Source organism: Mytilus galloprovincialis, chromosome 8, assembly GCF_965363235.1.
Source record: "Mytilus galloprovincialis chromosome 8, xbMytGall1.hap1.1, whole genome shotgun sequence".
Taxonomy (NCBI): Eukaryota; Metazoa; Mollusca; class Bivalvia; order Mytilida; family Mytilidae; genus Mytilus; species Mytilus galloprovincialis.
Genome location: NC_134845.1, coordinates 94,852,160 through 94,924,248, shown reverse-complemented (window position 1 = coordinate 94,924,248; position 72,089 = coordinate 94,852,160). Strand labels below are relative to the sequence as shown.

General features: G+C 33.0%; 1 protein-coding gene across 1 annotated transcript; it reads right to left on the bottom strand.

Moving 5' to 3' along the window:
- Positions 1–23,540: 23,540 nt before the first annotated feature.
- On the bottom strand, positions 23,541–56,641 carry LOC143043842 (tripartite motif-containing protein 46-like). Its single transcript, XM_076216023.1, has 4 exons — positions 55,761–56,641; positions 52,610–52,657; positions 51,915–51,962; positions 23,541–23,556 (listed from the first exon to the last, which is right to left on the bottom strand). The coding sequence occupies exons 1-4, from the start codon at positions 56,525–56,527 to the stop codon at positions 23,541–23,543; spliced, it is 879 nt and encodes a 292-aa protein (XP_076072138.1). The 5' UTR covers positions 56,528–56,641.
- Positions 56,642–72,089: the final 15,448 nt, after the last annotated feature.

Sequence of the window (72,089 nt, the reverse complement as noted above, 5' to 3'; positions counted from 1 at the left end):
AAAAAAATATTTTGTGTTTCCTGAATCTAGTATTATATGTTTGTTATTCACTGATTAAGTTCTATATTTTGTTTGCTATCTTCAATGATCTAAGAAATTCTAAGATTGATGAACAAATTTGTTACTATTCAAAAGGCCAACATGCTTGATATTGTACAAAAAAATAAATAAAACAGTTTCATTATAACAAATAATAATCATTGTTTGTTTCAATTTTTCAAATTAGTTCTAACAGTTTGTCAGCCTTAAATATATCATTGATCAATATATACAATAGTTGTTGGTATGCCCTTTAGTGTAAAGGCCGTTTTGTGATTTTACTTTTTACCGACGGAACACGAACACGAACGCCATAACATAACAATACTTACAGGTATCGAGCTTTGTAAAAGATTATAAGAGATAATAAATGATTTTATAGTTTAACGAATTAACTCAATATTAGAAAGGTGACGGACTAGTCTATGATTTTAATATAAAAAATATTAGCAGAAATTAAAACTTGGTTCCAAATAACTTTTGCTTTTCTATTGAATTCTTTGTATTTGAATAACACTTTAAAATGAGTACATACTTATAGTATATATCCTTGGAAATTCATTGACCTTTAACTTTTGTTTTATAAACACTTTCTGGGTTTTAACTGCCAATTGATAGTTATTTTTCTAATACATTACATAATGTCATTATAATCTAACATTCCTCTGTATATAAACCATAAAATTTAATCCGAAACAGTCTGAGTTTCTGTTGCAAATTCTTATTTGTATTACCATCATTAATGGTACAAAATTTACTGTACCAGATCTACATTTCGACATTTAATATCTGGAGTATTAAGTATTTTAAATGTTTTTTCGAAAAACGTTGAAGAGCTGATGAAACAAACAAGAACAAGATGTGAAAGTGAAACCCGGATTGAAATGATGTGTTGATGCTGTTGTCAGACAAACATATACTCTACGTCACTGTTTATTTGATAGAAATATGCCAGTATTTTAGAACCAAAAGTAAAACTTGAAAATGGTAAAACCGACAGAATTATTGAAATTGAGTATTCAAACTTTTACTCGGTAAATCATGATTAAACTTAAAAACAATATCAGGACTGCTACACTCATTAAATATACCAGACATGCTTCGTCAATTTGTTACGCATGCCCAGTTCTGCTCAACAAACAATTTACATGACTAATTTTAATACGAAGCTGAACAGAATAAAAAGAAAAACAAATCATTGAGTAATATGACTGCAAGGCTGTCTTGTGACTGTACGTATTGTAGAAATGTAATAAAGATACATTTATTGTTATATAGAGGTAAAAACAACGCGTGGTGATTGAAAAAAATACCAACCCCTATATGCAGAATTGATAAAGTCACAGAAGACCACACTAAAGATTAATGACAAGTAACCTTGATGCACACATGCATCGAATAATGGTGTTTTATTTTGTTCCTTTGTCTGTCGAACTTTGAACCTGATTGTGATAAAGATTAAGAAACCTATCTTTGAGAGTCGCACACCATCAACATATTTAAGTGAAAGCGAGTGACTAGTGTACTGCACCACTTTAGCAAAATGTTCTGTTTGTTTTTAAAACATCGGTTAAAATCATATCATGTAAACACCATATAGTCGTAAATTTTAATGTAAGGCTGAAACACCCAAACCAAAACCCTAAGAGAACCTTTGGTTTTGCTCTTTTGTTTGTATTATAATTTGTTATAACGGGCCTTATTACACAGTAAGGGTTTGCTCATTGACCTATAGTTGCGTACATTGACTGAATTTGGTATCTGGTGAACAGTTGTCCAATTGACAATCATACCACATTATGTAATCTTTATATTAAGCACTCTTGTCGTTTGTGCTCTTTTTTTTTTTGGTAATCGAAAATTTGATGCAGTGAAGAGTCAGGTGTTTTGCCTTTCTTAAATTTGGTGGTGTTTTGATATTGTAATTGTCAAGTTATTTATCTTGACCTAATTTGTTGTGTGTTAGTTAGTTAAAGAGTGGGTTTTTCATTATTTACATTTGTTTACAAAAATATTTACAAATCAGTTGATCAATCGTTGATATTGATGGACTAATCAGAACCTTGTATTTGACTTGCATAAAAATTCCAAAACGATCATAATCTACGGTCCGAAATTTAAACTTGTACGGTGTTCTAGAAGATTCAGTAGTAACCATATATGCAAACACATCAAATTATTCAGACATGGATGTATTCGTCTTCTTAGAAGTTCTCTGGAGTTGTTGGATTGGCACTTTCAATTTATAAACAAAATCATTCTAGTTTGTAAACTAATTTTAGATAATATTCCGTTTGGATGCCGAAAATGTCCAAGACATAACATGAATCATAATTCTGTGTTTCCTCAATCTAGTATTATATGTTTATTATTCACTGATTAAGTTATTGGGGAAAAAAAATGACATTCTTTTCTTACGTATACGATTTCTTCATTTTATGTTTGTTATCTTGATGTGGCGCTTCAATGTTCTAAGAAGAGTAAAGATTGATGAACCACTTTTGCTTTTATTTAACAAGCTCGTTGATGTTATCGTACGAAAGAAGTAAATCAAACAGTCTTTTTATAACAGATAATAATAATTACTTGTTTCAATATTTCAAAATAGTTCTAACAGTTTGTCAGCCTAAAATCTAGTATTGACGAATATATAACATTAGGACAGTTTAGAGGAAGGTCACGAGCGTTAGATAAGATCCAAGACATAACATGAAATGCAAATACTTATTATAAATATATGCCATAACAATACTTACAATTCTAGGTATCTGTAAAAGATTAAAAGAGACAATAGATGAGTTTATAATTTAACGAATTAACTGAATATTAAAAAAAGATTACGGATCAGTCTATTTTTGATATGAAAAAAAAATGCAAAAATTAAAACTTGGTTTCAAATAACTTTTGGTTTTCTATCTAATTCTAACACTTTAAAATGAGTACATACTTGTTGAACCATACAACCAGATTCATGGTATTTTTCCCTGGGAATTCATTGAACTTAAACTTTTGTTGTATCAATATTTGCTTGTGTTTAACTGCTAATTGGTAGTTATTTTTCTAATACATTACATAATGTCATTATAATCTAATATTCCTCTGTTTATAAACCATAAAATCTAATCTGAAACAGTCTGAGTTTCTGTTGCAATTTCTTATTCGTATTAACAGCATTAATGGTACAAATTTTACTGCACCAGATTAACATTTCGACATTGAATATCTCTTCAGTAATACTGGAGTATCTAATTAAAGATACCAGACATGCTTCGTCAATTTGTTACGCATGCCCAGTACAGCTCAAAAAAACAATTTACATTACAAATTTAAATACGAAGCTGAACAGAATAAAAACATGAAAAAGAAAAAGAAGAATAATAAATATACCTTTATTGTTACATAGAGGTAAAAACACCGCGTAGTGATTGAAAGAATACCAACCCCTATATGCAGAATTGATTAAGTTAAAGAAGACCACACAAAAGATTAATGACAATAAACCTTGATGTACACATGCATCGAATAATGGCGTTTAATCTTGTTCGTTTGTCGGTCTAACTTTGAACCAGATTGTGATAAAGATTTAGACATATAGAAACCTATCTTTGAGAGTCGTACATCATCAACATATTTAAGTGAACGCGAGTGATTAGTGTACTGCACCACCTAGCAACATTTTATGTTTGTGTTTAAAACAGGGGTTAAAATCATATCATGTAAACACCATATACACGTAAATTTTAATGTCAGGCTGAAACACTTATACGGCAAAGAAAACCCTTGGTTCTGCTCTTTTGGTTTGTGTTATAATTTGTTATGACGGGCCGAATTACACAGTAAGGGTTTGCTCATTGGCCTATAGTTGCGTATATTTACTTAATTTGGTATCTGATTGATAGTTGTCCAATTGTTAATCATACCACATTGTTTTATCTAAAGTTTATATTAAGCACTCTCATTATATGTGTTCAAATAAGTTGTTTAAATGATTAGATTGTTCACTATTTATATTTGTTTACAAAAATGTTTACAAATCAGTTGATCAATCGTTGAAATTGATGTAATTATCAGAACCTTGTATTTGCCTTTCATAGTCATTTAAGAACAATTACAATACAAGGTGCGAAATTTAAACTGCTACGGTGTTCTAGAAGTTTCAGTAGCAACCATATATGCAGGCATACACATTATTCAGACATGGATGTATTCGTATTCTTTAAGTTCTCTGGAGTTGTTGGATTGACACTTTTACTTTATAAACAAAATCATATTTTGTAAACTAATTTGAGATAATATTCTGTTTAGATTCCGTAAAAGGTATCGCGTATTAAATGATAATCCTGGTACCTTTGGTAACTATTTACACCACTGGCTCGATGCCACTGCTGGTTGACCTTTCGTCCCCGAGGGTATCATCAGCCAAGTAGTCAGCACGTCATTGTTGACATGAATATCAATTATATGGTCATTTTTTATAAATTTCCTGTTACAAAACTTTGAATTTTTTCGAAAAACTAAGGGTTTTCTTATCCCAGGAATAGATTACGTTAGCCGTATTTGGCACAACCTTTAGGAAGTTTTGGTTCTCAATGCTCTTCAACTTATTACTTGTTTGGCTTTATAACTATTTTGATCTGAGCGTCACTGATGAGTCTTATGTAGACGAAACGCGCGTCTGGCGTATTAAATTATAATCCTGGTACCTTTGATAACTATAAACACCACTGGGTCGATACCTCTGCTGGTGGATATTTTGTCCCCGAGGGTTTCACCAGCCCAGTAGTCAGCACTACGGAGTTGACATGAATATCAATTATATGGTCATTTTTATAAATTTTCTGTTACAAAACTTTGAATTTTTGACACAACCTTTAGGAAGAGAAAAGAGGGACGAAAGATACCAAAGGGACAGTCAAACTCATAAATCTAAAACAAACTGACAACGCCATGGCTAAAAATGAAAAAGACAAACAGAAAAACAATAGTACACATGACACAACATAGAAAACCAAAGAATAAACAACACGAACCCCACCAAAAACTAGGGGTGATCTCAGGTGCTCCGGAAGGGTAAGCAGATCCTGCTCCACATGCGGCACCCGTCGTGTTGCTTATGTGATTACAAATCCGGTAAATAGTATAATTCGGTAGGTCAAATTCATGAAAGGGAAGGGGATTGTAGTTACGACGTGAGGAACATATCCGATATCATTTGTGAAATGGTTATTCCATAACGGTCAACCAACTCGTGATGGCGTCCGTTAGGAATGTTTGGTACAACTAATAACATACATCATAATTCTGTGTTTCCTCAATCTAGAATTATATGTTAATTATTCACTGATTGAGTTATAGGGGAATAGAATGACATTTTTTGAAATTCTTTCATTTTTCTTTGTTATCTTGATTTGGTGCTTAAACGATCTAAGAAAGTAAATATTGATGATCCACATTTGATTTCCTTTAACAAGCACATTGATGATATCGTACGAAAGAAGTAAATCAAACGGTTTTTTTTATAACAAAAAATAATAAATGTTTGTTTCAATATTTCAAAATAGTTCTAACAGTTTGTCAGCCTAAAATCTATTATTGACGTATACATAACGCTCAGCTAATTGATAGTTAGATTTCTAATACATTACATCGAATATTCCTCTGTCTATAAACCATAAAATTTAATCTGAAACTGTCTGAGTTTCTATTCAATTTCTCATTTGATTGAACAGCATTAACGGTACACAATTTTCTGCACCAGATCAACATTTCGAAATCTTCTATCTCTTCAGTAATGCCAGAGTATTAAGTATTTAAAATGATTTCGAAAAACCTTGAATTGCTGAACAAGAACAAGATTTAAAGGTGAAACCCAGATTGACATGATGTGTTGTTGCTGTTGTCAGACAAACAAATACCATACGTCATTGTTTATTTGATAGAAATATACCAGTATTTCTGAACAAAAAAGTAAAACCGACAGAATTATTGAAAATGAAGATTTGTTGAGTAATATCAGGACTACAAAACATATTAAAGATACCACACATAATGCATGCTACGCCAATTTGTTACGCATGCCCAGTGGAGCTCAAGTAACAATTTGCATGACTTATTTTAACATGAAGTTGAAAAGAATAACAGAAAATAGATGAATCATTAAATATATATGGCCACAAGGCTATCATGTGACTGTACTTATTGTAGAATTGTACTAAAAATACATTTTCTTGTTACACCGAGGTAAAACAACGCGTGGCGATTCAAACAATACCAACCACTATACGTAGAATTGATCAAGTCAAATGAGACCATACAAAAGCATTAATTAGTGACACATAATATTGATGTACACATGCATCGAAAAATGGGGTTTTATTTTGTTTCTTTGTTGAACTTTGAACCTGATTGTGATAAAGACTTAGACATATAGAAACCTATCTTTGAGAGTCGCACATCATCAACATATTTGTTTTATATAACACCGGATTAATGTATAGCACAACCATAGCAACAATTCAAACAGGGGGTTTACATCACATCGTGTAATCATCATGTACTCGTTAATTTTAATGGTAGGCTGTAACACTTATAAGGCAAAGAGAACTCTTTGTTTTGCTCTTTTGAATTGTTTTATTTCATTATGATGAGCACATTAAGGGATTAGCTCATTTATCCAATTAGGTATCATTGTTTTATCTTTATATCAAGCACTCTCGTCGTTTGTACTTTTTTTTGTCAATCGAGAAATTTGATGCAGTTAAGCGTCATGTGTTTTGTCTTTCTTAAATTTTGTAGTGTTATGCTACTGTAATTGTTATTCATCATGACCTAATTTGTTGTGTATGGCCCAAATAGATGTTTACATGATGGGTTGTTTATCATTTATATTTGTTCACAAAAAGGTTTACAAATCACTGGAACAATCACTGATATTGATGGAATGATAAGAACTTTTTAATTGACTTGCATAATGATTTAAAAACGATCACAATCTACGTGCAAAATTTAAAATGTCTACTGCGTTCTAAAAGTTTCAGTAGTTACCATATATACAGACACAAAAGTTATTCATAAATTGATATTTTGGTGTTCATAGAAGTTCTTTGGAGTTGTTGGATTGACACTTTGAATTGATGAACAAAATAAGGTTACTTTGTGAACTAATCTTAAATAATATTCGATTTGGATTTCGAAACAGTTAGGAGAAAAATCCGAAAAAAAAAAGACAATAATAGGACAATCAGACATTTAACAGTCTAGGTGGCATTTCAATTTGTATAACATTTCTGGTAAAATTGTACAATAAATCTGGTTAAATTTAGCATTGGTTCTTGTGTTATGTTGGCTATATTCTAAAAATGATTTCTGGCAATACACTAATTTGTTGAAACAACTATTGTTATGATGGAAACCTGATGCAAAGGTCATTGTTGTTATCCAAAATAAATTGTGACTGCATTGGTAATCGTAGGATAAATATAAAGATTATTATAAGGCAATGAGATGGAATCAAACATTGTCAAATAAGGCCAATAGCGTGGACGACATAACTATCAACATGATAAAATAAATTAGTCTTTACATGCAAACACTGCGTAGATTGATAATAATTTCTTAAATAGGTTTTCAGCTCTATTTTGTATTCCTGCAGTGTAACTCATTAAAATACAGATGACAAAAAGTAACGAAACCAGTACATATAACCCCGTTTTCAAAAGCAGTTGCAAGCTCCATATGGGTAGGACTTTAGAAAATAGTCTTAATAACTGTTATTATAACGAATTTGTTTCAGCTCAAATCATAGCTATGATTTCGGCCAAAAATCAGAGGAATGGAACCTAATGTAAACATGATCTGTAACTCATTATTATAGACTCACAAACTAAAATCTACTCAAAATATTAAATGCATGTATGCACCAAACGTATATACATGTTATTTTCACGATATTTTCCAAGTTTAGCGCTTAATTTCTGCCAAAATCAGCTTTGAAACTGCGAACTGCGCGCAACTAGTTTCTTTGGTTTCCACGAAAAAATATTAGGGATATTCGAATATCACATTTTGAAAATTATTTAGAAATGAAATTATAAAGTGACCTTTTTTTATATCTTGTTCTTCTTCATGGATTGACAAGCATCATACATATTCATGTATGGTTGCACACAAAAAAAAGCTAGCCAGAGAAAATAAGCATAATCAAGCAAATGAGAAAGAAAATACAATACCATACGATATTACAGATTAAACGATATAAGTATAACATTTTCACTGAGTAAAGATATTTGTAATTACAGTACAAGCATATCGATACATCAATAATTACTTTCATTCAGTGACTTTAATCTAGGAATTCCAGTATATGCTGTGTTCATTTAAACACATTATTGTTTTTGGCGAATATGCTTTGTTAAGTCAAATCGTCTTTTATAAAATATTAAGTCCCTCTATATGAGGCTGCATCTTTGATATGTACTTTGCTAGTGAAATGACTATTATAGACAAAAGTTTTCATATAGGCCAAAATAACAATATCCATATTATTGGAATATCAATATGTGTTGCCTCATAAATTCAAACATTGATTTCTACTACAATATGTACACCCACAGTAGGTGTTTTATAGTTCCTGCAAAATGTTCAGGACCTACACTGTACAAGGTTCATTCTTAAAATTCAATATGAGAACATAACACCCGGTCAATCATTCGGTATTGAAACGAACAAAGCTTTATTTGTTTTTGAAAACAATAATAATCTGGTTAAATCCATCATTGGTTCTTGTCATTGTTGGTGGTAATCTAAAGGGGAATTCTGGCAATATTGTAATCTGTTTTAACACCTATGGTTATGAGGATGGAAACATTGTGCAAAGGTCAATGTTTTTATCTAACACAATTTGTGACGGCATGGCAATCGTAGGTTAAATAAAAGGACAATTATAAGACCAAACAATGAAATCAAACATTGTCAAAAAGCAGCAAATATCGCGGTAGAAATAACCATCAACATGATAAAATAAACTATTCTTCACACGTTAACACTGATTGGATCGATTACAGTTTTTAAGTTAGGTACTCTAGCTCCACTTGGTACTCCTGTCTTGTAACTGATCAACATGTAGATGACAAAGAGTAAAATGAAACAAAAAACAATACCAAGATATGGAGTTAGACAGACACTTAATTATGATTCTGTTTTCAAAATAATTGCAAGCTCATTATGAGAAGGATTTCACGAAAGGGTCTTTATAAATGATATAACTAGGATTTGTCGAGGTTTGAATCCCGTGATTTCAAAAAAAAAAAGAAGAGGAATATAATACATGATCTATAGCTCATCACAATAGCCTCACAAACTAAAAATCAACTAAAAAAAATTGAATGCTTTTAGGAACAAAGTGTATATACATGTTATTTTCACGAAAAGTCCTTCGTTCCTAATTTCTGGGCAAAATTAGCGGAGCAGAACCGAACGTGAACTGAATTTGTATCTCATCATATAAGGTTCACATTCTAAAGACCAACAGTCTGTAAATGCGTTTAAGAAAACAAATCCGTACAGAGTTCGTTGTGAAATGATGGAATGATGGAGAGACGAACAAGGATAAGTTACATGGTCCTGATGTTTCTCAGTAGTACATGTATTGATTCATTGATGGTTATTCCATGAACAGTATTATAGAGGAACACTGTAATCATTTCGGAGTCTAAAAATGATGATGCAAAACATTTTGTGAAAATCATGTTTTTTCAGACCTTATTTACAAGCAGATAACAGACTAACTCAGATATAATTATATAACGAATATCTTACGAAAGGCAAATAAAAATGTATACTTACATATAATCTCTACAATAACATGAATAAATAGAAAAACATTGATCGTTATAAAATGTATAAGATAATGCAATTACAGTAAAATGAAATGATATGGACAATTGTAATGTTATTTGGAAAAAAAGATATAGAAATAAGAATGTCAAATCATCTTTGAAATACTAAATTAAACAAAATGTCCTCGAACGCTTCAGAAAAAACGTTTAACAACGATATTCATTAAACATTCTAAAAAAAATTGTCTGTAATAAATCAGTAAATGGATCATGTTATCTTGAAAACAGATAAATATAACTGGTTTAAATTTTACAATTGTTGTGATTAAATCAGTGTAGTACTTTGGACCTGTTATACAAATATAGTCACTCTCATCCACTTTGAGGTTTGAATAATTTTCTTATAAACATGTTAACCTTTAACAAGTTGAATTTCGATATTTTCTATACAACTCACAATTGGACGTTGTTAAACATACGATTCAACTCACAAATAAAGACATGTATTATTTAATAATGTCGTAAAATGTGACATTCTGATATTAAAGACTAAGACAACAGATGACGAAAACAAAATGAAGTGACAATACAAATAGATGAAAAAGATATACAACAGCTAAAACAGTAGTCAATCGAATCATGATTTGCACCACGTGACTTTTGCCCTGATGATTTAATTACTTCTCGTAGTCTAAGATTGTAATTATAAATTATATCAAATTTTCGGATAATCCACTCCATTTTCGCCATGGATCCAAGACTAATGTGTTTTGGAAAACTTCCTTTGACGAATTTTTACAAAAAAAAAAAAGAAAGCAGGTAGTTTTAAAGTTAATAAGCTTTAAATTTCAACATACAAAGTGTTTCCCCTTAATACTGACAAATCATGAACAATATCTTCTTGTGTCTTGATTTCTGTTCTGAATCTTGCGTTTCGACGATTTTTACTATTATAATCTTAAATAAATCCTATTTCTATGTTATTTCCAGATATAATTTTTCAAATATGACGTCATTTCTGTGCTGTTTCAGCAATTTAAATGTCTGCACAACGTAATATTGTGCCTTTTCACCACTTCGTATGCGACGTCAGTGTTATGACTTTTTGCGTTCAAGCCTGGACAGAGTCGGGTAAGTCTATTTTCTGTGTTGGTCTTCAATGTATTATGTATTCGGGTTTTGTTTTCTGTAATTAGTTAAGACATCAGTTTTACCATGTAAATCTTTAATATTTATTTGATAAAAGTTACTGTTTGCAATAGCATAAATTGTTCTATATAATAAGCATGTTCTTATCACAAGCAGGAAACGCTAGCCGTTTTGGCACAACCTTTTTCAACTTTTGATTCTCAGAGCTGTACAACTTTGTACCCTTTTTTTGACTTTCGAACTTTTATATCTGGGCGTCACTGGTCAGTCTTGTTTGGACGAGGCGCGTTTTTGACGTAATAAATGTTAAACCTGATGCCTTTTGTTATCTATTATTCGTGTGTTTCTTTGCTTAATACGTTCTCCTATTTATTTGTATTGTAGTCCTATATTATTATTATGCTGTCATTTTAATGTTATGTTTAATAATGACATCAAAGTGCGAGGTTTGGCATGCCACAAAACCAGGTTCAAACCACCATTTTTTTCTTTGAAAATGTCCTGTACCAAGTCAGGAAAATGGCCATTGTTATATCATAGTTCGTTTCTGTGTGTGTAAAATTTTTACGTTGTGTTTCCGTTGTGTCGTTTGTCTTCTCCTATATTTGAGTGTGAATTCACATTACTATAAGATGTTTCACGGTACTTTTCTATCCCAAATTCATGTATTTGGTTTTTATGTTATATTGGTTATTCTCATCGGATTTCGTCTAATGCTTAGTCCGTTGCTGTGTGTGTTACATTTTAATGTTGTGTCGTTGTTCACCTCTAATATTTAATGCGTTTCCATCAATTTTAGTTTGTTACCCCGATTTTGTTTTTTTGTGTCCATAGATTTATGAATTTTTAACAGCGGTATACTACTGTTGCCTTTTTTTAGCTATTTTATATAGCAATTATCAGTCGGTTACGCTTCCGATTTAAAAACTAAAAAAGCTGAATGTTTTCAAAGTTACTGTAGTCAATGATCTTTTGAACACGAACAGAACCCTAAAAAGATGTACCCGGACAAATTGTTGATACAGCATATCAATTGGCATATTGAGCTTTTTGATTTAGAGGCATATATAATGCTAATGTAATGGCTGCCTTTATGATAAGAAAAAATGGCCCTTATGCAAATAAGCAAAATACCCCAAATTTTTTCATATGTTCCGCCTTCTAAAGTCAGTAGTTTACTCGGTTATGACAAAGGATGCAATGCCTCTATAGAAAGATTATTTACAAAAAATTACGTTAATGTCATCAAATCAATATATAGTTATCAAAGGTACCAGGATTATAATTTAGTACGCGAGACGCGCGTTTCGTCTACATAAGACTCATCAGTGACGTTCATATCAAAATATTATAAAGTCAAACAAGTACAAAGTTGAAGAGCATTGAGAATCCAAAATTCCAAATTATGTCAGTGCATCGTAGCAATAATACTATTCTCAGTGATTTAAAGAGCTTTTTCTCTCTTCATTTCCTGTCACATTATATACAAAATTTATGCCTCATTTATTGTGTTTATCATCCAATCAATGTGTGGTTGAAGATATGTAGAACAAACAGGGTTTAAGATATGTAGAACCAACCGGGGTTTAAGATATGTAGGACTAACGGGTTTTTGTTAAGATATGTAGGACCAACGGGGTTTAAGATATGTAGGACTAACGGGTTTTTATTAAGATATGTAGGACTAATGGGGTTTGTGTTAAGATATGTAGAACCAACCGGGTTTTGTTAAGATATGTAGGACCAACGGGGTTTTGTTAAGATATGTAGGACCAACGGCGTTTTGTTAAGATATGTAGGACTAACGGGTTTTTGTTAAGATATGTAGGACTAACGGGTTTTTGTTAAGATATGTAGGACTAATGGGGTTTGTATTAAGATATGTAGAACCAACCGGGTTTTGTTAAGATATGTAGGACCAACGGGTTTGTTAAGATATGTAGGACCAACGGGTTTTGTTAATATATGTAGGACCAACGGGGTTTAAGATATGTAGGACCAACGGGTTTGGGTTAATATATGTAGGACCAACGGGGTTTAACATATGTAGGACCAACAAGGCTTTGTTAAGATATGTAGGACCCACGGGGTTTTGTTAAGATATGTAGGACCAACTTGGTTTTGTTAAAATATGTTGGACTAACTGGGTTTGTTAAGATATGTAGGACCAACGGGGTTTAAGATATGTAGGACCAACAGGGTTTAAGATATGTAGGAACTACCGGGTTTTGTTAAGATATGTAGGACCAACGGTGTTTTGTTAAGACATGTAGAACAAACAGGGTTTAAGATATGTAGGACCAACCGGGGTTTAAGATATGTAGGACTAACGGCGTTTTGTAAAGATATGTAGGACTAACGGGTTTTTGTTAAGATATGTAGGACTAACGGGTTTTTGTTAAGATATGTAGGACTAATGGGGTTTGTATTAAGATATGTTGAACCAACCAGGTTTTGATAAGATATGTAGGACCAACGGGTTTGTTAAGATATGTAGAACCAACAGGTTTTGTTAAGATATGTAGGACCAACGGGTTTGGGTTAATATATGTAGGACCAACGGGGTTTAACATATGTAGGACCAACGAGGCTTTGTTAAGATATGTAGGACCAACGGGGTTTTGCTAAGATATGTAAGACCAACTTGGTTTTGTTAAAATATGTTGGACTAACGGGGTTTGTTAAGATATGTAGGACCAACGAGGTTTAAGATATGTAGGATCAACAGGGTTTAAGATATGTAGGACCAACCGGGTTTTGTTAAGATATGTAGGACCAACGGTGTTTTGTTAAGACATGTAGAACAAACGGGGTTTAAGATATGTAGGACCAACCGGGGTTAAAGATATGTACGACTAACGGGTTTTTGTTAAGACATGTAGGACTAACGGGGTTTGTGTTAAGATATGTAGGACTAACCGCGTTTTGTAAAGATATGTAGGACAAACGGGGTTTGTTAAGATATGTAGGAACCAAGGGGTTTTGTTAAGATATGTAGGACTAACGGGTTAAGTTAAGATATGTAGGACCAATGGGTTTTACGATATGTAGGACCAACGAGGTTTTGTTAAGATATGTAGGACCAACGGGATTTTGTTAAGATATGTAGGACCAACGGGGTTCGTGTTAAGATATGTAGGACCAACGGGGTTTAAGATATGTATGACCAACAGAGTTCAAAATATGTAGGACCAACTGGGTTTTGTTAAGATATGTAGGAGCAACGGGGTTTTGTTAAGACGTGTAGGACCAACGGGGTTTTGTTAAGCGAACGTTTTAAATTGTGTATCATCCGACGAAAACATAAGAAGCCACAAAACAAAACTCAATTTAGAAATACCAACCAATCAAACCGTTCAGAAAAATAAACGATAATGAAATTAATGAACTAAATGCAAATCAGCTTTGAAACTGCGAACTGCACGCAACTATTTTCCTCGGTCTACACGAAGAAATATTAGGGATATTCGAATATGAATGATCGGTGACGGATGTTTGACTGATTGATGAATGATCGGTGATCGGTAACCCATAGGATCCGTCAGATAAGTCAAATAACCTACGTGAGATTTACCGTGACAACGGTCATCGATCGATCAGTAAATCAAATTTATGCACGGATCGGACGGATACGTATATATTTCAAATTCCTATGTAAACCAAACTCAACAGTGTTTATAATCCATGAACGCCGACCTCTACGAAGAAACCATAATTTACACTTTAATTTGTAATAAAATTGGTTGCAATAAAAAAGTAAAAATAGTATTACAGTATAAGATGCTTAATTAGAGCGTTAAATTGTTTGTTTTGATTAATAGTTTTGTATTAAATATTGTTTTAACATCAGAGACATATACAACATGTATAATACATAATTGTATTATACATGTTATATGTCTCAGTCAACATAAACTTCCTCCTACGAAAAGGTTGTTTTTCATAAAATTAAAAGAATGTCGTAGAAATTATATTAAAATTTTGTTCGCATTGTTAAAAACTAACAAAAATTAATCTCCTTTTTATTAAAAATTACACTATTTTATTTGAGATCAGTAATTTCTAACAACTCGAGATAAGTCTTTTAATAAGAATCGAGATATAATCAGAATTAAAATACTTAAACTTTTATTTTTGTGGAAAAAGAATGCAGTTATTGCTTTATTTTGATATAAATTATTAACCGCCATATGATTTCAGTACTTTTTGTTCATCAGGATTGGTTGTTCTTCATGAATTATGTTTACTTTAAGGAAATGATGTTAAATTGTTGTACGCGTTGCGTAAAATGCAAATATTTCTTCTCATATTTGAAAATATTGTAACTTCAATTGCAATCAGTTGCTTTAAATTCCTTTGTATGACTTATTTTGATTAAATGTCAATATTTGAAGGATAAGTATCTGTTTACTTTTGATTTTGTTGAACCAGAATGCAATAATTTCTTCGTTTGAATGGAAATTATTGACCACAATTGGATTTTTTTACTGTATATAGTTTAAAATTGGTAGTTTTTTAATAAAATTAAAAGAATGTCATAGAAATCATATAAAAATTTGATTCGCATTATTTAAAATATCCAAAATTGTTCTTCTTTTTATTAAAAACGATACTATTTATTTGAAATCAGTTATTTTTAACATCTCGAGACAAGTCTTTTAATTAGAATTGAGATATAATGAGAATTGAAAGACTTAAACTCTTTTTTTTGTGGAATAAGAATGCAATCAACATGATTAATACTGTATTTTGATACAAATTATTGACCGCCATATGATTTCAGTACTTTTTGTTCGTCAGGATTGGTTGTTTTTCATCAATTAGGTTTTCTCTAAGAAAAATGATCTAAATTTGTGTACGTGTTGTCTAAAAGGCACAAAAATTCCTCTCATATTTGAAAATATTGTAGCTTCAATTGCAATGAGTTGTTATCAATTTATTTCATATGTAGGTACTTTGTTCAAAATGTGAATAATTTAAGAATAAATCTGGTTAAAGGTTTGTTTTTGTTGAACAAATATGAAATTATTCTTCATTTTCATGAAATATATTGACCGCCTTTGGATTTTTGTACTTTTAATTGTTTAAGAATGGTTATTTTTTTAATAAGGCAAAAAACACTATCAGTAAAATATAATGTAATGTTGTTTGCATTGCTCAAAATTACTCATAGTTTTTTGTTTAAATAAAACCAGCATTTTTTGTAATTTGTTGTTTTAAAGGCTTCGATTGTGACAAGAATATAGAAAGGCCGTGATTGTGATAAAATAAATTTACAGAATTTTATGATGATAAGGATACAAAAACTTAAAATATTGAAAAAGATAGACTAAACTTTTCAATAACTGATCCTTTCATTTCGTTTTCCCCGAGTATTTTTTGAAAATGATAAAATCAAAATCGCGATAATAAGACACTGTTTTAGAACTCGCCGGGTTTGAAATATTATAACCTAAATGAAAACGGAAAAGACCATTCTTTAATGATGATATTTTAATTTAGGTTTTATCTGTACATTTTTTTTCATTTGAATTCATAAAACTTGGTTAAATAATTAGTAAAGAATGTATCAGTTGTACTTGAACTTTCGTAGTTCACGGGTCGCCATTTTAATTAAATTAAACGAAACTAAGATTCCGTAATTTGTATTAGTTTGTAATGTGAAGTATTAAAGTTCAATCCGTCAGCAAGGTCGATCGGTACTATCCGTCCGATCAGTCCGATCAGTCAATTACTTTTACTATAAGTCTGACGGATTGCTGACGCGAGTTTGACGCGAACTTGACTGATCGGTGACTGATCGATTACCGCTGTTTGAACACTAAAACAGTAACGCCTAAGATTGCAAGTACTGTAACACATTGTGTATTGTTTTTGCAATTTCAAGCATTTTATCTTAAAATTTTGATCATTTAACCTTGGTTAAAAATTGTATTATACTTGACTTTTGAACCTTTGTCTGACTTCTAGAAAATGGCTATTGTTATCTAAAAGTTCGTTTGTTTGTTGCATTTAAGTGTTTCTGTTGTGTCGTTGTCCTCCTCTTATAACCACTGAATTACAGGCTCCTGTCTTTGCACAGGCACATACATACGTAATATGACGGGGTTTACTATAGTTAATGTGTTTCCCTCAGTTTTAGTTTGTAACCCGGATTGATTTTTTTTACTAAATCGATTTATTAATTCCGAAAAGCGGTGTACTACTGCTGTCTTTATTTGTTGAATAAAGGCAACAGTAGTATACCGCTGATAGAAATTCATAAATCGATAGAGAACAAATAAATCGGTGTTTCAAACTAAAACTGAGGGAAACACACCAAGTATAAGAGGAGAATTACAACATGTTAAAATGTATCACACACAGAAACGAATTATAATATAACAATGGCCATTTTCTTGACTTGATTCACGACATTTTATGAAAAACAATGGTAGGGTGGACCTGGTTTTTTTGGCATCTAAACCTTCCGCTGTTATAACAATGTTAATCATAACAGTAAAATGACAACATTACATGATAGGACTACAATACAAATAAATGGGAGAGCATATAGAACAGAGAAACACACGAATAATAGCTAACATTAGGTGCTAGGTTTAAAATTGAATACGCCAGACGCGCACCTCGGCTACAAAATTGAAAAACATTGAGGACGTAAAGTTCCAAAAAGTTGTGCCAAATATAGGGTTTTCTGCCTAAGATAAGAACATCCTTATCATTTAGAATAATTCATACTTTTGAAAACAGTTTTTTTTTATAAAATAACTATACATGTACATGTATAATAGATATAAATGATAAAACCGGTGACTAACTACAAAATGAAAACTGATAGATACATATCCTATCAAGCATATAAAAATTCGCAGTCGCGTTAGCCAAATCGATAAAAGCACAAATTAAAGTGACGTCACAGTGGAATTTCGAAAAATTTCTAAAAAAATAGGATAGAATTCCGATAGAATTCAAGATTGGGTTTGTAATGTTGATATTACATTTATTAATTACAATAAAAATTACAATACTGATTAATATCAAAGTGTGATAGTAATTAGATAAACAATTTAATATTTAGCTATGTCGGTATTTCTCTTAATCAAACTGTAAACCAAATATATCGTATAAATTTAGTTAAACCAAATGACCTGGATGATTAATTATCTCTACCATAACACACAAAAACAGAAAAAAATAAGATTTACAACTATAAACGATAAAACATTTGACAAAATCTGAAGAGAATAATAAATATTACATCAAAACTAAATGCATGGATTTCGGAGAGAAAAGTACCGTGACACGTCTTATAGCAATGCGAATTCACACTCAGCAAAACAGTCACAATCTGGTATAAGTCACGTTTGGTAATTAAAAGATGTAGAAAATATGAATATCAAAAAGAAAAACAGCAGTTTTTTTTCCTCTATCAGTCTTGATTCCTAAAGATTGTAAACTTTTTAGTGATATTTCAATCTCATAAAATTGTAAGAATGTCGGTTTAGAATATTTAACATTTACCAGATGTTACGATTCCCATCACCGTCTTTGCTTTAATTCATGTATTCAACAAAAATATGTGTCAGGTAATTAATTAACCACCAAGATAGCTACCTAAATTCTACATTACCGTATACAGATTATCTTGCATGGTCATTGGGTTGTTATTATGTGGAAACTTTTCTTAGAAACAACTTTCTAACGTGTTCTCTTACGACTGTGTTTACAAGACGTTAATACCAATATTTCTAGTGGAACCTTATACTAGTTGTATAACCATTGTTTCTCTTAACCTGGTGCACCACATTTTGTTTACACAAATGAAGAGTGTCCCATTATGCACAGAGGTTTCAGACTTTGACAAGTATCCTCTAACAGTAATAGATCTCAGTCATGAACTCAATGATTGATTGTTGACCATTTGTTATATTTCTGGTATAATTAAGTGTTTTAATATAATATGAAGCTTATACTTACACAATTTCTGCTCTGAAACAAAATCAATATAATGAAAAATTAAACTGTATAAATTTATAATGTATTAAAACATAATGAATAAAAATAAATAAATTTGTCATAGTTTTTGCCACTCACAACTATGAATAAAATGAATTGTAATACTATAGTATACGTTACAGTAAATGATGAACTATGTTTTGGATCTATGATCAGTCCCTGGGGTGTCCACTCTTTATATACAAGATGATAGGACATGCCGCTGGAATAGGTAACTTTTTCAAGCTTGTTAATATATGAACAGGTCGGAAAAACTATTAGAAATATATGATAACTTTCATCTTTATTGGTGTTCATGAAAAGGTTACATTTTTACCTACTAAGTATATGAAAAGGTAACATTTTTGCATACTCAGTATATGAAAAGGTAACATTTTTACCTACTCAGTATTTGGAAAGGTAACATTTTTACCTACTCAGTATATGAAAAGGCAACATGTTTACCTACTCAGTATATGAAAATGTAACATTTTTACCTACTCAGTATTTGGAAAGGTAACATTTTTACCTACTCAGTATATGGAAAGGCAACATGTTTACCTACTCAGTATATGAAAAGGTAACATTTTTACCTACTCAGTATATGAAAAGGTAACATTTTTACCTAATCACTATCGGAAAAGGTAACATGTTTTCCTACACAGTATATAAAAAGGTAACATTTTTACCTACTCATTACATGAAAAAGGTAACATTTTTGCCTACTCATAATATGAAAAGGTAACATTTTTACCTAGTCAGTATATGAACACATAACAGTTTTGCCTACTCATTATATGAAAAGGTAACATTTTTGCCTACTCAGTATATGAAAAGGTAACATTTTACCTACTCACTATATGAAAAGGTAACATCTTTATCTTCTCAATATATAACAAGATAACATTTTTACCTACACAGTACATGAAAAGGTAAAATTTTTACCTACTCAGTATATGAAAAGTTAACATTTTTACCTACTCAGTGTCTGAAAAAGTAACATTTTTACCTTCTCAGTATATGAAAAGGTAACATTTTTACCTACTCACTATGTAACAAGATAACATTTATACCTACTCATTACATGAAAAGGTAACATTTTTACCTACTCAGCATATGAAAAAGTAACATTTTTACCTACTCAGTATATGAAAAGGTAACATTTTTACCTACTCACTTTATAACAAGATAACATATATACCTACTCATTACATGAAAAGGTAACATTTTTACCTACTCAGTATATGAAAAGTTAACATTTGTACCTACTTAGTGTATGACAAAGTAACATTTTTACCTACTCAGTATATAAAAAGGTAACATTTTACTTACTCATTATATGAAAAGGTAACATTTTTACCTACTCAGTATATGAAAAGGTAACATGATTGCCTACTCAGTATATGAAAAGGTAACATTTTTACCTACTCACTATATAACAAGATAACATGTTTATCTACTCATTACATGAAAAGGGAACATTTTTGCCTACTCAGTATATGAAAAGGTAACATTTTTACCTACTCATTACATGAAAAGGTAACATTTGTGCCAACTCAGTATATGAAAAGGTTACATTTTTACCTACTCAGTATATGAAAAATTATAATGATTGTCTACTCAGTATATGAAAAGGTAACATTTTTACCTACTCACTATATAACAAGATAACATTTTTACCTACTCATTACATGAAAAGGTAACATTTTTGCCTACTCAGTATATGAAAAGGTAACACTTTTACATACTCAGTATATGAAAAGGTAACATGTTTGCCTACTCAGTATATGAAAAGGTAACATGTTTGCCTACCCAGTATATGAAAAGGTCACATTTTTACCTACTCAGTACATGAAAAGGACACATTTTTACCTACTCAGTATATGAAAAGGTAACATTTTTACCTACTCAGTATATGAACACATAACATTTTTGCCTACTCATTATATGAAAAGGTAACATTTTTGCCTACTCAGTATATGAAAAGGTAACATTTTACCTACTCACTATATGAAAAGGTAACATCTTTATCTTCTCAATATATAACAAGATAACATGTTTATCTACACAGTACATGAAAAGGTAAAATTTTTACCTACTCAGTATATGAAAAGTTAACATTTTTACCTACTCAGTGTCTGAAAAAGTAACATTTTTACCTTCTCAGTATATGAAAAGGTAACATTTTTACCTACTCACTATATAACAAGATAACATTTATACCTACTCATTACATGAAAAGGTAACATTTTTACCTACTCAGTATATGAAAAAGTAACATTTTTACCTACTCAGTATATGAAAAGGTAACATTTTTACCTACTCACTATATAACAAGATAACATATATACCTACTCATTACATGAAAAGGTAACATTTTTACCTACTCAGTATATGAAAAGTTAACATTTGTACCTACTTAGTGTATGACAAAGTAACATTTTTACCTACTCAGTATATGAAAAGGTAACATTTTACCTACTCAGTATATGAAAAGGTAACATTTTTACCTACTCAGTATATGAAAAGGTAACATGATTGCCTACTCAGTATGTGAAAAGGTAACATTTTTACCTACTCACTATATAACAAGATAACATGTTTACCTACTCATTACATGAAAAGGGAACATTTTTGCCTACTCAGTATATGAAAAGGTAACATTTTTACCTACTCATTACATGAAAAGGTAACATTTGTGCCAACTCAGTATATGAAAAGGTTACATTTTTACCTACTCAGTATATGAAAAATTATAATGATTGTCTACTCAGTATATGAAAGGGTAACATTTTTACCTACTCACTATATAACAAGATAACATTTTTACCTACTCATTACATGAAAAGGTAACATTTTTGCCTACTCAGTATATCAAAAGGTAACACTTTTACATACTCAGTATATGAAAAGGTAACATGTTTGCCTACTCAGTATATGAAAAGGTAACATGTTTGCCTACCCAGTATATGAAAAGGTCACATTTTTACCTACTCAGTATATGAAAAGGTAACATTTTTACCTACTCAGTATATAAAAAGGTCACATTTTTACCTACTCAGTATATGAAAAGGTAACATTTTTGAAATTTGAATTATATAAAAAGGTTCAGGCAACAGAAACCAAGCGTCACCCCTATGAACTACAGTACTTGCAACCTTAGGCGTTACTATTTCAGCGATCAATCAGCGGTCATCGATCAGTCACCGATCAGTCAAGTTCGCGTCAAACTCACGTCAGCAATCCGTCAGACTTATAGTAAAAGTAATTGACTGATCGGACTGATCGGACGGATAGTACCGATCGACCTTGATGACGGATTGAACTTTAATACGTCACATAATAAACTAATACAAATTACGGAATCTTAGTTTCGTTTCATTTAATTAAAATGACGACTCGTGAAAATCGAACGTTCAATGATACATTTTGTTTATTAATTATTTAGCAAAGTTTTATGAATTGAAATGAAAAGAATTGTACAGATAAAATCTAAATTAAAATATCATCATTAACGAATGGTCTTTTTCGTTTTATTTAAGTTATATATTTTCAAACCCGGCGAGTGTCTACATCGCAAAATTGATTTTATTATTTTCCAAACATACTCGGGAAAAACAAAATGAAAGGATCAGTTATTGAAAAACGTAATCTATTTTTTTCAATATTTTAATTTTTTTTATCCTTATCATCATAAAATTCTTTAAAAAAAACTTATCATAATCATCGACTCGTCATGCACAATCGAAGCCTTTAAAATAACAAATTACAAAAATAAATGCTGTTTTTTAACAAGAAATATGAATATAATTTTAAACAATGCAAACAACATTACATTATATTTTTCTGATAGTCTTTTTTTACCTTAATAAAAAAATAACTACTCCTAAACAATAAAAAGTACAAAAATCCAATGGTGGTAAACACATATATTCCTTAAAAAGAAATAAATAATTTTAAGCAGATTTATTCTTGAATAATTCACATTTTCTACAAAAAAACATATGAAAATCATTTATAACAACTGATTTCAATTGAAATTACAATATTTTCCAATATGAGAAGAAATATTTGCATTTTTGGCAACGCGTACAAAAAAATTATATCTTTTTCCTTAAAGTAAACATAATTTATAAAGAACAACTTATATTGAAGTGTACACCTGCCCCCGAGGATCGGTCGGTAATATTGCTCCTTTAACTCCAGATCTGTTGTGAATACATTTGTGTTTATGTCAGATACTCAAATATATTAGTATGTACTGGTGTTAGTAATGTTTTCATGTACAAGTGAAAATGTTAATGCAAGACATTGTTTGTGTTCATCAGATAATCATTGTCTTTTCATACCACGTTCGAGAACAAATTATATGAAAAAAAAACCATTTCAATATTCCAGTACAGTTCTTTGGAACAGTATTCCTGTAGAAATCAAAATGATAGAAACGACAGAACAGTTCAAACAAAGTTATTATAATTTTTTGTATCAAAACTAAAAATGTAATTATCAGATGAAGTTTGACTACGGTCTTGTATATCTGAAATTAACAAAATATGTTTATGAACCATTTCTGTATGTTTTTCGCCATTTGTTTTGGAATTAAAAGTTGTATGTATGTCAACGTATATATAATATTATTGTAAAATTTTGGGGGCATCGGTGGACATTAGCAATGTTCTTACTGATTTTACCCTCTTTAGATAAAGTATGTATTATTATTATGCTATATCACATTTCTGTATCAATTCAATATGACTTTTTCAGTATATTTTTCGTTAATAAATTTAAATAGAAGTACTTACTCTGAAGTTATTTCTGTCCTGAAATGTACACAATTTAGAGTAAAAATTATATTTGTAAATCAAAACACATATCAAAGAACCCAAGACAAAAATATAAATAATAAGCACACATTTGTTTGTTTTGTAAAAGTATGGTACACTGCTATTTATACACACCGATGTTATGGTAAAATAATTTAAAAACACAAAACATTCGGATAATACTTTGCTTTATTAATAAACATAATAAGATTAAATAAATAAAATAAAATTTTGGATGAACAACATGGGGATTTTTAACAGAAACATTGAACAACATGGGGATTTTGTCTTCATCATTATAACAGAAACATTGAACAACATGGGAATTTTGTCTCCATCAGTATAACAGAAACATTGAACAACATGGGAATTTTGTCTCCATCATTATAACAGAAACATTGAACAACATGGGAATTTTGTCTCCATCATTATAACAGAAACATTGAACAACATGGGGATTTTGTCTTCATCATCATAACAGAAACATTGAACAACATGGGGATTTTGTCTCCATCATTATAACGGAAACATTGAACAACATGGGGATTTTGTCTCCATCATTATAACAGAAACATTGAACAACATGGTGATTGTGTCTCCATCATTATAACAGAAACATTGAACAACATGAGGATTTTGTCTCCATCATTATAACAGAAACATTGAACAACATGGGGATTTTGTCTCCATCATTATAACAGAAACATTGAACAACATGGGGATTTTGTCTCCATCATTAAAACAGAAACATTGAACAACAAGGGGTTTTCTCTCCATCATTACAACGGAAACATTGAACAACATGGGGATTTTGTCTCCATCTATATAACAGAAACATTGAACAACATGGGGGTTTTGTCTCCATCATTATAACGGAAACATTGAATAACATGGGGATTTTGTCTCCATCTATATAACAGAAACATTGAACAACATGGGGGTTTTGTCTCCATCATTATAACAGAAATATTGAACAACATGGGGATTTTGTCTCCATCATTATAACAGAAACATTGCACAACATGGGGATTATGTCTCTATCATTATAACAGAAACATTGAACAACATGGGGGTTTTGTCTCCATCATTATAACAGAAACATTGAACAACATGGGGATTATGTCTCTATCATTATAACAGAAACATTGAACAACATGGGGGTTTTGTCTCCATCATTATAACAGAATCATTGAACATCATGGGGATTATGTCTCTATCATTATAACAGAAACATTGAACAACTTGAGGATTTTGTCTACATCATTATAGCAGAAACATTGAACAAAATGGGGATTTTGTCTCCATCATTATAACGGAAACATTGAACAACATGGAGATTTTGTCTTCATCATTATAACAGAAACATTGATAACATGGGGATTATGTCTCCATCATTATAACAGAAATATTGAAAAACATGGAGATTTTGTCTCCATCATTATAACAGAAACATTGAACAACATGGGTATTATGTCTCCATCATTATAACAAAAACATTGAACAACATGGGGATATTGTCTTCATTATTATAGCAGAAACATTGAACAACATGGGGGTTTTGTCTCCATCATTATAACGGAAACATTGAACAACATGGGGATTATGTCTCTATCATTATAACAGAAACATTGAACAACATGGGGACTTTGTCTCCATCATTTTAACAGAAACATTGAACAACATGAAGACTTTGTCTCCATCATTATAACAGAAACATTGAACAACGTGGGGATTATATCTCCATCATTATAACGGAAACATTGAACAACATGAAGATTTTGTCTCCATCATTATAACAGAAACATAGAACAACATGGGGATTTTGTCTCCATCTATATAACAGAAACATTGAACAACATGGGGGTTTTGTCTCCATCATTATAACGGAAACATCGAACAACATGGAGATTTTGTCTCCATGATTATAAGGGAAACATTGAACAAAATGGGGATTTTGTCTCCATCATTATAACAGAAACATTGAACAACATGGGGATTTTGTCTCCATCTATATAACAGAAACATTGAACAACATGTAGGTTTTGTCTCCATCATTATAATGGAAACATTGAACAACATGGGGATTTTGTCTCCATCATTATAACCGAAACATTGACCAACATGGGGGTTTTGTCTCCATCATTATAACGGAAACATTGAACAACATCGAGATTTTGTCTCCATCATTATAAGGGAAACATTGAACAACATGGGGATTTTGTCTCCATCTATATAACAGAAACATTGAACAACATGGGGGCTCTGTCTCCATCATTATAGCAGAAACATTGATTAACATGGGGGTTTTGTCTCCCTCATTATAACAGACACATTGAACAACATGAACATTTTGTCTCCATCATTATAACGGAAACATAGAACAACATGGAGATTTTGTCTCCATCATTATAACGGAAACATTGAACAACATGGAGATTATGTCTCCATCATTATGACAGAAACATTGAACAACATGGGGATTTTGTCTCCATCATTATAACGGAAACATTGAACAACATGGAGATTATGTCTCCATCATTATAACAGAAACATTGAACAACTTGAGGATTTTGTCTACATCATTATAGCAGAAACATTGAACAAAATGGGGATTTTGTCTCAATCATTGTAACAAAAACATTGATAACATGGGGATTATGTCTACATCATTATAACAGAAACATTTAACAACATGGAGATTTTGTCTCCATCATTACAACAGAAACATTGAACAACATTGGGATTATGTCTCCATCATTATAACAGAAACATTGAACAACATGGAGATTTTGTCTCCATCATTACAACAGAAACATTGAACAACATGGAGATTTTGTCTCCATCATTACAACAGAAACATTGAACAACATGGAGATTATGTCTCCATCATTGTAGCAGAAACATTGAACAACATGGGGATTTTGTCTCCATCATTATAACAGAAACATTGAACAACATTGGGATTATGTCTTTATCATTACAACAGAAACATTGAACAACTTGAGGATTTTGTCTACATCATTATAGCAGAAACATTGAACAAAATGGGGATTTTGTCTCAATCATTATAACAGAAACATTGATAACATGGGGATTACGTCTCCATCATTATAACAGAAACATTGAACAACATGGAGATTTTGTCTCCATCATTACAACAGAAACATTGAACAACATGTGGATTTTGTCTCCATCATTATAAGGGAAACATTGAACAACATTGGGATTTTGTCTCCATCATTATAACAGAAACATTGAACAACATGGGGAGTTTGTCTCCATCATTATAACAGTAACATTGAACAACATGGGGATTATGTCTCCATCATTATAACAAAAACATTGAACAACATGAAGATTTTGTCTCCATCATTATAACGGCAACATTGAACAGCATGGGGATTTCGTCTCCATCATTATAACGGCAACATTGAACAGCATAGGGATTTTGTCTCCATCATTATAACAGTAACATTGAACAACATGTGGATTTTGTCCCCATCATTATAACAGTAACATTGAACAACATGGGGATTTTGTCTCCATCATTATAACAGAAACATTGAACAACATGGAGATTTTGTCTCTATCATTATAACGGAAACATTGAACAACATTGGGATTATGTCTCTATCATTATAACAGAAACATTAAACAACATGGGGATTTTGTCTCCATCAGTTTAACGGAAACATTGAACAAAATGGGGATTTTGTCTCCATCATTATAACGGAAACATTGAACAACATGGAGATTTTGTCTCCATCATTATAACAGAAACATTGATAACATGGAGATTATGTCTCTATTATTATAACAAAAACATTGAACAACATGGAGATTTTGTCTCCATCATTATAACGGCAACATTGAACAGCATGGGGATTTCGTCTCATTTATTATAACAGAAACATTGAACAACATGGGGATTTTGTGTCCATCATTATAACAGAAACATTGAACAACATGGGGATTTTGTCTCCATCATTATAACGGAAACATTGAACAACATGGAGATTTTGTCTCCATCATTATAACAGAAACATTGATAACATGGAGATTATGTCTCTATTATTATAACAAAAACATTGAACAACATGGAGATTTTGTCTCCATCATTATAACGGCAACATTGAACAGCATAGGGATTTTGTGTCCATCATTATAACAGAAACATTGAACAACATGAGAATTTTGTGTCCATCATTATAACAGAAACATTGAACAACATGGGGATTTCGTCTCCATCATTATAACAGAAACATTGAACAACATGGGGGTTTTGTCTCCATCATTATAACGGAAACATTGAACAACATGGGGATTTTGTCTACATCATTATAGCAGAAACATTGAACAAAATGGGGATTTTGTCTCAATCATTGTAACAAAAACATTGATAACATGGGGATTATGTCTACATCATTATAACAGAAACATTTAACAACATGGAGATTTTGTCTCCATCATTACAACAGAAACATTGAACAACATTGGGATTATGTCTCCATCATTATAACAGAAACATTGAACAACATGGAGATTTTGTCTCCATCATTACAACAGAAACATTGAACAACATGGAGATTTTGTCTCCATCATTACAACAGAAACATTGAACAACATGGAGATTATGTCTCCATCATTGTAGCAGAAACATTGAACAACATGGGGATTTTGTCTCCATCATTATAACAGAAACATTGAACAACATTGGGATTATGTCTTTATCATTACAACAGAAACATTGAACAACTTGAGGATTTTGTCTACATCATTATAGCAGAAACATTGAACAAAATGGGGATTTTGTCTCAATCATTATAACAGAAACATTGATAACATGGGGATTACGTCTCCATCATTATAACAGAAACATTGAACAACATGGAGATTTTGTCTCCATCATTACAACAGAAACATTGAACAACATGTGGATTTTGTCTCCATCATTATAAGGGAAACATTGAACAACATTGGGATTTTGTCTCCATCATTGTAACAGAAACATTGAACAACATGGGGAGTTTGTCTCCATCATTATAACAGTAACATTGAACAACATGGGGATTATGTCTCCATCATTATAACAAAAACATTGAACAACATGAAGATTTTGTCTCCATCATTATAACGGCAACATTGAACAGCATGGGGATTTCGTCTCCATCATTATAACGGCAACATTGAACAGCATAGGGATTTTGTCTCCATCATTATAACAGTAACATTGAACAACATGTGGATTTTGTCCCCATCATTATAACAGTAACATTGAACAACATGGGGATTTTGTCTCCATCATTATAACAGAAACATTGAACAACATGGAGATTTTGTCTCTATCATTATAACGGAAACATTGAACAACATTGGGATTATGTCTCTATCATTATAACAGAAACATTAAACAACATGGGGATTTTGTCTCCATCAGTTTAACGGAAACATTGAACAAAATGGGGATTTTGTCTCCATCATTATAACGGAAACATTGAACAACATGGAGATTTTGTCTCCATCATTATAACAGAAACATTGATAACATGGAGATTATGTCTCTATTATTATAACAAAAACATTGAACAACATGGAGATTTTGTCTCCATCATTATAACGGCAACATTGAACAGCATGGGGATTTCGTCTCCATTATTATAACAGAAACATTGAACAACATGGGGATTTTGTGTCCATCATTATAACAGAAACATTGAACAACATGGGGATTTTGTCTCCATCATTATAACGGAAACATTGAACAACATGGAGATTTTGTCTCCATCATTATAACAGAAACATTGATAACATGGAGATTATGTCTCTATTATTATAACAAAAACATTGAACAACATGGAGATTTTGTCTCCATCATTATAACGGCAACATTGAACAGCATAGGGATTTTGTGTCCATCATTATAACAGAAACATTGAACAACATGAGAATTTTGTGTCCATCATTATAACAGAAACATTGAACAACATGGGGATTTCGTCTCCATCATTATAACAGAAACATTGAACAACATGGGGGTTTTGTCTCCATCATTATAACGGAAACATTGAACAACATGGGGATTTTGTCTCCATCATTATAACAGAAACATTGAACAACATGGGGGTTTTGTCTCCATCATTATAACGGAAACATTGAACAACATGGAGATTTTGTCTCCATCATTATAACGGAAACATTGAACAACATGGGGATTATGTCTCCATCATTATTATAAAAACATTGAACATCATTGGGATTTTGTCTCCATCATTCTAACAGAAATATTGAACAACATGGGAAGTTTGTCTCCATCATTATAACAGAAACATTGAACAACATGGGGATTTTGTCTCCATCTATATAACAGAAACATTGAACAACATGGGGATTTTGTCTCCATCATTATAGCAGAAACATTGAACAACATGGGGATTTTGTCTCCATCATTATAACGGAAACATTGAACAACATGAGGATTATGTCTCCATCATTATAACGGAAACATTGAACAACATGTGGATTTTGTCTCCATCTATATAACAGAAACATTGAACAACATGGGGGTTTTGTCTCCATCATTATAGCAAAAACATTGAACAACATGGGGGTTTTGTCTCCATCATTATAACGGAAAGATTGAACAACATGAGGATTATATCTCCATCATTATAACGGAAACATTGAACAACATGTGGATTTTGTCTCCATCTATATAACAGAAACATTGAACAACATGGGGATTATGTCTTCATCATTATAACAGAAACATTGATAACATGGGGATTATGTCTCCATCATTATAACAGAAACATTGAACAACTTGAGGATTTTGTCTACATCATTATAGCAGAAACATTGAACAAAATGGGGATTTTGTCTCAATCATTGTAACAAAAACATTGATAACATGGGGATTATGTCTACATCATTATAACAGAAACATTTAACAACATGGAGATTTTGTCTCCATCATTACAACAGAAACATTGAACAACATTGGGATTATGTCTCCATCATTATAACAGAAACATTGAACAACATGGAGATTTTGTCTCCATCATTACAACAGAAACATTGAACAACATGGAGATTTTGTCTCCATCATTACAACAGAAACATTGAACAACATGGAGATTATGTCTCCATCATTGTAACAGAAACATTGAACAACATGGGGATTTTGTCTCCATCATTATAACAGAAACATTGAACAACATTGGGATTATGTCTTTATCATTACAACAGAAACATTGAACAACTTGAGGATTTTGTCTACATCATTATAGCAGAAACATTGAACAAAATGGGGATTTTGTCTCAATCATTATAACAGAAACATTGATAACATGGGGATTACGTCTCCATCATTATAACAGAAACATTGAACAACATGGAGATTTTGTCTCCATCATTATAACAGAAACATTGAACAACATGAGAATTTTGTGTCCATCATTATAACAGAAACATTGAACAACATGGGGATTTCGTCTCCATCATTATAACAGAAACATTGAACAACATGGGGGTTTTGTCTCCATCATTATAACGGAAACATTGAACAACATGGGGATTTTGTCTACATCATTATAGCAGAAACATTGAACAACATGAAGATTTTGTCTCCATCATTGTAACAAAAACATTGATAACATGGGGATTATGTCTACATCATTATAACAGAAACATTTAACAACATGGAGATTTTGTCTCCATCATTACAACAGAAACATTGAACAACATTGGGATTACGTCTCCATCATTATAACAGAAACATTGAACAACATGGAGATTTTGTCTCCATCATTACAACAGAAACATTGAACAACATGGAGATTTTGTCTCCATCATTACAACAGAAACATTGAACAACATGGAGATTATGTCTCCATCATTGTAGCAGAAACATTGAACAACATGGGGATTTTGTCTCCATCATTATAACAGAAACATTGAACAACATTGGGATTATGTCTTTATCATTACAACAGAAACATTGAACAACTTGAGGATTTTGTCTACATCATTATAGCAGAAACATTGAACAAAATGGGGATTTTGTCTCAATCATTATAACAGAAACATTGATAACATGGGGATTACGTCTCCATCATTATAACAGAAACATTGAACAACATGGAGATTTTGTCTCCATCATTACAACAGAAACATTGAACAACATGTGGATTTTGTCTCCATCATTATAAGGGAAACATTGAACAACATTGGGATTTTGTCTCCATCATTATAACAGAAACATTGAACAACATGGGGAGTTTGTCTCCATCATTATAACAGTAACATTGAACAACATGGGGATTATGTCTCCATCATTATAACAAAAACATTGAACAACATGAAGATTTTGTCTCCATCATTATAACGGCAACATTGAACAGCATGGGGATTTCGTCTCCATCATTATAACGGCAACATTGAACAGCATAGGGATTTTGTCTCCATCATTATAACAGTAACATTGAACAACATGTGGATTTTGTCCCCATCATTATAACAGTAACATTGAACAACATGGGGATTTTGTCTCCATCATTATAACAGAAACATTGAACAACATGGAGATTTTGTCTCTATCATTATAACGGAAACATTGAACAACATTGGGATTATGTCTCTATCATTATAACAGAAACATTAAACAACATGGGGATTTTGTCTCCATCAGTTTAACGGAAACATTGAACAAAATGGGGATTTTGTCTCCATCATTATAACGGAAACATTGAACAACATGGAGATTTTGTCTCCATCATTATAACAGAAACATTGATAACATGGAGATTATGTCTCTATTATTATAACAAAAACATTGAACAACATGGAGATTTTGTCTCCATCATTATAACGGCAACATTGAACAGCATGGGGATTTCGTCTCCATTATTATAACAGAAACATTGAACAACATGGGGATTTTGTGTCCATCATTATAACAGAAACATTGAACAACATGGGGATTTTGTCTCCATCATTATAACGGAAACATTGAACAACATGGAGATTTTGTCTCCATCATTATAACAGAAACATTGATAACATGGAGATTATGTCTCTATTATTATAACAAAAACATTGAACAACATGGAGATTTTGTCTCCATCATTATAACGGCAACATTGAACAGCATAGGGATTTTGTGTCCATCATTATAACAGAAACATTGAACAACATGAGAATTTTGTGTCCATCATTATAACAGAAACATTGAACAACATGGGGATTTCGTCTCCATCATTATAACAGAAACATTGAACAACATGGGGGTTTTGTCTCCATCATTATAACGGAAACATTGAACAACATGGGGATTTTGTCTCCATCATTATAACAGAAACATTGAACAACATGGGGGTTTTGTCTCCATCATTATAACGGAAACATTGAACAACATGGAGATTTTGTCTCCATCATTATAACGGAAACATTGAACAACATGGGGATTATGTCTCCATCATTATTATAAAAACATTGAACATCATTGGGATTTTGTCTCCATCATTCTAACAGAAATATTGAACAACATGGGAAGTTTGTCTCCATCATTATAACAGAAACATTGAACAACATGGGGATTTTGTCTCCATCTATATAACAGAAACATTGAACAACATGGGGATTTTGTCTCCATCATTATAGCAGAAACATTGAACAACATGGGGATTTTGTCTCCATCATTATAACGGAAACATTGAACAACATGAGGATTATGTCTCCATCATTATAACGGAAACATTGAACAACATGTGGATTTTGTCTCCATCTATATAACAGAAACATTGAACAACATGGGGGTTTTGTCTCCATCATTATAGCAAAAACATTGAACAACATGGGGGTTTTGTCTCCATCATTATAACGGAAAGATTGAACAACATGAGGATTATATCTCCATCATTATAACGGAAACATTGAACAACATGTGGATTTTGTCTCCATCTATATAACAGAAACATTGAACAACATGGGGATTATGTCTTCATCATTATAACAGAAACATTGATAACATGGGGATTATGTCTCCATCATTATAACAGAAACATTGAACAACTTGAGGATTTTGTCTACATCATTATAGCAGAAACATTGAACAAAATGGGGATTTTGTCTCAATCATTGTAACAAAAACATTGATAACATGGGGATTATGTCTACATCATTATAACAGAAACATTTAACAACATGGAGATTTTGTCTCCATCATTACAACAGAAACATTGAACAACATTGGGATTATGTCTCCATCATTATAACAGAAACATTGAACAACATGGAGATTTTGTCTCCATCATTACAACAGAAACATTGAACAACATGGAGATTTTGTCTCCATCATTACAACAGAAACATTGAACAACATGGAGATTATGTCTCCATCATTGTAACAGAAACATTGAACAACATGGGGATTTTGTCTCCATCATTATAACAGAAACATTGAACAACATTGGGATTATGTCTTTATCATTACAACAGAAACATTGAACAACTTGAGGATTTTGTCTACATCATTATAGCAGAAACATTGAACAAAATGGGGATTTTGTCTCAATCATTATAACAGAAACATTGATAACATGGGGATTACGTCTCCATCATTATAACAGAAACATTGAACAACATGGAGATTTTGTCTCCATCATTACAACAGAAACATTGAACAACATGTGGATTTTGTCTCCATCATTATAAGGGAAACATTGAACAACATTTGGATTTTGTCTCCATCATTATAACAGAAACATTGAACAACATGGGGAGTTTGTCTCCATTATTATAACAGTAACATTGAACAACATGGGGATTATGTCTCCATCATTATAACAAAAACATTGAACAACATGAAGATTTTGTCTCCATCATTATAACGGCAACATTGAACAGCATGGGGATTTCGTCTCCATCATTATAACGGCAACATTGAACAGCATAGGGATTTTGTCTCCATCATTATAACAGTAACATTGAACAACATGTGGATTTTGTCCCCATCATTATTACAGTAACATTGAACAACATGGGGATTTTGTCTCCATCATTATAACAGAAACATTGAACAACATGGAGATTTTGTCTCTATCATTATAACGGAAACATTGAACAACATGGGGATTATGTCTCTATCATTATAACAGAAACATTAAACAACATGGGGATTTTGTCTCCATCAGTTTAACGGAAACATTGAACAAAATGGGGATTTTGTCTCCATCATTATAACGGAAACATTGAACAACATGGAGATTTTGTCTCCATCATTATAACAGAAACATTGATAACATGGAGATTATGTCTCTATTATTATAACAAAAACATTGAACAACATGGAGATTTTGTCTCCATCATTATAACGGCAACATTGAACAGCATGGGGATTTCGTCTCCATTATTATAACAGAAGCATTGAACAACATGGGGATTTTGTGTCCATCATTATAACAGAAACATTGAACAACATGGGGATTTTGTCTCCATCATTATAACGGAAACATTGAACAACATGGAGATTTTGTCTCCATCATTATAACAGAAACATTGATAACATGGAGATTATGTCTCTATTATTATAACAAAAACATTGAACAACATGGAGATTTTGTCTCCATCATTATAACGGCAACATTGAACAGCATAGGGATTTTGTGTCCATCATTATAACAGAAACATTGAACAACATGGGGATTTTGTGTCCATCATTATAACAGAAACATTGAACAACATGGGGATTTCGTCTCCATCATTATAACAGAAACATTGAACAACATGGGGGTTTTGTCTCCATCATTATAACGGAAACATTGAACAACATGGGGATTTTGTCTCCATCATTATAACAGAAACATTGAACAACATGGGGTTTTTGTCTCCATCATTATAACGGAAACATTGAACAACATGGAGATTTTGTCTCCATCATTATAACGGAAACATTGAACAACATGGGGATTATGTCTCCATCATTATTATAAAAACATTGAACATCATGGAGATTTTGTCTCCATCATTCTAACAGAAATATTGAACAACATGGGAAGTTTGTCTCCATCATTATAACAGAAACATTGAACAACATGGAGATTTTGTCTCCATCTATATAACAGAAACATTGAACAACATGGGGATTTTGTCTCCATCATTATAGCAGAAACATTGAACAACATGGGGATTTTGTCTCCATCATTATAACGGAAACATTGAACAACATGAGGATTATGTCTCCATCATTATAACGGAAACATTGAACAACATGTGGATTTTGTCTCCATCTATATAACAGAAACATTGAACAACATGGGGGTTTTGTCTCCATCATTATAGCAGAAACATTGAACAACATGGGGGTTTTGTCTCCATCATTATAACGGAAAGATTGAACAGCATGAGGATTATGTCTCCATCATTATAACGGAAACATTGAACAACATGTGGATTTTGTCTCCATCTATATAACAGAAACATTGAACAACATGGGGATTATGTCTTCATCATTATAACAGAAACATTGATAACATGGGGATTATGTCTCCATCATTATAACAGAAACATTGAACAACTTGAGGATTTTGTCTACATCATTATAGCAGAAACATTGATAACATGGGGATCTTGTCTCCATCATTACAACAAAAACATTGAACAACTTGAGGATTTTGTCTACATCATTACAGCAGAAACATTGATAACATGGGGATCTTGTCTCCATCATTATAACAGAAACATTGAACAACATGGAGATTTTGTCTCCATCATTACAACAGAAACATTGAACAACATGGGGATTTTGTCTCCATCATTATAAGGGAAACATTGAACAACATTGGGATTTTGTCTCCATCATTATAACAAAAACATTGAACAACATGGGGAGTTTGTCTCCATCATTATAACAGTAACATTGAACAACATGGGGTTTATGTCTCCATCATTATAACAAAAACACTGAACAACATTGGGATTTTGTCTCCATCATTATAACGGCAACATTGAACAGCATAGGGATTTTGTCTCCATCAATATAACAGTAACATTGAACAACATGTGGATTTTGTCCCCATCATTATAACAGTAACATTGAACAGCATGGGGATTTTGTCTCCATCATTATAACAGAAACATTGAACAACATGAAGATTTTGTCTCTATCATTATAAGGGAAACATTGAACAACATGGGGATTATGTCTCTATCATTATAACAGAAACATTAAACAACATGGGGATTTTGTCTCCATCAGTTTAACGGAAACATTGAACAAAATGGGGATTTTGTCTCCATCATTATAACGGAAACATTGAACAACATGGAGATTTTGTCTCCATCATTATAACAAAAACACTGAACAACATGGAGATTTTGTCTCCATCATTATAACGGCAACATTGAACAGCATGGGGATTTCGTCTCCATCATTATAACGGCAACATTGAACAGCATAGGGATTTTGTCTCCATCATTATAACGGAAATATTGAACAACATGTGGATTTTGTCTCCATCATTATAACAGTAACATTGAACAACATGGGGATTTTGTCTCCATCATTATAACAGAAACATTGAACAACATGGAGATTTTGTTTCTATCATTATAACGGAAACATTGAACAACATGGGGATTATGTCTCTATCATTATATCAGAAACATTAAACAACATGGGGATTTTGTCTCCGTCTATATAACAGAAACATTGAACAACATGGGGGTTTTGTCTCCATCATTATAACGGAAACATTGAACAACATGGAGATTTTGTGTCATTCATTATAACGGAAACATTGAACAAGATAGGGATTTTTTCTCCATCATTATAACGGAAACATTAAACAACATGGAGATTATGTCTCCATCATTATTATAAAAGCATTGAACAACATTGGGATTTTGTCTCCATCATTCTAACAGAAATATTGAACAACATGGGGAGTTTGTCTCCATCATTATAACAGAAACATTGAACAACATAAGGATTTTGTCTCCATCTATATAACAGAAACATTGAACAACATGGGGATTTTGTCTCCATCATTATAGCAGAAACATTGAACAACATGGGAATTTTGTCTCCATCATTATAACGGAACGGAAACATTGAACAACATGGGGATTATGTCTTCATCATTATAACAGAAACATTGATAACATGGGGATTATGTCTCCATCATTATAACAGAAACATTGAACAACTTGAGGATTTTGTCTACATCATTATAGCAGAAACATTGATAACATGGGGATCTTGTCTCCATCATTACAACAAAAACATTGAACAACTTGAGGATTTTGTCTACATCATTATAGCAGAAACATTGATAACATTTGTTTCTTGTCTCCATCAATATAACAGAAACATTGAACAACATGGAGATTTTGTCTCCATCATTACAACAGAAACATTGAACAACATGGGGATTTTGTCTCCATCAATATAAGGGAAACATTGAACAACATTGGGATTTTGTCTCCATCATTATAACAAAAACATTGAACAACATGGGGAGTTTGTCTCCATCATTATAACAGTAACATTGAACAACATGGGGATTATGTCTCCATCATTATAACAAAAACATTGAACAACATGGAGATTTTGTCTCCATCATTATAACGGCAACATTGAACAGCATGGGGATTTCGTCTCCATCATTATAACGGCAACATTGAACAGCATAGGGATTTTGTCTCCATCAATATAACGGAAACATTAAACAACATGGAGATTATGTCTCCATCATTATTATAAAAACATTGAACAACATTGGGATTTTGTCTCCATCATTCTAACAGAAATATTGAACAACATGGGGAGTTTGTCTCCATCATTATAACAGAAACATTGAACAACATGGGGATTTTGTCTCCATCTATATAACAGAAACATTGAACAACATGGGGATTTTGTCTCCATCATTATAGCAGAAACATTGAACAACATGGGAATTTTGTCTCCATCATTATAACGGAAACATTGAACAACATGGGGATTATGTCTTCATCATTATAACAGAAACATTGATAACATGGGGATTATGTCTCCATCATTATAACAGAAACATTGAACAACTTGAGGATTTTGTCTACATCATTATAGCAGAAACATTGATAACATGGGGATCTTGTCTCCATCATTACAACAAAAACATTGAACAACTTGAGGATTTTGTCTACATCATTATAGCAGAAACATTGATAACATGGGGATCTTGTCTCCATCATTATAACAGAAACATTGAACAACATGGAGATTTTGTCTCCATCATTACAACAGAAACATTGAACAACATGGGGATTTTGTCTCCATCATTATAAGGGAAACATTGAACAACATTGGGATTTTGTCTCCATCATTATAACAAAAACATTGAACAACATGGGGAGTTTGTCTCCATCATTATAACAGTAACATTGAACAACATGGGGATTATGTCTCCATCATTATAACAAAAACATTGAACAGCATGGGGATTTCGTCTCCATCATTATAACGGCAACATTGAACAGCATAGGGATTTTGTCTCCATCATTATAACGGAAATATTGAACAACATGTGGTTTTTGTCTCCATCATTATAACAGTAACATTGAACAACATGGGGATTTTGTCTCCATCATTTTAACAGAAACATTGAACAACATGGGGAGTTTGTCTCCATCATTATAACAGTAACATTGAACAACATGGGGATTATGTCTCCATCATTATAACAAAAACATTGAACAACATGGAGATTTTGTCTCCATCATTATAACGGCAACATTGAACAGCATGGGGATTTCGTCTCCATCATTATAACGGCAACATTGAACAGCATAGGGATTTTGTCTCCATCAATATAACAGTAACATTGAACAACATGTGGATTTTGTCCCCATCATTATAACAGTAACATTGAACAGCATGGGGATTTTGTCTCCATCATTATAACAGAAACATTGAACAACATGAAGATTTTGTCTCTATCATTATAACGGAAACATTGAACAACATGGGGATTATGTCTCTATCATTATAACAGAAACATTAAACAACATGGGGATTTTGTCTCCATCAGTTTAACGGAAACATTGAACAAAATGGGGATTTTGTCTCCATCATTATAACGGAAACATTGAACAACATGGAGATTTTGTCTCCATCATTATAACAAAAACATTGAACAACATGGAGATTTTGTCTCCATCATTATAACGGCAACATTGAACAGCATGGGGATTTCGTCTCCATCATTATAACGGCAACATTGAACAGCATAGGGATTTTGTCTCCATCATTATAACGGAAATATTGAACAACATGTGGATTTTGTCTCCATCATTATAACAGTAACATTGAACAACATGGGGATTTTGTCTCCATCATTATAACAGAAACATTGAACAACATGGAGATTTTGTTTCTATCATTATAACGGAAACATTGAACAACATGGGGATTATGTCTCTATCATTATATCAGAAACATTAAACAACATGAAGATTGTGTCTCCATCTATATAACAGAAACATTGAACAACATGGGGGTTTTGTCTCCATCATTATAACGGAAACATTGAACAACATGGAGATTTTGTGTCATTCATTATAACGGAAACATTGAACAAAATGGGGATTTTTTCTCCATCATTATAACGGAAACATTAAACAACATGGGGATTATGTCTCCATCATTATTATAAAAACATTGAACAACATTGGGATTTTGTCTCCATCTTTCTAACAGAAATATTAAACAACATGGGGAGTTTGTCCCCATCATTATAACAGAAACATTGAACAACATGGGGATTTTGTCTCCATCTATATAACAGAAACATTGAACAACATGGGGATTTTGTCTCCATCATTATAGCAGAAACATTGAACAACATGGGAATTTTGTCTCCATCATTATAACGGAAACATTGAACAACATGAGGATTATGTCTCCATCATTATAATGGAAACATTGAACAACATGTGGATTTTGTCTCCATCTATATAACAGAAACATTGAACAACATGGGGGTTTTGTCTCCATCATTATAGCAGAAACATTGAACAACATGGGGGTTTTGTCTCCATCATTATAACGGAAACATTGAACAACATGAAGATTTTGTCTCATCATTATAACGGAAACATTGAACAACATGAGGATTATGTCTCCATCATTATAATGGAAACATTACAACATGGGGATTATGTCTCCATCATTATACCAGAAACATTGATAACATGGGGATTATGTCTCCATCGTTATAACAGAAACATTGAACAACTTGAGGATTTCGTCTACATCATTATAGCAGAAACATTGATAACATGGGGATCTTGTCTCCATCATTATAACAGAAACATTGAACAACTTTAGGATTTTGTCTACATCATTATAGCAGAAACATTGATAACATGGGGATCTTGTCTCCATCATTACAACAGAAACATTGAACAACTTGAGGATTTTGTCTACATCATTATAGCAGAAACATTGAACAAAATGGGGATTTTGTCTCCATCATTGTAACAGAAACATTGAACAACAAGGGGATTTTGTCTCCAATATTATAACAGAAACATTGAACAACATGTGGATTTTTTCTCCATCTATATAACAGAAACATTGAACAACATGGGGGTTTTGTCTCCATCATTATAGCAGAAACATTGAACAACATGAAGGTTTTGTCTCCATCATTATAACGGAAACATTGAACAACATGAAGATTTTGTCTCCATCATTATAACGGAAACATTGAACAACATGAGGATTATGTCTCCATCATTATAACGGAAACATTGAACAACATGGGGATTTTGTCTCCATCATTATAACAAATACATTGAACAACATAGGGATTTTTTCTCCATCTTTATAACAGAAACATTGAACAACATGGAGATTTTGTCTCCATCATTATAACAGAAACATTGAACAACTTGAGGATTTTGTCTACATCATTACAGCAGAAACATTGAACAAAATGGGGATTTTGTCTCCATCATTATAACAGAAACATTGATAACATGGGGATATTATCTACATCATTATAGCAGAAACATTGAACAACATGGGGATTTTGTCTCCATCATTATAACGGCAACATTGAACAAGATGGGGATTTTGTCTCCATCATTATAACGGAAACATTGAACAACATGGGGATTATGTCTCCATCATTATAATAAAAACATTGAACAACATTGGGATTTTGTCTCCATTATTATAACAAAAACATTGAACAACATGGGGAGTTTGTTTCCATCATTATAACAGTAACATTGAACAACATGGGGATTATTTCTCCATCATTATAACAAAAACATTGAACAACATGGAGATTTTGTTTCCATCATTATAACGGCAACATTGAACAGCATGGGGTTTTCGTCTCCATCATTATAACAAAAACATTGAACAACATGGAGATTTTGTCTCCATCATTAGAACGGCAACATTGAACAGCATGGGGATTTCGTCTCCATCATTATAACGGCAACATTGAACAGCATAGGGATTTTGTCTCCATCATTATAACGGAAATATTGAACAACATGTGGATTTTGTCTCCATCATTATAACAGTAACATTGAACAACATGGGGATTTTGTCTCCATCATTATAACAGAAACATTGAACAACATGGAGGTTTTGTCTCTATCATTATAACGGAAACATTGAACAACATGGGGATTATGTCTCTATCATTATAATAGAAACATTAAACAACATGGGGATCTTGTCTCCATCTATATAACAGAAACATTGAACAACATGGGGGTTTTGTCTCCATCATTATAACGGAACATTGAACAAGATGGGGATTTTGTCTCCATCATTATAAACGAAACATTGAACAACATGGGGATTATGTATCCATCATTATTATCAAAACATTGAACAACATTGGGATTTTGTCTCCATCATTATAATAGAAATATTGAACAACATGGGGAGTTTGTCTCCATCATTATAACAGAAACATTGAACAACATGGGGATTTTGTCTCCATCTATATAACAGAAACATTGAACAACATGGGGATTTTGTCTCCATCATTATAGCCGAAACATTAAACAACATGGGGATTTTGTCTCCATCATTATAACGGAAACATTGAACAACATGGGGATTTTGTCTCCATCATTATAACGGAAACATTGAACAACATGGGGGTTTTGTCTCCATCATTATAACGGAAACATTGAACAACATGAAGATTTTGTCTCCATCATTATAACAGAAACATTGAACAACATGGGGATTTTGTCTCCATCATTATAACAGAAACATTGAACAACATGGGGTTTTTGTCTCCATCATTATAACAGAAACATTGAACAGCATGGGGATTTTGTCTCCATCTATATAACAGAAACATTGAACAACATGGGGATTTTGTCTCCATCATTATAACAGAAAAATTGAACAACATGGGGATTATGTCTCTATCATTATAACAGAAACATTGAACAACTTGAGGATTTTGTCTACATCATTATAACGGAAACATTGAACAACATGAAGATTTTGTCTCCATCATTATAACGGCAACATTGAACAACATGGGGATTTTGTCTCCATCTATATAACGGAAACATTGAACAACATGAAGATTTTGTCTCCATCATTATAACAGAAACATTGAACAGCATGGAGATTTTGTCTCCATCATTATAACGGAAACATTGAACAACATGGGGATTTTGTCTCCATCATTATAACAGAAACATTGAACAACATGGGGGTTTTGTCTCCATCATTATAACAGAAACATAGAACAACATGGGGATTTTTTCTCCATCATTAAAGCAGAAACATTGAACAACATGGGGATTTTGTCTCCATCATTAAACGGAAACATTAAACAACATGGGGATTTTGTCTCCATCGTTATAACAGAAACATTGAACAACATGGGGGTTTTGTTTCCATCATTTTAACAGAAACATTGAACAACATGGGGATTTTGTCTCCATCATTATAACAGAAACATTGAACAACATGGGGATTTTGTCTCCATCATTATAACAGAAACATTGAACAACATGGCGAGTTTATCTCCATCATTATCACAGAAACATTGAACAACATGGGGAGTTTGTCTCCATCATTATAACAGAAACATTGAACAACATAGGGATTTTGTCTCCATCATTATAACAGAAACATTGAACAACATGGGGATTTTGTCTCCATCATTATAACAAAAACATTGAACAACATGGGGATTATGTCTCAATCATTATAACAGAAACATTGAACAACATTGGGATTTTGTCTCCATCATTATAACAGAAACATTGAACAACATGGGGATTTTGTCTCCATCATTATAACGGAAACATTGATTTATTTTCACTGTAGAGCGATTCATTAGTATTGTATATGCGGCGCATTTTCACTGTATGATATATTCATTTTTTTATTTATTACAGCGTATTTTTTTAAGTATGTAAAGCAAGACTAGTTAGCGTGGTTGCTTTGTTTTGTTTTTGTACAATCATTATGATAACACCCAATTTAATTCAAATATAATACTTATATAAATACAGGTTAAATTATGCCGATACATATTGTTTCAACATGTCAATCTTATTTACAAAGTTTGTAAAAACAACTATACAAACTAAGCAATCAAGTCAACCAAAGTTTTGCTTTACATGCATTAGGAATTAGCTGTAAAGCCTTAATTTAGCCGACTTGCTCAAACAATAGATAAAGTAAGAGACGGATTTGATAAAATTTAACTTACGGAGTAAAGTTTGGTTTTAAAACACTCTAAATAAATTCAATAGAAATAACATTTATTTCAAATGTATTCCATTTTAAAATTTCTTATGAATCGTATAGGGATCTTTATCCTTGTTTTTTTTTATCCATTTCCATATCCTTGATTTTTAATCCATTTCCATGACACTTCACCACTAATTACGTACATCTTGATAAAGATTGAATCGTTGGTTTTCCCGTTTAAAAGGTTTTACACTGGGGCCCTTTATAACTTGCTGTTCGCACTGTGTATCATCGCCACCGGAAATTGGGTACTAACGAAGCGGAGAGAAATAGAAAAAAAAGTAAACAAGTTAAGAATTCATTCACTTTAAGGCATTTCTACTCGTTTGATAAGGGTGCCGCTTAAGAAATAATTTTATGATATATAATTCTTCAATTTATTAGACCGATAAGTACAAAATTAATACAAGATTTTGTGAAATACTCCAAAACTTGTCACTTAGTACCGGAAAATTTCGAGCCCTATCGTCTTCTGTCGCCCCATTCTCAAGATATTGAACTGTTTTTCATTATTTTTCCAGACACGTTTTTAGATTATTATAGTGTGGCATCATATTTACTGAAATTTGTTGTCAAAAAGATGTTTTTAAAAGAATATGGACAAAAACATTGTTTGTTTATTGTACGGCGAATTGCAGGACGTTGTATGGCGAATTGCAAAATAACAACTTTTGTCTGTACGGCGTCTTGCAATATATTATAATTTTAAGAGGAAATTAATCACTGTTTTAATAATATCAAGTGGCGATATTTTGTTGATATCAATGATTTACAGGCTTACAAATATACAAAATGACTTACTTATCAAATATTATTAAATATATGCCGTTAATTTCGTTCAGAAGTCGTCGTTGCGTACCGCTTTTCGACTTTGTACACAAAGGTTTTTTTCAACCATATTATCCTAAATACATTCATATATATATCGTTATACTACTAACGACTGTTGTCTTACTTGTTGTTATGCCGGCATCATACATTGAACGGCGTGCACCAAACGTACAGAGAAAATTGACAAAGTCGGTTAGTTACACGCCAGAGGAACGCTTAAGCAATCGTTAAGCGCAAGTTGCATAAGTTTGAAGTACGTCGAAATACACATGTATACGCTTGGTAAACGCTACAACTCGAGGACATTTTTATCCAGCTCAAGCCTTTGTCTATTGCGTATACCTGTACGCTACACGCACGTTATACATACGCTACAAGCGCGTTTAACGCACCACAGATAAGTTTGATACACGTTTAGGACACGTTGTATACCTTTTGAGATCGTTCGACATTAAGTAAAACGTATGCGGGTGTGTTTGTCACAACACCCCATAACTGAACGTCCAAGATACGAACCGGACGCGTCTTGCTTGGGTACACTTCTCGTACGCCCATTACACGCTTAGAGCTCGTTGTGAAGACATTACAGATATGATTGAAAGGTTGAATGCATCCAAAATTACTAGCGTATTGGCAGAGTACACGATTTTTTAATACGCTTATGTGTGACGCCGGTATTATGGTGAAATTTTGTAAGTTCAATAACATAACCCGCCCATTCATCTTTTGTAGGTGCTAGGTTTAGAAAAAAATAAAAACAGTGGAAAGGGGGTATGATAGCAAATAAGATAACTATCCATCAGGATCAAATAAAGTGTATGTATAAAAAGATGTGGTATGATTGCCAATGAGACAACTCTCCACAAGAGTCCAAAATGACACAGAAATTAACAACTCTAGGTAACCGCACGGTCTTCAACAATGTATTTTAGCAGCTATATGCTATCGTACGGCCTTCAACAACGAAAACTCATATCTTATAGTCGGCTATAAAAAGCACCGACATGAAAAATGTGGAAGGATTCAAAAAGAAAACTAACTGACTCATAACAAAACAATTTATGAAAAACAACAAATATGATAGAGATGAACCAACGACAACCACCGAACCATTGGATCGATAATTCGGACCTACACATAAAGTATGTGCTGATTTAAATACATTGTTATTTTTTTATATTTCTGAAATGATTCATTTGAAAAAAGAAAAATTAAGAAAATACTTTGTTTTCATCGAAAGTAAGAAGAAATAAATCGTTAATTGTATTTAAAATTAATTTTCTTGTCAGTTTCTTTTTGAAAATACATAATGTGCGTACATCTTAAATGCTGTCAAGCGAATGGTATTTCTATCTAATGCATTTTTATCTAATGCATAATTAGATGGGGGGGGGGGGCAATAGGGGGTCCGTTAACATGTTAACAACACCTCGATTTTGGCAAAAACAGTTAACAACAAATGTTAAATGCTGATAACAGTTAACAGCAACTTTAATTTACCTTTTTTCCAAACAAACCCAAAAGGAATAAAAAGGGGATGTGCATATCTTCAATGTATTCAAACGTTTGAAAACCACTGTACAAAGTCGCATAAATGCCAAACTCTCTAAGGAATCTTTTATAAAGCTGACTAATTTTCAGAATACACACGCAAGTACCATATTTTTTTTATTGACACATGGACAGACAACTGAACGGATGGAAAAGCAGACGGAGTAATTGACTCCGAGAAAAATGACTATGTCATGAATAATCGAAAATGCTTCAAACAGCAAAAGGGAGGCTTCTTCTTGTTATTCGTATTGTTGATTAAATGTTTTATTTCAATCAGTCGTAGCAAACTTGGGTAATCGTCATGACGTAGGAAACAGATAGAATGAGTGAATACTATAGGGTGCGAACGTTATTTTTTTATGGCGGAGACTCTCATAGATTATGGTCACATCTCTGACAGGGCTATTCATACAATCACATACTTACATGATTTTATTAAAAGGAATTAAGAAAGTTCACTGATTTTTATTATTAAATCATCAAAAGCAGTGTTTTAATCAGAAAGTAACATGTAAGGTGTCACAAGTTGAAGCACTCTTTCATCTCCAAGTCCCAATAAGAACTCTGAGCTGATTTATAAAAAAAAGCCGTGGTCCTTCTTTACATTTCTGAAGTCTTAGACTAGCAAATTTGACATCAATTTGAGAACCAAGTCCTCATTTTTCTGCCTTTTCTACCAGACCACACTGTTGAGTTATTTTACGAATTGCAAATTGAAATGTACTTTATTTTCCATTCCATTCAGGGACAATGCAACTTTTTAAACATTCCATATACATCTGAATTATTTTCATCATAGGACCGACGACCAGGGTTTTAGCTGGGTAAGAAGCGGCTCTTCCTTTTAACGTTTTGGATACATAACAAATAGAAACCAGAAATGAACTACATTGGTTAGACGTATAAAGGGGGCTTGAGATATCCCAAAACATGTTTAACACTGCCGCATGTCTTGCACCTGACCGTGGGCCAACTTGACTGTCCGTAACCTTTGCTGTATAGTCTTGTAGTTATTTCATTTTTGAAATTTTGGTTCATTTATATGTTCAGGAAACAAACATTGAACTTCTACCCCCTTTTTCTAAATGAACGATTGCTCACTTAGGAGACAGCTTCACGTACATACCAATACGCAGTTACAAGTTTAACACGTTTAGTTTCGCATTATGGCCATGGAATATGAAAGTTTTTGTACATTAAAATTGAATTTTAGATAATTGAAGAATAATACAGCCTTCCTCGTGGGTTTATTTGAACATTTAGATAGTTTTAGCAGGTTTTATAAGCCCCATTTCTCAGTTTGACTGTCCATATTTTCCTATCCGTACCGCCATAGATTTAGAAATTTTGTATTGTTTTTCAACAAAGATTTGACGCTCGATCTTTTCAATTCAATTTTATGGAAAAACCAGCAGAAATGCATATGAGTTTTGTTTACCTCTTAATAGATATATGTCTATGGTTCACAGGCACTCGGCACTCAGAATTGTTTTCCCTATATATCTTTATATAAAACTATGGTTTCAGGAAAGGTATCACTCTAATTGATTGAAATTTTCCTTTGGACCAAATTTATGAGACCTTTGTGATATGTTCAACCCCTTATTTTGCAATATTTTGTATCAAATAAATGTTAATTGTTGCCATGGTTACACAAAAAAAGAGATTATATTTCACCCGGCATTATGACTATTGGAAATCAAATCTATGGACGATTCTCTTTCCATAACTATACACATGCATTACTCAAATACTAAGCCATATTTGTTAGGAAGGAAGGGAAAGAGGGTGTTTAAAAATTATGAGTGTTAATTTTAAGTTTTTTTCCTAACTGTGTATTGCCATCCTAGTTCACAATTCTCTCGCTGCGTTGGGTTGTTTTCTTCGGTTGGGCTTTTGTTTCTTTAACATTTTCCCCATTTTATTAAGGATTTACTATCTCAAAATTTTTTAAAGACAGTTACATATATATGCTGTGTATGTCACTCCTTTGCGGAAGCAACGTAAAGAAAGAGATGGACAGCAAATGTTAATGTGATTCTTGTAAATAACAGTTTCCAGAGAAAATGATGTCAAAAACAGTGAACACGTTATGTATTAACTAACCGATAACAGGAATCCGAATTTCAAATAAACAGTTAACAACATTGCAAATTTTAACAGAACAGATTACAACAGACTGTCGGCATCCCAATGGGAACAAACTGTGCCCCTCTACTTGCCGACTTGTTTCTTTATTATTATGAGGCTGACTTCATGAAGGAACTTCTTAGGAAGAAAGATAAGAAGTTAGCAATATCCTTTAACTCTACTTTCCGCTATATAGATGACGTTCTTTCACTAAACAATTCAAAATTTGGTGACTATGTGGAACGCATCTATCCAATCGAATTGGAGATAAAGGATACTACAGATACAGTTAAGTCGGCTTCATATCTTGACTTACATCTAGAAATTGACAATGAGGGTCGGTTGACAGTGGATTAAAAACATTTAACAGTTTAAATTCATCTCAAACAAAACCTTGAAAAGGGCAGAAACAGTTTAACATAAAAAGGTATCCCCCCGTTAGATATTTGAACTTGAATACTTTATTTTCTTTGAAACGACGGCAAATACATATTCTAAAATTATCTAGTTGCCATACAGTTGAAAACAAGTTGCCATACAGTAAATTTGTCAACACGAGCAAGTTGCCGTACCCTAGACTTCTTTAAAACACATCTTTTTGACAACAAATTTCCGTAAATATGATGCCACACTATGATAATCTAAAAACGTGTCTGAAAAAATAATGAAGAACAGTTCAATATGTTAAGAATAGGGCGACAGAGGACGATCGACCTCGAAATTTTTCGGTACTAAGTGGCAAGTTTTGGAGTATTTCACAAAATCTTGTATTAATTTTGTACTTATCGGGCAAATAAATTGAAGAATCATATATCATAAAATCATTTCTTAAGCGGCACCCTCATCAAATGAGTGGAAATGCTTTAAAGTGAATGAATTCTTAACTTGTTTACTTTTTTTTAAATTTCTCTCCGCTTCGTTAGTACCCAATTTCCGGTGGCGATGATACACAGTGGTTCGGTGTGAGCCAAGACTCCATGTTGAAGACCATATTTTGACGTATAAAGGTATACTTTTATAAATTGTGACTCGTTTTGAGAGTTGTCTCATTGTCACATCTGACATCTTATCTATCTGTGGCTCAACCCGAAACGAGACGGTATAAAAAGGGATAAAAAACACACTTTTTTAATATATTTATAATGGGCTTAATATTATGTCACCATTGCGTTTCAAGATGCATATTTCTCTGTTCGCAAGTGTATTTATTGCGTTGAAGATAACGTCCTCAAATGTACTCGTCTCTATTTTAAAAAGACTGCACTTAAACTCCGCAATATCAATCTTTGACTTAAAAAAAATACAGAAATATCTTTTAATTTTTTTTTTAAATCAAGGAAAAACGTAATTTGAAGAATATAATATGACATTTTGAGAAGCGTTTTTGTTACAAGTTTGAAAAGCTATATATTTGGTAAAGAATGAATGAGGAGTTTGTATTTCAATTTGAAAATACATTTATCATAAATTCTAAAGTCATCAACTAAGTTTTTTCATTTGTTTCAAGTGCATTTATCACATAATTCTACAATAAAAATTCCTCGCATCTTCGAAAATTCCACATCAGAAATGACTGCACTAACAGTGATAATTCATCGCATCTATAGTTAAAATGGATCGCTTTCAAAAATCGATATGCTATATTATGTTGCTTTTATAACACTTATTTGAACTTTATTGCTATGTTTGTACATAATAAAGACATATCACAATGAAAATATGTAAAAACTTTCCTTCAAATCAATTAATTTGGTATTTTCAAAACGTAAACAAATACAGTGTTCCCATGATCCTTTATTCTACAATAGACATACCCGCATATGACAGTGAAAATGAACTAGCTGGATTCGCACTTTATATACACTGTTATAGTTGAAAGTAAAATCACAAAATTATACAGCGCAGAGGAAAATCAATACGAAAAGTCCATAATCACATGGCAAAATCAAATAACAAAACGCATCACATGTTTGGTTAATTATAGTAATGTCTGTTCAATTGGGATATTGAGTTCACGCACGAGTGAACACAGATGGTCTAAAGTCATTCGAGCCATTGAAGTCAAAGTGTACAGTAGCATTTTGCCAAAATAATAATACTATTAATTATATTATTCATTTTCAGGTTTGTAAACCACTGGTATGGGGAAACAAGTACAAGCTACTTAATACCTGTGTATTTTTACGAACTATTCATACTCATATTTATAATAAAATGTGCGCTTGTCTCTGCAAGTGGCGTCTCCCATGTTAGAGTTTGTGGTTATTTGATAAATACTGTTATGTTCGTTTGAGTTTACGAATTAGAATTTAACAGTAAAAACATAAGCGTAGAATACATATTGCCGAATATATCATATCACTTAAAATAGGTAAAGGTCAGAGTCTGACGATAAATATCTAATTGAGAATGAGAAGTGGAAATGAGTTTTATTATAAATACTCAAGGATATTATATTTGGACCTATGACTGATAAAGGGTCTAAAATAAAATATGCCATGTTGTAATCAATACATACTTTACGCGCGTTTTAATAATATCATTTAGGAAAATTGAATCAAAATGTATGGCATTGACAATAAAGGTTATAAATTGATAGGCACAGATCTGTTTCAATATTTTTTTATAACATCTAAAAGGGAAAAACTTGCTTTGTGCTTTACATATCTATGTTTTTCAAATTTGCATATCTGATTTCATAATGATCTGTGCATTTGTACTTATTGTTTTGTACTCTTCCGAAAGACAACTACATAACATCACACTTACCTGCACCCATCGCATCTGTATCTGTATTGTTTAGCTGTTCTTGTAACTCTATAAAATATATCATATTTAGATATCCTCAAGGGAGATGTCTAACTTTCATAGAATTTGATATTCGAACGTAACTTATTATTCTAATACTCACTTTTAATTTTGCTCAGACATTTGAATCCCATATCAAAAAGTAAAATCACAAAAATACTGAACGAATTATATATATTTACATTACTTATGTATGTCGAGCAACCCATTAGTCTTATCAATCAATGGTAAACCATATGTATATTCTAAAACCAACGTCGCTAAAATTAGTTGATAACGTGCAAAAAGAGATAAATTTAAAACAATTAACGGTACTGCCAAATCACTGATTAGAATTTAGGGTTTATTATAATAACATGTCTACAAGAGAAAGAACCAGTATTTAAAATATGTTTACGAAGTATATTATACGCGCGTTTTGTTTATATCATACTCATCGGTTCCAGTGGAATCAAACCCAATTGAAAAAAGGATAATTATCCTGATTATAGGGATCAAGAACAGTACAACGCAATGTTGAATATGACTTAGGAAGACAAACCTAGATATTTTGATTGGTTTTATTATTGAAACAAAAGTCAAATCCACAGAAGAGATGAACACGAAAACGGGAATAATAGAAACAACTTTGTTTCATGTCTATTATAAAAACAAACCTGACGTTCTTCTTAGGTTTAGGGTTTTCTTCTTGTTTGACAGTTTCTCTGAGAAAAAAATAATATCTTATTAACAATTTCATTTTCATCTTATATCTCAAAATTCTAAATTATCTTAAAATAAAATAAATCAGTGTATTTATAAATATAAACAAACCGATTAAGATGTTTTAAGATAACCCAAAAATAACGCCATCGAGTTTCCAAATTGCATTACAATCGCTGCTTTTTTTTCCCTATTTCACTTATCCAGGTGCAAAAGGGGAAGTATAGTATACATAGTCATATAAAATAGTGGTTTTCTTTGTGTATGCCCTGCCGGAATGTTTTCCTTGTGATTGATGTGATAAGATTTTCATAATAATTGTTATATTAAGTTTGAACAACAACTTTTTAATTGAAAACTTCAGGCTAAAGTATGTCTATTAATAGTTTGTATTAACACTTCTTATATATGTCTATTATTAGTTTGTACTAAGACTTTGTATATATGTCTATTATTAAAGACCGTTTAGTTTATCTTTGGTTGCTGAGTTCTTGGCGTGAATCTCGAAGTCTTTTGATAGAACTTCAACTAGAAATGATTCATTGAAACTTAAACACTTAATACAGTCGATCTATACGGAATGAAATTATGTTTAGGTATTCGTCATAATAATTTTTAAAACAAAATAAGTTTAGAGATGCTTATGTTACGGTACAATAGGATTCAGAAGGATCCTGAAACAATCTTTTATAAATTGGAGTTACAGTTTCATATGAATTCGTTTCACAGCAACGCTTTTTTTTTCCAAAAGTCCTTCATCTTTCATAAAATTCGCTATATCATTAGTTTCTTAGAGGTCCTTTATGGTTTTAAAATCTCTTTAGAGTACACGTATGTTATAGATTTTAATCAAAGTATAACTTCATTTTTGGACTATAACTTAATGTGTTGGTCAATTGTGAGTAATTATGATGACAATATTAACAAAAAAAAAAAAAAATGCATTCAACGTATTTGACATTTTGTTATTATAACGACGTCTTTTTTTTTTTTAAAAGATATCCTTGATTCTTCTAGAAATTTACTACAAATTCAGAATCATTCTTTTACACATTTGGATATCCAATTCCCAGTAGTAGATATTGAAATCCTGATTTGTACTGGATTTTAATTACTAAAAGTATAAATCGGAATTTCAATTTCTATTAGTAGATATTAAAATTCAAATGTGTACTAGGCAGAGATGGGTGGGATTACTTTCAATGTAATTGATTAAATTACAATAACTTTGTGAATTGTACGATTAAATTAAATGAACGATTACACCATTTTTCAATGTGTCTGATTTAATTAATGATTACATTGGCAAAGTAATCATGATTACATTTGATTACAATGAATTTTAAATTAACCCATTTGAAAGAAGTAAATGAAGAAAGGTTATTACGGTAGCATGTTTTGAAAAAGAATTTTATTTGATATCATTTTCTACACTAGGAAATATGACAGTTGTTATCCATTCATTTGATGTTTTGGGCTTTTGACTTTCCATTTTGTTTTTTTTCTTTTTGATATGTTATTAAATGATAATTGCAAAATTTCTTCGATTTATTATATATAAAAGATTCACAACATGTATACATGCACATTTTGTTACTGGTTATGGACCTTTAAACTTTACCATTACATAAGTATTAATCTTTGATATATTTTTACTTCGTCTGCATTAAGGTTTGGTTATTGTTTTTCTGACATCTTACAGATTTTGTATGTAATTAAGTTATCAGTCAAAAACATATCTAAAATTGTATTGTATTGTTTAATAATCATTGCATTTTACATGTAATTATTTATACCAACATTTGTTTATTTTAAACAACATATTTGTCACAATTTTTGTTTGTGCTAATTATATAAATTTCTTTTATCTTTTATCATATATTCATAGATTCAATATTTCATAATATCAGATTGCCCCAAGTACAGAATAGATAATTGAAATAAAAACATACTTTGATTGGTCTCCTACCTGTCAATTCAAAGATGATAATGATCACAAAATTAAAAACGGATTATAATTTATGTTAAAGAAAAGTAAAACATGAATAAAACAGTCATTATCAGATAATCATCTTTTAATTGTGAATATACTTATAATACTTTTTAATTAGGCTAACTAGGACTTTCAATGCTGTAACAGTTTATTTTTAGAGAACTAATTGATTCAATTAAGCTTAAACTATTACTAGCATGAATTATTTACAATAAAAACCTATTTTCAATAAAATAGTTATTCCTTGAAAAAAACTTTTTTAATACAAAAAAATCCAGAGTGTTTAGCCTTTCACCATGTTCCCTTTAAATCTGACTTATATCAGAAATTTTGATTTTTGAATTCTATAAATTTGTTATAAATATTATTCATATTTCTTTTAATTTATTCGATAAACATTAAATTCTGGGTCTAAATTGTCCTCATTAACGCCAAGTATACCTAATGATTTAAAAATATTATAATAATAATCATTATCTTGAGATGTGTCAAAAAGTTTGAAGTTGTCTTTGTATGTTCAGATAAAACACCTGTACAACTTAAAAATGTTCACACAATTTTATGATTTTTTTCCATTGTAATCAGAATGTAATCCAAAAGGAATCATGATTACAAGATATTTTGACATATAATTGATTAAATCAAATTACATGTAATCAGATTGTAGGCTGATTAATGATTACTTCAGAAAATGTAATCGATTACAGCTGATTCATGATTACAATTACACTAAACCCCAAGGCCTGTACTAGGATTTTGAATCCTACTGAATTCCAATTGAAACTGTAAACATAAATTTAGGATTTTATAAAGTCAACCCATAAATTTTCTTGTTTTACAACTCAGGAAATGCTGGTTATTCTATTCAATTATCAGAGAACACTGACAATTTTGAATAACATTGTATATAAAGGCATTTCATTAACGCATTTTCTATTAAATCTGGAGATCTTTATATAATTGAAACGAGAAGCGGAAGATGCCAAATTTATTCAACCCTTTGCAGTCGAAACGAGACTGCTTATATATCAAAGTTCATATGAAAAAAGAGGAAAAGACAATAAGAGTTTTCAAAGGAATTTCACAAAATCAATAACTAAGAACAAACTTACCCAAATGTTAGTTCCCCAAACAGTTTCTCTATTTCACTCTCTGCTACTGTCTTTTTGACATATTTGACTGATGGCATAATAGGAATCTGTATTTCTTTTATTTGATCGACTTGTGACTTTATTTGTTTTAGTTTTTGTAACAATTTCGTGGTATCTTTAATCCCCTCCGTGTCTTGATAGAACTTCTGCTGCTCCTTCGTCTTATCCAAAGCTGTTTTTAACTCATTGCCAACAGAATGTAAGTTTTGGACATTCTCTGTGTATTTCTCCTTCAGCGTATTAATAAGACCTTCGACTTTCTTATCAATCATTTCTTTTAATGTTCTGCCCTCTTCTTTTACAGCCTGGATAACTTGCTGTACATCAGCTTGATGTGTATGGGTACCTTGGTCAATATGTGCTATCTTTGACTGCAGGTTTCGCATCTTCATATCGATCACTATTTTGACCTCAGCTTTGATTCCTTCAGTTGATTCCTTGATTTCAGCAAAATCATGAGATTTGTGTTTTTTAATAGCACATATCTTACAGACTGGCGTACTACATTCCATGCAATAATATATAAAGTTTTCATCATGTTCTTTACAATATAGTTTAACATCCGGGTTGATATTTGGGCCACTCAGAAATGTGTGATTTTTGCTCATCTTTGTCCGTAAATGAGATATTTTACATCCATCACAAAACAGCTGGTCACACTGTTCACAGTAGTTATGTCCTGGTCCAGAAACACAAATTTCACACGTTTTAGAAGCAGCCTGAGCCATTTTAATTGTTTACAATTTTGATTGATTTAAGTGTACAGGAAGATAGATAACAGTGAACGTAAATACAATACCGGAATGATATCACAATTACGGATCATGGCATAACATCATTAATTCTTGCGTTGAAGGACATTAAGAACCTTTCTGAGTATTATCTTTCTCACAGTTTTTTTTCTGTAATTGTTTTCGATTCCTAATATATGTCTTATTTCATTTGATATAATTGACATAAGCGATGGGTAATCATAACTCGTAAACGGTAAGTGAGGTAGGCCTAGGGTCTTTTTATTAAGGTCAATGGTTCTCTAAAATATAAATCTGGTGAAGATCAAAGGTCCAGGTCATATTCTAAAAAAATCAGAAACCTTTATGAATATCTACAAAAGTTTTCCCTTCAATTGTTAGTTATGATAATACAAACAACACAATAAGAACAAATATTCCATGAATAAAGATATGTACATAAGAAGAAATGTGTAGGAAATTAAATCTCACTGGAATATATGGATACGTTATTCTCTAAAGATTAAATACAAGTTTACAGAGAAAGTACAATTACAATATAAATACACATACAATAGTTGAGGGCGAACAGATGCAGTAAAATAAAGTAAAATGAAGTACAACTTTATGATGACATACATGTATAATAAACGGTTAAAATAAATATGAGGAACACAGTCAGGTGTTTTACGTTTAAATGGAGGGGCTTACCTTTTTATTAATACACACAATGAATGAACACAGTTTTCTTAAAACTGATTGTTTTAGTATTCAACAGTGAGAAAATTGACAAAATTGTTGAACTCTGTAAAATTGTACTTGCAGACATAAGAATGTACAACTACTTTAAATTGAAAACCTTTGCCAATTGAATACAAATTTACACACGTACTGTCTTAAATCGATAAATATATAAATACCACCACAGTCGAGTTTTCTACATTTGAAAATGAATGTACCAAGTCAGGAATATGACACTTGATGTACATTCGTTTGACGTGTGTTATTATTTGATTTTGCCATTTGTTTAAGAACTTTTAGTTTCGAATTTTCCTCGGAGATCAGTATTTTTTTGTGATTATATTCTTTACAGCATTACATACAGTGAATGAGAAAAATATTCCCTTTTTTAACCTGGAAAAATACGTACAAAATAGCAACCATTATTGCATCTGTTTGACTTTCATAAAATATTGCCAAGTTTTTAATGCAATATCATTTTTTTTTTATAATCCCAAACTTCAGTACTATACAACAGTAAACGTAAAGGTGTAACCATAGAATCTAACAAAGAGATAAAATATCTATTGATCAGTCCAATTTTCCTGTTTTATGTAATGGATAGAACAAAGGTTTTATAAATGGCTTGTTGTAGAAAAAAGTGAAATCACAAAAATACTGAACTTAGAGGAAAATCAATTTGGAAAGTCCATAATCATATGGCAATTTCAAATAACAAAACGCATCAAAAACGAATGGAAAAGAACGGTCATATTCCTGACTTGGTACAGGCATTTTCAAATGTAGAAAATGGTGGAAAACAGTCTACATTTATTACTTCCAAAATATTATACCAAGTCATTTATATTTTGATCGTGATTTATATGAATGTCCTATTGTGACAATTCAGATAAACTAAAATGTGACATAACTAGAATCAGTGTAATTTTACTCTCGAACCATTACCCGCTTTTTACCGGGCGCTCATTAGAGACTTGACTATTTTGAGAATGACACTTAAACCTATTTTCAGCCATTTTTCTCTGTGCATACAAAACTCCTTCTCGCTTCGCAATAATTGCATAATCTCATGAATCTTCTCAGTATGCACAAACATTTTAACCACTGAGGGCAATACACATATATTCATACGCCGAAAAATTACAGTGAAAAATAAAAGAACAAAAACAAAAATACCGAACTCCGAGAATAATTCTAAACGGAAAGTCTCTCAGTAAATGTAAAGCTCAAACACATCAAACGAATGGATAACAACAGTCACATTTCTGACTTTGCACAGACATTTTCTTATGTAGAAAATGAAGGATCAAACCTGAAGGATTAAAGCTTGCTGAACCTCTCACGTGTATGATAGGCGCAAAAAATTCCATAATATTGACAACGATGTGTAAACAAAACAAACAGACATAATAAGTAAAAATATCAAAAGTAGGGGGACAACAGTCAACATTGTGTTTTAAATATAATCACTATTAAAAGAAGCAAATATGTCAGCAATGATAAACAATAAGACATACATACAACGCACATTAACAAAAACGAAACACAAGAATACAAAAAAAAATATCATAGCACAATAACGCAATGACGGGATGTATAAATACCGAGCCACGTCAAATGAATATTGTTAAAAATAGACTCAACAATGAAAGTAATAATTTACAAAGACAAATGAAAGAACACTACAACACGTCGTTATTAAGATGATAAATAACGTCAGTACCTATATAATATAATTCCAGACCATCGTGTATCATTTGTAAAAAAAAACGAAATCACATCAAAAACGAAGCAACAAGAACTGTTATATTCCTGACTTGGTACAGGCATTTTGAAATGTAGCAAATGGTGGATTAAACCTTGTTTTTAAACGATAAACCTCTCACTGATGTACCCATATTTTGACTATTATATTTATTGTGTCTGTTTATTTAACGCATCAATGTAAAAATATTGGAAATTGATGAGACTGTCATTAAAGTGAGAGTGTTAGCGCTATAGAACCAGGTTTAATCCACCATTTTCTACATTTGAAAATGCCTGTACCAAGTCAGGAATATGACAGTTTTTGTCCATTCGTTTTTGATGCGTTTTGTTATTTGATTTTGCCATGTGATTATGGACTTTCTCAATTGATCTTCCTCTGAGTTCAGTATTTTTGTGATTTTACTTTTCACGTTGTTGATAAATTCTTTCGTTGAACATGAAAATGAGTTGGCAATGAACCGTTGTTTGTACGGAATTTTGTGAAGCTTAGTTATCCAATACAAATAAGGTAAGTCCCATGACTTTATGTTGATTTCCCAAAAATCTCATCAATGGTAAATGACATGTGTGTGTATGTGGGATGACCTCAGTGCTCATTTATTCCTAAGTCTTTTACACGACTCTCCTACTTATACGATATATATACCATGACAATATTATTTGAAGCTTTGTCCCCAAGGAACAAAAACATACTTGATCGTGAATAGATGATAGACATTTCGCAGCCTTTTTGGTCTCTGAAAACGGACTTTGGTCGATCTTTCACACAGTTTTTTAACTTATGAATGCAACAACTTTTTATCAGAGACCTGATTGTTTTGACCCATTCTGACACAGTGTCCAGTTCAACTTTTCGTTTAATCCATGCTCTGGGGTAGTCCTCAGTGAAATCCATTATGTATGGTTGCAATAGATGTGTTTGGGTTCTATATACTTATTACCATGAAATGTCACCTTTCGGAGATGTTCATGTTAAATTATGTTAAGATCTCCAGCAATAACATGACCAGAGTATTGTAAATATAAGGAGAGAGGGACCAGTCACATGTAATAGGTTATTTGTATGTATTGTACTGCAATGCTTGCTCATAATTAAGGTGCAAGTGTTTTGTGTAACTGTAGCATACAATAGAAACATGTTTGAGAATAAAATGGAATTTTAGATGTTATCTCCTTGAGACTTAGAAAGTTGCGTATGTTTATTGTATCAATTCCTTTAATTGTAAACTAAACACGAAGGAATTTCATCGTTTCCACATGTAAAGGTTCATATCTTACTTTAAAAAGCCAAAAAAGAGCTACATCACACATTATATTTACCAGTCTGTATATTGGAGAAAGTGTATTGATGCATCCTTTGTCAAGTGCAGAATCTTTCAAACATTTTAGGAAATTAACAGGCAGTGCAAAAAGAATAGTTCTAATTTAATGTTACCCTATCGGAGGACGAAGATATGAAAAAAGGTAATCAAAGCTCCTAGAGGGCGATCTAGATTTAAAAGACCTTTTTACATCAGGTAGATGGAAAAGTTTTTTCCCATGAATACGTTTCTGTCTTAAAGTAGTATTTAATAAGATCATCACATTTACATCACTGCAGGTTTGACAAATTTCCTACTTCTTTGATGCTATCATATGGCATTGCAGTACCTAGTTCCTTTATCCAGAAATTCCCTCTATTTTTCGGAAAAGAATACTTAGTATTGGGGTTATTGGTGTGGTGATACATTTTCTCGATGATAAGGAAGGTGCATGGTCAGGTTAATTAAAATGTTTATACAGGACCCTGAATTGCGGATCGTTATTATCAGACCGGTGTTGATTCATCCCTTTACGCAAAGTTAGTCGAGTTTCACCAACATGTAGTATTGCATACAAAGTACATTCAATTCTGTAAACGACATTGTCCGTGGAACAGTCCAGAGGCTAAAAAGATATGCGTATTCCTAGCTAAACCAGTCACTTGTATGACAGTTGACAGCAATAATTTACCATACAGATATAATAGTTAAAAATATTAAAAATAGGGATAAGCAGTCAACATTGTGTATAATCTTAATTTCTTTAAATATAAACACATTTGTCAACAAAGAAAGACAAAATGGCTAACAGACAAATATTGTAAGCGTTCTGAAGGTCAGAAAAGCTCTTGGTGATCAGTATTTATAATTTTCTATTTACTCAATAATTAAGGAAGTAACATACAAAGTATTTTCTAATGCGTTTGTATGTGCTAAATTATATATTAAATGTGATATTTTTATCTCTGATCAGGAAAAGTTTGTACTTGAACACAAATATCATTAAGGTTAAAACAATTGAGAATTACAACACGTCATAGTAATGAGCCGGATATAAATTAGTTTTAACAGGAAATGCAAAAGTATCCTCCTTCTCGAATGTTACATTATCGAATGATACTTTCCATAGAACTTGAGAATCTTATAGTTATGTATTTTTCATTTTAAAGCGCAGTATTATAAGTATTTGACTTAGACATAGAAAGTTATATACTAGTAAGAATCGAATTGTGTACGTTAAGAGTAACTCTTTGTTTTGTTTTTGATATATATACAGCTTAGATAAAGACGGCATCCCCCTTTCTTTGGATGAAATACTTCACTACAAATAATGTTGTTTTCGAAATGAATTCTTATATTTCTACTTGCGATAGATAATGATTTTTTAACGTGTTAATATCCCAATATCTGATAAATTAAAAATGAAGATTGAATTCAAACTATGCAATCTATTTAAGCATGGTACTGCAATACTAAAATAAATTTGATAACAGTTATTTTACAACAAAATATACTGACAAATAGTGGCGATAAAGCACTATAGAAATATGAATCTCTGGATTAACTAGATGATTAAGCTTATGTGAGTTTGGAGATAGAACATGGTAGTTTTGACAAAAACATGTACGATAGGAATCTTCTATCATAGTTGTATAGGGAGGTTGAATATCACAACTGGACATATAACGCGTTAAGATTCAAATGACGAAAGTTGAACTTACATGAGCAAGGATTAAGTAATAATTGGCTTTAGTTTGATACCTTAACACTTGATATAGCTCAACATATTTATGGGAATAGTACTTCGGTTGTCACATGTGAAGAATAGTCTTCTTACCGTTCCGGAATATATTAAACCACCATCGATTTCAGCTGATGTTTGTGTGGCTTTATCTCATGTTTTTATGCTGTATTTTGTAGAACTTTTATGTCGTATTTTGCCAAAGCGGTATCAGTTTGCCTTCGAGTCATGAGATTTAATATCCCTTTGATATCTTCCCCATCTCAATCTTGGTTTGAGGATACCACAGGTCAACATTTTGTTCTATTTCAATCTTATCAAAATGACATCCCCTGTCTAAGCTTTACTTACGAGATTCCGACAACACTCCGTTTAACTTTTTGTTCTGGTAATCGTTATTTCATTAACCAAGCAATTCTGTAAATATTTACAATGCAATTTCCAATAGGAACTCCTTTTACGGCTAAAACTGTACCACTTTTTATGAAGTTTTGAAAAAAATCTTATCCTAGAATTCAAAGTTCATATGCACCACAATTTTTTTCAAAGGTCAAAATATAGGGCTGTGCGGCATATGTTCAACGTTTGTATGCTCTGAACTTCTCAGTGTTTAAACTAACACTAATTATCTTAACTACTCCTACCTCGAATGAAAGGTTACCACAGATTTCAATGTAAACAATATGCACATGTAAATTTACTGGTAACATTCCCAAGTTATGTCTCTGTGAGATGACACACAGAGAGCATAACTGGGAACCAGTATGTAAACAAAATTGATTTTCTATGAATATTCAAGTTCTCCCCAAAAGAGGCGTTTTTTTTAGAAACAGCTGTTTTTACAAAGTGCAACCTATAAATGATTTGTTTTAATTGTTCTTGGCTTTAAACAAGCTGTCTGTAACTGCTGTACTCTCAAAAGTGTACTGAATGTCTTTTATCCTGTATGTTTCAATACCCTGCCACGTCTGTTATTTGTTTTCGTTGGATGTTTTGAAAAGTTTGGCGCCCTCAAACATGTTTTACTCTGCCACATTCTGTATATGTCTGTCCAAACTCCGGCGCCTGTAATTCAATGGTTGTCGTTGTGTCGCTGTGTATCATATTTATTTATTATTTTTATAATGAAAATGTTGAAATTAAAAATAACTACACTTTGATATAAAGTAAGCTATGCAAATACTCAAAGTCAACTAACTATGACTGAAAGTAGGGGCTTAACAATCTCCATTTAAATGATATTATCCAATTCTAAAACAACTGCATACAAGATAGCTTAGACTTATCATAAGAAGTTCCCTTTAAGCAGACTCAAACACAACGTAACTTGAAAACTATGTGAAAGTCAATGAACCATGATGAGAGCCTATACAATCTAAATGAAAATGAGACATTCAAATGCCAATACATTTGCATTTAAACATTGGTTCATCCATAACCATGTTAACTGATCAAATTCATACATGTTTTGTGTCTTTAAATAAAGGAATGTTACACTTCTGTCTCAGTTTACAGTAAAGGTGGTTGTCTGTTACAATGTTACACTTCTGTCTCTGTTTACAGTAAAGGTGGGTGCCTGTTACAATGTTACACTTCTGTCTCAGTTTACAGTAAAGGTGGTTGCCTGTTACAATGTTACACTTCTGTCTCTGTTTACAGTAAAGGTGGGTGTCTGTTACAATGTTACACTTCTGTCTCTGTTTACAGTAAAGGTGGGTGCCTGTTACAATGTTACACTTCTGTCTCAGTTTACAGTAAAGGTGGGTGCCTGTTACAATGTTACACTTCTGTCTCAGTTTACAGTAAAGGTGGGTGTCTGTTACAATGTTACACTTCTGTCTCAGTTTACGGTAAAGGTGGGTGCCTGTTACAATGTTACACTTCTGTCTCAGTTTACAGTAAAGGTGGGTGTCTGTTACAATGTTACACTTCTGTCTCAGTTTACAGTAAAGGTGGGTGCCTGTTACAATGTTACACTTCTGTCTCAGTTTACAGTAAAGGTGGGTGTCTGTTACAATGTTACACTTCTGTCTCTGTTTACAGTAAAGGTGGGTGCCTGTTACAATGTTACACTTCTGTCTCAGTTTACAGTAAAGGTGGGTGCCTGTTACAATGTTACACTTCTGTCTCAGTTTACAGTAAAGGTGGGTGCCTGTTACAATGTTACACTTCTGTCTCTGTTTACAGTAAAGGTGAGTGCCTGTTACAATGTTACACTTCTGTCTCAGTTTACAGTAAAGGTGGGTGCCTGTTACAATGTAACACTTCTGTCTCAGTTTACAGTAAAGGTGGGTGCCTGTTACAATGTTACACTTCTGTCTCTGTTTACAGTAAAAGTGGGTGCCTGTTACAATGTTACACTTCTGTTTCTGTTTACAGTAAAGGTGGGTGCCTGTTACAATGTTACACTTCTGTCTCTGTTTACAGTAAAGGTGAGTGGCTGTTACAATGTTACACTTCTGTCTCAGTTTACGGTAAAGGTGGTGCCTGTTACAATGTTACACTTCTGTCTCTGTTTACGGTAAAGGTGGGTGCCTGTTACAATGTTACACTTCTGTCTCCGTTTACAGTAAAGGTGGGTGCCTGTTTCAATGTTACACTTCTGTCTCTGTTTACAGTAAAGGTGGGTGCCTGTTTCAATGTTACACTTCTGTCTCAGTTTACAGTAAAGGTGGGTGTCTGTTACAATGTTACACTTCTGTCTCTGTTTACAGAAAAGGTGGGTGCCTGTTTCAATGTTACACTTCTGTCTCAGTTTGCAGTAAAGGTGGGTGCCTGTTACAATGTTACACTTCCGTCTCAGTTTACAGTAAAGGTGGATGTCTGTTACAATGTTACACTTCTGTCTCTGTTTACAGTAAAGGTGGGTGCCTGTTACAATGTTACACTTCTGTCTCTGTTTACAGTAAAGGTGGGTGTCTGTTACAATGTTACACTTCTGTCTCAGTTTACAGTAAAGGTGGGTGCCTGTTACAACGTTACGCTTCTGTCTCAGTTTACAGTAAACGTGGATGCCTGTTACAATGTTACACTTCTGTCTCTGTTTACGGTAAAGGTGGGTGCCTGTTACAATGTTACACTTCTGTCTCAGTTTACAGTAAAGGTGGGTGCCTGTTACAATGTTACACTTCTGTCTCTGTTTACAGTAAAGGTGGGTGCCTGTTACAATGTTACACTTCTGTCTCAGTTTACAGTAAAGGTGGGTGCCTGTTACAATGTTACACTTCTGTCTCAGTTTACAGTAAAGGTGGGTGCCTGTTACAATGTTACACTTCTGTCTCTGATTACAGTAAAGGTGAGTGCCTGTTACAATGTTACACTTCTGTCTCAGTTTACAGTAAAGGTGGGTGTCTGTTACAATGTTACACTTCTGTCTCAGTTTACAGTAAAGGTGGGTGTCTGTTACAATGTTACACTTCTGTCTCAGTTTACGGTAAAGGTGGGTGCCTGTTACAATGTTCCACTTCTGTCTCTGTTTACAGTAAAGGTGAGTGCCTGTTGCAATGTTACACTTCTGTCTCAGTTTACAGTAAAGGTGGGTGTCTGTTACAATGTTACACTTCTGTCTCTGTTTACAGTAAAGGTGGGTGCCTGTTACAATGTTACACTTCTGTCTCAGTTTACAGTAAAGGTGGGTGCCTGTTACAATGTAACACTTCTGTCTCAGTTTACAGTAAAGGTGGGTGCCTGTTACAATGTTACACTTCTGTCTCAGTTTACAGTAAAGGTGGGTGCCTGTTACAATGTTACACTTCTGTCTCAGTTTACAGTAAAGGTGGGTGTCTGTTACAATGTTACACTTCTGTCTCTGTTAACAGTAAAGGTGGGTGCCTGTTACAATGTTACACTTCTGTCTCAGTTTACAGTAAAGGTGGGTGCCTGTTACAATGTAACACTGCTGTCTCAGTTTACAGTAAAGGTGGGTGCCTGTTACAATGTTACACTTCTGTCTCTGTTTACAGTAAAAGTGGGTGCCTGTTACAATGTTACACTTCTGTTTCTGTTTACAGTAAAGGTGGGTGCCAGTTACAATGTTACACTTCTGTCTCAGTTTACAGTAAAGGTGGGTGTCTGTTACAATGTTACACTTCTGTCTCTGTTTACAGTAAAGGTGGGTGTCTGTTACAACGTTACGCTTCTGTCTCAGTTTACAGTAAAGGTGGGTGCCTGTTACAATGTTACACTTCTGTCTCTGTTTAGAGTAAAGGTGGGTGTCTGTTACAATGTTACACTTCTGTCTCAGTTTACGGTAAAGGTGGGTGCCTGTTACAATGTTACACTTCTGTCTCTGTTTACAGTAAATGTGGGTGCCTGTTACAATGTTACACTTCTGTCTCTGTTTACGGTAAAGGTGGGTGTCTGTTACAATGTTACACTTCTGTCTCAGTTTACGGTAAAGGTGGGTGCCTGTTACAATGTTACACTTCTGTCTCAGTTTACAGTAAAGGTGGGTGTCTGTTACAATGTTACACTTCTGTCTCAGTTTACGGTAAAGGTGGGTGCCTGTTACAATGTTACACTTCTGTCTCAGTTTACAGTAAAGGTGGGTGTCTGTTACAATGTTACACTTCTGTCTCTGTTTACAGTAAAGGTGGGTGCCTGTTACAATGTTACACTTCTGTCTCAGTTTACGGTAAAGGTGGGTGCCTGTTACAATGTTACACTTCTGTCTCAGTTTACGGTAAAGGTGGGTGCCTGATACAATGTTACACTTCTGTCTTAGTTTACGGTAAAGGTGGGTGCCTGTTACAATGTTACACTTCTGTCTCAGTTTACGGTAAAGGTGGGTGCCTGTTACAATGTTACACTTCTGTCTCAGTTTACAGTAAAGGTGGGTGTCTGTTACAATGTTACACTTCTGTCGCAGTTTACGGTAAAGGTGGGTGTCTGTTACAATGTTACACTTCTGTCTCTGTTTACAGTAAAGGTGGGTGTCTGTTACAACGTTACGCTTCTGTCTCAGTTTACAGTAAAGGTGGGTGCCTGTTACAATGTTACACTTCTGTCTCTGTTTACAGTAAAGGTGGGTGTCTGTTACAATGTTACACTTCTGTCTCAGTTTACGGTAAAGGTGGGTGCCTGTTACAATGTTACACTTCTGTCTCTGTTTACAGTAAATGTGGGTGCCTGTTACAATGTTACACTTCTGTCTCTGTTTACGGTAAAGGTGGGTGTCTGTTACAATGTTACACTTCTGTCTCAGTTTACGGTAAAGGTGGGTGCCTGTTACAATGTTACACTTCTGTCTCAGTTTACAGTAAAGGTGGGTGTCTGTTACAATGTTACACTTCTGTCTCAGTTTACGGTAAAGGTGGGTGCCTGTTACAATGTTACACTTCTGTCTCAGTTTACAGTAAAGGTGGGTGTCTGTTACAATGTTACACTTCTGTCTCTGTTTACAGTAAAGGTGGGTGCCTGTTACAATGTTACACTTCTGTCTCAGTTTACGGTAAAGGTGGGTGCCTGTTACAATGTTACACTTCTGTCTCAGTTTACGGTAAAGGTGGGTGCCTGATACAATGTTACACTTCTGTCTTAGTTTACGGTAAAGGTGGGTGCCTGTTACAATGTTACACTTCTGTCTCAGTTTACGGTAAAGGTGGGTGCCTGTTACAATGTTACACTTCTGTCTCAGTTTACAGTAAAGGTGGGTGTCTGTTACAATGTTACACTTCTGTCGCAGTTTACGGTAAAGGTGGGTGCCTGATACAATGTTACACTTCTGTCTTTGTTTACGGTAAAGGTGGGTGCCTGTTACAATGTTACACTTCTGTCTCAGTTTACAGTAAAGGTGGGTGCGTGTTACAATGTTACACTTCTGTCTCTGTGTACGGTAAAGGTGGGTGCGTGTTACAATGTTACACTTCTGTCTCAGTTTACGGTAAAGGTGGATGCGTGTTACAATGTTACACTTCTGTCTCTGTTTAAGGTAAAGGTGGGTGCCTGTTACAATGTTACACTTCTGTCTCAGTTTACGGTAAAGGTGGTGCCTGTTACAATGTTACACTTTTGTCTCAGTTTACAGTAAAGGTGGATGCCTGTTACAATGTTACACTTCTGTCTTTGTTTACAGTAAAGGTGGGTGCATGTTACAATGTTACACTTCTGTCTCAGTTTACGGTAAAGGTGGATGCCTGTTACAATGTTACACTTCTGTCTTTGTTTACAGTAAAGGTGGGTGTCTGTTACAATGTTACACTTCTGTCTCTGTTTACAGTAAAGGTGGGTGCCTGTTACAATGTTACACTTCTGTCTCAGTTTACAGTAAAGGTGGGTGTCTGTTACAATGTTACACTTCTGTCTCAGTTTACAGTAAAGGTGGGTGTCTGTTACAATGTTACACTTCTGTCTCAGTTTACGGTAAAGGTGGGTGTCTGTTACAATGTTACACTTCTGTCTCAGTTTACGGTAAAGGTGGGTGCCTGTTACAATGTTACACTTCTGTCTCAGTTTACAGTAAAGGTGGGTGCCTGTTACAATGTTACACTTCTGTCTCAGTTTACAGTAAAGGTGGGTGCCTGTTACAATGTTACACTTCTGTCTCAGTTTACGGTAAAGGTGGTGCCTGTTACAATGTTACACTTTTGTCTCAGTTTACAGTAAAGGTGGATGCCTGTTACAATGTTACACTTCTGTCTTTGTTTACAGTAAAGGTGGGTGCATGTTACAATGTTACACTTCTGTCTCAGTTTACGGTAAAGGTGGATGCCTGTTACAATGTTACACTTCTGTCTTTGTTTACAGTAAAGGTGGGTGTCTGTTACAATGTTACACTTCTGTCTCTGTTTACAGTAAAGGTGGGTGCCTGTTACAATGTTACACTTCTGTCTCAGTTTACAGTAAAGGTGGGTGTCTGTTACAATGTTACACTTCTGTCTCAGTTTACAGTAAAGGTGGGTGTCTGTTACAATGTTACACTTCTGTCTCAGTTTACGGTAAAGGTGGGTGTCTGTTACAATGTTACACTTCTGTCTCAGTTTACGGTAAAGGTGGGTGCCTGTTACAATGTTACACTTCTGTCTCAGTTTACAGTAAAGGTGGGTGCCTGTTACAATGTTACACTTCTGTCTCAGTTTACAGTAAAGGTGGGTGCCTGTTACAATGTTACACTTCTGTCTCAGTTTACGGTAAAGGTGGGGGCCTGTTACAATGTTACACTTCTGTCTCAGTTTACAGTAAAGGTGGGTGTCTGTTACAATGTTACACTTCTGTCTCAGTTTACAGTAAAGGTGGGTGTCTGTTACAATGTTACACTTCTGTCTCAGTTTACAGTAAAGGTGGGTGCCTGTTACAATGTTACACTTCTGTCTCTGTTTACGGTAAAGATGGGTGCCTGTTACAATGTTACACTTCTGTCTCAGTTTACAGTAAAGGTGGGTGCCTGTTACAATGTTACACTTCTGTCTCAGTTTACAGTAAAGGTGGGTGCCTGTTACAATGTTTCACTTCTGTCTCAGTTTACGGTAAAGGTGGGTGCCTGTTACAATGTTACACTTCTGTCTCAGTTTACGGTAAAGGTGGGTGCCTGTTACAATGTTACACTTCTGTCTCAGTTTACAGTAAAGGTGGGTGACTGTTACAATGTTACACTTCTGTCTCAGTTTACAGTAAAGGTGGGTGTCTGTTACAATGTTACACTTCTGTCTCAGTTTACAGTAAAGGTGGGTGCCTGTTACAATGTTACACTTCTGTCTTAGTTTACGGTAAAGGTGGGTGCCTGTTATAATGTTACACTTCTGTCTCAGTTTACGGTAAAGGTGGGTGCCTGTTACAATGTTACACTTCTGTCTCAGTTTACAGTAAAGGTGGGTGCCTGTTACAATGTTACACTTCTGTCTCAGTTTACAGTAAAGGTGGGTGTCTGTTACAATGTTACACTTCTGTCTCAGTTTACGGTAAAGGTGGATGCCTGTTACAATGTTACACTTCTGTATCTGTTTACAGTAAAGGTGGGTGCCTGTTACAATGTTACACTTCTGTCTCAGTTTACAGTAAAGGTGGGTGTCTGTTACAATGTTACACTTCTGTCTCTGTTTACAGTAAAGGTGGGTGTATGTTACAATGTTACACTTCTGTCTCAGTTTACGGTAAAGGTGGGTGTCTGTTACAATGTTACACTTCTGTCTCAGTTTACAGTAAAGGTGGGTGCCTGTTACAATGTTACACTCCTGTCTCTGTTTACAGTAAAGGTGGGTGTCTGTTACAATGTTACATTTCTGTCTCTGTTTACATTAAAGGTGGGTGCCTGTTACAATGTTACACTTCTGTCTCAGTTTACAGTAAAGGTGGGTGCCTGTTACAATGTTACACTTCTGTCTCTGTTTACAGTAAAGGTGGGTGTCTGTTACAATGTTACACTCCTGTCTCAGTTTACAGTAAAGGTGGGTGCCTGTTACAATGTTACACTTCTGTCTCAGTTTACAGTAAAGGTGGGTGCCTGTTACAATGTTACACTTCTGTCTCAGTTTACGGTAAAGGTGGGTGTCTGTTACAATGTTACACTTCTGTCTCAGTTTACGGTAAAGGTGGGTGTCTGTTACAATGTTACACTTCTGTCTCAGTTTACAGTAAAGGTGGGTGTCTGTTACAATGTTACACTTCTGTCTCTGTTTACAGTAAAGGTGGGTGTCTGTTACAATGTTACACTTCTGTCTCAGTTTACAGTAAAGGTGGGTGTCTGTTACAATGTTACACTTCTGTCTCTGTTTACGGTAAATGTTGGTGCCTGTTACAATGTTACACTTCTGTCTCAGTTTACAGTAAAGGTTGGTGTCTGTTACAATGTTACACTTCTGTCTCAGTTTACAGTAAAGGTGGGTGCCTGTTACAATGTTACACTTCTGTCTCTGTTTACAGTAAAGGTGGGTGCCTGTTACAATGTTACACTTCTGTCTCAGTTTACGGTAAAGGTGGGTGTCTGTTACAATGTTACACTTCTGTCTCTGTTTACGGTAAAGGTGGGTGCCTGTTACAATGTTACACTTCTGTCTCAGTTTACGGTAAAGGTGGATGCCTGTTACAATGTTACACTTCTGTCTCAGTTTACAATAAAGGTGGGTGTCTGTTACAATGTTACACTTCTGTCTCAGTTTTCGGTAAAGGTGGGTGCCTGTTACAATGTTACACTTCTGTCGCAGTTTACGGTAAAGGTGGGTGCCTGTTACAATGTTACACTTCTGTCTTTGTTTACGGTAAAGGTGGGTGTCTGTTACAATGTTACACTTCTGTCTTTGTTTACAGTAAAGGTGGGTGCCTGTTTCAATGTTACACTTCTGTCTCAGTTTACAGTAAAGGTGGGTGCCTGTTACAATGTTACACTTCTGTCTCTGTTTACGGTAAAGGTGGGTGCCTGTTACAATGTTACACTTCTGTCTCAGTTTACGGTAAAGGTGGGTGTCTGTTACAATGTTACACTTCTGTCTCAGTTTACGGTAAAGGTGGGTGCCTGTTACAATGTTACACTTCTGTCTCAGTTTACGGTAAAGGTGGGGGCCTGTTACAATGTTACACTTCTGTCTCAGTTTACAGTAAAGGTGGGTGTCTGTTACAATGTTACACTTCTGTCTCAGTTTACAGTAAAGGTGGGTGTCTGTTACAATGTTACACTTCTGTCTCAGTTTACAGTAAAGGTGGGTGTCTGTTACAATGTTACACTTCTGTCTCAGTTTACAGTAAAGGTGGGTGTCTGTTAGAATGTTACACTTCTGTCTCAGTTTACGGTAAAGGTGGTTGCCTGTTACAATGTTACACTTCTGTCTCTGTTTACAGTAAAGGTGGGTGCCTGTTACAATGTTACACTTCTGTCTCAGTTTACAGTAAAGGTGGGTGCCTGTTACAATGTTTCACTTCTGTCTCAGTTTACGGTAAAGGTGGGTGCCTGTTACAATGTTACACTTCTGTCTCAGTTTACGGTAAAGGTGGGTGCCTGTTACAATGTTACACTTCTGTCTCAGTTTACAGTAAAGGTGGGTGCCTGTTGCAATGTTACACTTCTGTCTCAGTTTACAGT

Bases quoted from the DNA above. Each gene is read 5' to 3' on its own strand.
- LOC143043842 (XM_076216023.1), bottom strand. From the start codon at position 56,527: ATGGCTCAGGCTGCTTCTAAAACGTGTGAAATTTGTGTTTCTGGACCA. The intron at 52,658-55,760 runs GTAAGTTTGTTC...TTTTTTTCTCAG, and splicing joins TTTGGGGAACTAACATTTGG to AGAAACTGTCAAACAAGAAG. The intron at 51,963-52,609 runs GTTTGTTTTTAT...TATATTTTATAG, and splicing joins AAACCTAAGAAGAACGTCAG to AGTTACAAGAACAGCTAAAC.